This window comes from Stomoxys calcitrans, chromosome 3 (genome assembly GCF_963082655.1).
Source record: "Stomoxys calcitrans chromosome 3, idStoCalc2.1, whole genome shotgun sequence".
NCBI lineage: Eukaryota > Metazoa > Arthropoda > Insecta > Diptera > Muscidae > Stomoxys > Stomoxys calcitrans.
This window is the reverse complement of record NC_081554.1, coordinates 76,794,188-76,866,276: the sequence shown is the minus strand read 5'-3', so window position 1 is coordinate 76,866,276 and position 72,089 is coordinate 76,794,188. Positions and strand designations below refer to the sequence as shown.

Sequence of the window (72,089 nt, the reverse complement as noted above, 5' to 3'; positions counted from 1 at the left end):
AGTATTTCGTTATGATATCCAACAACTGTGCCAAGTATGGTTGAAATCGGTCCATAACCTGATATAGCTGTCATATAAACAGATCTGGGGATTTGACTTCTTGAGCTTTTAGAGGGCGCAATTCCTATCCGATTTGGCTAAAATTTTGCATGACGTATTTTATTTTTACTTTCAACAACTGTGTCAAATAAGGTTCAAATCGGTTCATAACCTGATATAGCTGCCATATAAACCGATGTGGGATCTTGACTTCTTGACCCCTAGAGGTCGCAATTATTATCCGATATGCCTGAAATTTTGTACGACGGATCCTCTCATGACCATCAAAAAACGTGTTTATTATGGTCTGAATCGGTCTATAGCCCGATACAGATCCCATATAAATCATTCTCTCTATTTTACTTCGTGAGCCCCAATGGGCGCAATTCTTATACGAAATTTTACACAGGTGTCCAACATATAATTTAATTGTGGTCCAAACCGGACCATATCTTGATATCGTTTTAATAGCAAAGCAACTCTTTTCTTATATCCTTTTTGCCTAAGAAGAGATGCCGGGAAAAGAACTCGACAAATGCGATCCATGGTGGAGGGTATATAAGATTCGGCCCGGCCGAACTTAGCACGCTTTTACTTGTTTTATCTCTATTTACTGCCAGACTCGGTCCTGCAGGCGGAGAATCAGGCGATAACGGAATGCATGAGGTGGATTGGTGTTAACGCGAGAACGTCGAGTGTAAACATCTAAGCTGACAGTCAACTGGCCATCAGGGACAAAAAACAACCAGCACGGTAAGGTCACGAAGAGTCTTGGAGTGTTAGATGGAGATTAACGCCTTCTCTAAGGATAGCACGATCCGCATTGTTTGAGTGCCCTGCCATAGCGGAGTAAGGGGAATAAAAGGTCAAACACAGCGATGGACAGAGAACTTGGTTACCACAAAGAAACTCGAGGCAATCCGAGTTAAGGGCGTAGGCGACGAGCACGCATCTAATACTAAACAACAGTAGGACGACGAAAATCCTATGGAGGAATCCAGTTCGTGAGAAGATGATACAATTGCTGAAAGGAAGTAAGACGGAGGTCAGTATAGCTTTCGGTATCATAACGAGACTCTGGAGCATTTCCTATGCCATTGCAAGGATTTTGCGGTAACAGCCATTGGCACTTAGTTGGTGACACAATACCGGACATAAATCAAATAAAAAGCATGGTATCGAAAAATAGAGTTCCTGAGTTAGATTTTTTTTTTCGAAGTAACCTTTTAGTTTTTGGAGTGCCGAAGAAGTTTTTTAATGGCTTAGGTGCATGTCCATAGTGACATGGGGCGTATTAATATCCGCACCCTCTTTCAACCTAACCTAACCTATTGCCATTGTATCTTGTATGCGATGGGGAGCAAACTTATTACTCTGTAATTTGCACATACTCTCTTGTGCCCCTTCTTGTGTACAGGATATAGTATGCTGAGATTCCAATCATAGAGTATGCGTTCTTCTAGCCATATTGCGCAGACGAGCTGATGCATACCTTAGCAGTGTGTAGCCTCCGGTTAAAAAGTTCATCTGGCAACCCATCGGCTCCTGCTGCGTTATTGCATTTTAGCCGGGTTACTGCTAAGTGGACCTCGTTCTGACTAGATCGCCAACATTCTTTACCTTCAACAGGAGATTTTGCCTACAAATTGCCTACAGCGAAACCTGTCTCCTTGGGTGGAGAGAATGTGCCATCTACAGAAAGTGCAAAATACCTCGGTATTTTGCTGGACAGGAAATTGAACTTCAAATTCAACATTTTGGAGAGGGCAACAAGGGCACACTTGCCCTATACACCTGCAAGAGAGCCATTGGCAAAAGTTGGGGTTTTAGACCCCATTGGGTATATACTGTAGTTGTCGGGCCTATAATGCTGTGTGGTGTTGTGGTCTAGCGGACGGCGCTTCAAAAGTCCACCTACTGCTCAATACATAACCGGATCCAAAGGATGGCTTGTTTGTGCATCACAGCCGCACTGAGGACGACACCATCTGATGCGCTGAATTTAATGCTACATCTTATGCCTAAGGGAGCTTTCTCATTGGTCATGTGGCGGATACGGACACTGTGCTCTCCTTCATACAATTCCCGATGTTTCAGGCAGTGTGGATAGCACCCTATCTGATTCCTGATAAAACCGATTGGAACTACGATATCCCTGCTAACTGAAATTATATAGACTTCTGTAGGGATAGTTCCAAACTAAACGACCATGTGGGATTTTTGGTGTACTCTAAACATCTAGAACTGGTCATATCGAAAAGGTTACCCGACCACTGCAGTGTGTATCAAGCAGAGATCCTTGCAATTAAGGAAGTGATGGAATGGCTTAGATATAATGTCATTACGACGATTGGCATAAATATCTTCTCAGACAGTCAGGCAGCCATTAAAGAACGTTTTTCTGAACACAAAAACCGCCCTCGACTGTCGCAGATCTCTCAACGACATGGCAAATTCACCTGTTCAAAATTCAACTGTTATGGGTGCCGGGCGATATCCAGGGAATTATAAAGGGGATGCGCTTGCTAGACTAGGAACTACCCTAAACATTCCAGGGATACTGGAATTGTGGGTGTGCGTCTAGCGACGTGTAAGCTAAGTTTTCAGGACCAGGCCCGAAGGACAACGAATGATAGATGGTCACAAAGAAGGGGATGTGAACATTCCAAAACTATGTTGCCTAATCTTAATTCGGGTCGACGCAGTCCGAGTTAAGGGAGTGGGCGACGAATGCGAATGCAACATTGTGCAACAGCGAAACGGTCGGACTGAAGGTTGCCAGCAATGACTTTTGCAGAATCTGTGAGGACATCGAAGAAGAAGAGATTATAGAACATCTGCTGTGTGTGTGTCCCGCATTGGCAGTCAGAAGGAGTTCCACTTTAGGTTCTCATTTCTTTGAGAACCTGTCTGATTTAATGGATGTGAACTTTCGCAAATTATTGGGCTTTTTAAAGCGGTCTGGATGGTTCAACGCTAGGAACTAGAAGGCATCTTCCTTCTTCTGTACCTGAGGTATCACAATGGACGAAAACGTCTAATTGAGTCTGCCACTTAAACCTAAACCTACCTAATCTATGCGGTTGCAGATTAATATTTCGAGGTGTTACAAACGGGATTACTAGATTAGTATACCCCCATCCTATGGTGGTGTTTAAAAAAATTAAATTTTTGTTTTGTCAATTTTCAAGAATCTTTTGCTTTGTTGCCGCATCTTGCAAGTAAAATGATGTTCTCTGTTTTTAAGCTTCAACTTACTCCTTGTCATTTCTTTTATATATATCACTCTCATTTTATTCTCCTTTATGTGTATTCTTCGAAAACAAATTCTTATAGTTTGAGAATTACCACCTTGACAAATTTGCTCCACTTTCTACATTTTACATCAATAAAATGCTTATTTTCCATTAACTATGTTATTATATACTGTTGAATTTGGGTATGTACAAAGTTCACGTTTACATATCCTTTCAAATTTTGTTATCTTTGCTTTTTGTCATTTATTGTAGTTCATTTACTTTATGTTTGGTGAAAGTCATCTGTTGACATTGTCACTACATTTTGGCTATATTAGTATGTATGTATAGACTTTGTGAAGTTTTCCTTGAGGCAGTAGGGGAGGTTTATTTTATGTTTCTACATTGCTATACCAGTGGTCTTGGTGAAATGTATTTGTCGCAATTAAGGGTTGAAAGAAAACATTTTTATGGTGAACTACTTGTACATATCTATTTGTGTTATAGCTTCGATTTAATATGATTATGGGTTAGTAAATTCAGTTTAATGATAGTAACTCAAAGTATATAAAATATTGGACTATATTGCGTATGATCACTATTAATTAAAATGAAAGTTTAAAGAACTATTTGTAATTGGTTTTGCAGAAGAAATTTTTAAACTGACCTTAAATATTCATTAATATTTAAAAACCTTATTTAAATGACATATTAAATTAAAAATCCAAAAAAAAATAAATAAAACAAAAAGTACATTATGCATGTTTACAGTGCTGTACAGTTTATCATTACTAATTTTCATCTGCAAAATTTACTGTAGGAGCACGTTTACTCATACCTCATACCAATACTCTTTAATTTCATAATTGTATATTAAATAAGATGAACTACATTTGTTTCTGATATATTTACAACATTTTATAACACAAACATTTATTCATGGCAATGAATGTTCTTCGAGCAGATAAAAACACATACGAGTATACCCCAGGATCCCTTTTTCTATTCATCTATAGTATTGACAAATTTAGCTACCATTACATTGGAATTAAACTGCAACATTTGTCGATTGCTATATGTATTTGCTTACTGATATATGTCACTAACAGATTTGTGTAGCTTTCCTTTAGTACCACTAACATAGTAGCTACAAGCATATCTATAATCATTTCAACCATCTTAAATTTCGTAATTCTCTATTAAATAAGCCAACATGCATTTGTTTTGATGTATTTACAATATTTCACAAAAACAAATCATTACTCATGACAATGAAAGCTTCCCAGCAGATGCAAACACAAATCCTGTGGAGAAGTCGCCTATTCTTCATAATATCTTAACAACTATTGACATTTGATGGAATATCTTACTGGGATTTCCAACTAAATTTATCTACCATAACATTAGCAATAAAGTGCAATATTTGTGGATTACTATACCAATAATATATATACATCCACCTGCTGTTATATGTCACCAACAGATTTCTGTAACTTACTTTAGTTCAATCAACATGCAATTTAAAGAGTTGCTGCCATTCTTCTCGATTATAAAACATGACAATACGTAAGGTCATGTATAAAAAGTTCAGTAAGGCAATTCAACTTTATTGCGAACTCAAAGACAACGATACTGAGCAGGAAATAAGACATCAAACTTGTCTAGAATTAAGGTACTTATTTCAAACCTGGGCAGCAATAAATAATGATGGCAGACAATCCAAATAGAGAAGAATCTTTCTATATATTGATTATATCTTTTCAAAAGTTGGAAAACCGTAACACCCGAAAGCAAAAGGTTTTTTGTTTAAGCATCAATTCTCTCGTAAGAAAGTTTGTTAATATTTTACATATTACATCAGACTTAAGATCTTTAAATCTATACAGATGTGTTAGCAAAACTACACCGTAAGCAGGATGGTTTCTACTTTATACCGCCGAAAGCTAGACTGCTTTTAAAGCCTACTTACTTGCGTTTGTTTACAACCCATAGTTCTGAGTAGCTTTTTAAGCTAATCAAAATCTTCAGCTTGCCAACGCGGAACCTCCACGCAGCAGATATTTATAGATTGCTCCTCCTCGAAGTCCTAAGAGATTCTGCAGAAATCCAAAGATTAACTTACGTATTACGTCAGACGGAGGCCACCGTAGTGCAGAGGTTAGCATTTCCGCCTATAACGCTGAACGCCTGGGTTCGAATCCTGGCGATACCATCAGAGCTTAAACCCCGTATCATTGAGCTTAAACTTTAATTGGACTGCACTCATTGATATGTGAGAAGTTTGCCCCTGTTCCTTAGTGGAATGTTCATCAGCAAAATTTGCAAAAAAATTTTGCAAATTTGCTTTACATCCGACTTGTGATCTTTAAATCTACACAGATGGGTTAGTAAAATTACACTGTAAGAAAGATAGTTTCTTCTTTATAACGCTGAAAGCCAGATTGCTTTTTAAAGCCTACTTACTTGCAAATATTTACAACCCATAATACTGACCAGTTTTTTGAGGTAATCAAAGCGTAACAGATTCTAGAGAAATCAAACAATGACTTTATAACGGATAACGCACTCGATTAGTGAAACAGCAAAAGACAGAAAAGCGATAGATCCCTTCAAGTTTGGGTAAGGTCACAAAATCCCGAAGAGTTCAAAGCCACACTAAATGAAGTCCATCTATATCATCCGTTCACCCATATGAAACGAGGTTCAGACATCGTGTAGTGTGTATATGTGTGAGACAATTGTCTGGCCTTGGTCATGACCATTGTCTGGCTTAGGTAATCTGATTCGCGCATATGGACACCCATCCGCGTTGCCGTGTGAATATACATACGTTGCATATTCACACAGGTGAGCAACCCAACAGCATGGGAACATGCTGGCTAGGCTTAAGCTAGCTTAGAAATATTTTGTTTAAATAAAATTCAATTTAAGAACAACAGCCAATTGAAGTGGTCCTCAATTCTTTCACATGGCGACCGTGACAGGACTGAATATAAAAACAGTTTGATTGAACACTTGTGCAAATATTTGAAAGTGAAAAACATTACTTCCACAGCCTACCATCATCAAACTCTTGGGACAGTAGAGAGGAGCCATCGGACTTTCAACGAATATGTAAGGTCTTACATATCCATTGACAAGGACGATTGGGATGTGTGGTTAAGGTACTTCACGTATTGTTACAATACGACACCTTCAGTTTCTCACGGATATTGCCCTTATGAACTGTTATTCGGCAGGGTTCCGAACATGTTTCAGGTATTTAATCAAATTAAGGATATTCAACCATTGTATAATCCTGAGGATTACTCCAAGGAAGTAAGATACAGGATGGAAATGGCGTATAAAAGGGCAAGGCAATTGCTGGAAACGGCAAAAATAGAGCGTAAAGAAAGGCATGATAAAGGAAAAATCGAACCAATTTTCAATATAGGTGATACTGTGCTTCTTCGTAATGAAACTGGTCACAAATTAGATAGTAAATATTTAGGCCCTTATAACATAATTGACGTGATGAAAAATGGTAATTACGTTATAAAGGGCAAAAAGACTATTACTGTTCATAGCGATAGATTAAAAATATTTAGAAAATAGATTAGAGACAGGCCTGTTCACCAATTTATTTTCATAGTTTTTTTTTTGGTATTTCTTTTTAAATATATTCAAATTCGTGTACCTTAATTAAGTTAATTTTAGCATTTATTATTAATTTTTTTTTTGTAATTTTGTTAAATGTATATCCTGTCACTTTGAGAAAATTAATCTAACTAACACATAACATTTAATTAAATTGTAGAATTAATAATTAATGTTTTTTTAAATTATTTTTTTTTATTCATAAATTTTGTTATAAATTTTAATAAATAATATAAAATAAAAAAAAACTTTTGTCATATACTTTTTTTTAAATATAAATGAATAATAAGGAATCTTACTAATTTTAAAATCCAATAATGTTTGTTTATATAAAAATCAAATTAATTTTATAACATAATTTTAAATATTTTCCTCTCCTTTTGTAGTAATAAATAAATATTAAGTCATTTTGTAATTCATACAAAACAAAAATTATTTAACTTTAAGATTTTATTAAAAACGTTTATATTTTCCATAAGAAATAATTACCTATTAAGTAATTTTTGTTACATATTAAAAAATGATTAGCAAGTAAACATTTTTTTTGTGAAAAGGGAGATGTAGTGTGTATATGTGTGAGACAATTGTCTGGCCTTGGTCATGACCATTGTCTGGCTTAGGTAATCTGATTCGCGCATATGGACACCCATCCGCGTTGCCGTGTGAATATACATACGTTGCATATTCACACAGGTGAGCAACCCAACAGCATGGGAACATGCTGGCTAGGCTTAAGCTAGCTTAGAAATATTTTGTTTAAATAAAATTCAATTTAAGAACAACAGCCAATTGAAGTGGTCCTCAATTCTTTCACAATCGTTCAGAATTCTTTCAGGACTGTCGGAAAAAATTCTTCAGATAAGCAGAACAGAAATCGTTCAAATTCACTCTGAACTAACGGAATTAAACTTCCCTCAAAAGTTCGAACAGAATTCAGAACGAACTCGAAAGATGTTGTCTATAGAGCTCAGAATTTGTTCAGAATTGTCCGACATCAGGCATTTGGTTCGCTGGGTAATTTCACATTACCATTAATCTAACTCAAAAACTTTTCATTTGAACTCCCTAATATTCTGATTTATTCAACATTTCTCCCTAAATGCATATTTCTGATTCGTAGAGTACTCCTAAATACTTTTTTTATCTCATATTCTCCTTATAGTCTAACATGACTGCTTCTGGTTTTTCTGCTTTTGATGCTGTGCTGCTTATCAAATAATGTGTTAATATGCTTATATTTGCATGTAAATGTATTGTTTCCATTTCGAAATATTACCTGGAGATGTACAACATCTCATAAGACACGTTTTCCAGTTCTTTTTAATGCAATCTGTATTGCAATAAAAACAGGTATTATGTTATTCTTATGATTTTTTCCACATTTTTCCCAACTTGAAGATTTTCATCGACTAGGTTTGTATTTCCACTCCCTGTGGAGATTTCTTTGCAATTATTGCTATTTGATATAATATCCTGCTATGTTTTCATATTATATTTACATGTCTTTGTATAGAATACCATATGAAATGAAATAAAATACAGTTATTACAGGTATGTTACTGCAAAAAAGTTTCCGATTATCGTTAATAGAATTTATAGGTATGCTTGTCTGCTGCTACATGTCACCAACAGGTTGACAAAATACAGTTTACATTCAACCCATGTATTATGGTATGTTATTTTATGCAAATTGAATCTTAGAAGAATAATATGTCAACAATGTTATCCAAGTAGTCAATGATACTTGAATAATGCCACAAAAAGCACTCTGCATTAGGTTTTTCTTTTAATCTATAAATAATTTAATAAATCCTAACTGAAAATCGAGATTACATAGAGACTTTGAATTAAAACTAAAGGTGGAGTTACATACTATGCGCACGCATTAAAAATGCCACTCTGCAAACAAACCCCACAAAAGCGAAAAAAGTTAAAGATTTTCAACTTTGACCATTGAACTCGGGAGTCATTCTGTGTTGTCATACATTATTTCTTTTAGGCAACAAAGTTAAAAATTTTTTAACTTTTGCGCTTTGCTTTTATGGGATTTGTTTGCAGAGTTGCATTTTTATTGCGTTCGTAAAAAATTCGTAATGGTAGCTCCACCTTTAGTTCTAATTTAAAACCGAACCAGCTATGCAGAAGGCACTAACGACTATTCTAGAAGAAGTTTCCGATCGGATATCTGAGACGACACTTGAGGTCGAGTGCGAAGCACTGCTGCCAGCGGCACAGTTTTGGATTGATGGAAGATCATGATACACGGATGGATCAAAGCTAGAGATATCCGAGCCATAGACATAGAGATAAAGTGTGAGGCAGCCACTGCGGCTATGAGAATTAAGGAGAATGGATAGCAGAGCAGAATCAGATCATACCATCGGTATAATCGCCTCGATTATACCGCCAATTTTCAGCATTTGATTTATTTATGGTTCGAATCGGACTATAACTTGTTAGTATTTAGAGTGCAAAGCAAGTCGGTTACTGGCTTATGTGTATGTCCATAGTGGCATGGGGCGTATTAATATCCGCACCTTCCTTTCAACCTTACCTAACCTAATAATATTTTCCTGCTTCTTATATTTCTCATTATCTGCCAGTCAGTTTTAATCTTTCTCAGTTAGTTATCATTAGAAACCTGAACAATTCATGGGATCTTTAACAATCGTTTCTACATCCATATATCAGAAACTTAAAATTTTTTCCTTTTAATTTTTTGGTCCCCCGTTTTTTTTGTCCATTATAATACAAGGTACCAAGCATAGCTTCCAAATAAACAAATTTTTCTGGAAAGGCCTATGTCAGGACTGGTTAATATCTTATTTTATTAGAGGAAAGCTTCTTCGGCATTTCTATACGGCATTTAGTTTTTTCGATTCATCCAATTGTTTGCTCAACAAAACTCCGAGGTGCTTACAGTGTTATACAAGTTAAATGTCATTTTGTTCAAAGGAAATGAATTGAAATTAAAATAGTAATTACAATACTTACTTCGTCTTCTGGAATCTTGCGATCGCTCACTTATTCATTAGTGTTCGATCGGTAAGGTATTCCCTCTTCTTATTACCTCATCATATTTTCTCTTATTTAACTCTAATTCTAACTCTAAAACACTTACCCTATACTTCCATCGTTTTCTAGTTTTATTTCTTATTTCTGCTGTTCTTGTTGTTTTTTTCACACGCTTGTTATTCCTCTATTCTGAGGATTACCAAGCATACATTCAGTTCACGCAACAAAAGGAACTTCTTAGTTTGCCCGGACGACAATTATCGGTTTTATTATTCACTTATTGTCTACCACTATCATCACCAAATATCAATTACACCGGTATATGTTTGCCTATTTAAACTGGAAAAATTCCCCCATACCTCTGCATTGTTAATTGTACAGTCAGTATACAACTTCAGCTTCTTGCGGATTTTGTAATAATGTATGCAATTTTATCATTGCAATAATCGCAAACATTATTAAAATCTGTTGAATATATACTAGCATTTTATTTTTACACATTAGATAAACATAGCAGATCACGTTTGGTAACTTTTTAAAATTCAAATATATAACATTTTTATTCAACATATTGCTGGTATTTTCAATACCAACAACAGTTTATGCAATGTTTTTTTTCTTAAACATTTTGTATATAGATTTCACCTAAATATAAAACATACAAGAAGCAATGGATTTGTAATATCATCTTAGCAAATTCATAGGTTTCTGATAAGATATCCTGCAGAGTTGCAAAGGTATATTACAAATTCTTTTTCAAGAATAGAATTGCTAAATCTATGACACTTACTACGAAATCACACATATGTAGATTTGGAAAAAAAAAAACTGGTTGCCAAAAATTTTTCTCATGCTCAATTCTTGATATCTGTCAATAACAGAAGTCTATGGAATTGTTCAGCTGTATGTATTGAGTATTAGGAAAAGAATTGCCTAGAAACCCTTTTTCTATAAAACCATGAATATGATAAATGTTACATTAGTCTTTGTCATCACTTGCAATGCAAATGGTGTGTCTTAAAATAAGTCGAATCATGCTGAAACTCGGGCTTGCAAGTCGCAGCGCGTTGGCACATAGTTTTCGATAGTTCATGAGGTTTTTGTGTAAAAGAATAAAGAAGTGAAAAATCGTTATTTCATAGCCTCTATCCTATGGCATTAATGTCTGCAGTTATATAATTAAACATATTTTATACATAAAAATACATAAATAACGGCTAATTTTTAAACATGTGAGGAATATTAAATAAAAAGAAGTATAAGTGGGAAAATGTCATTATGTGTTTGTAAAAACGCTATTCGAATTATATGAAGTATCATGTCGTCCCAGTTGTAATTCCTTGCTAGACATGCCTTAACAGTCTTGATTTAGATTCAACTCAAATTTTTATGTGATGTGTGAATTCGTGCATAAAATTTTGCTAGTGGCATGCTGTTATCCAAGCTGAATTGTATTCATTCCTGTGTAAGTTTTCTAAAAATTTAATAATACTGAAATGATTTAAAGATGTACGGAATTTTAAAATATAAAATCTTAAATAGACTTCCCAAGCAAAGCTATTAAGGACTTTATAAAATTCGTCAAGAATATAACAGTGAACAACGAAATTGAACCAACACCAAAAATCTTCAAGAAAACGACGTATATTCCAGTGTTTTTTTTCGGAAAGGCTTTCCAATTCTAATATATACAACAGAGAAAAATACCAGCTTGCTTTAAAAAGCCAAAACACACTAAATAGTATATTCAGCAGGACTAAATCAAAGATGAAAAAGGAGTACAAATCAAATGTAGTTTATAAGATTAAATGTGACGAGGTTGAAACTAATTTATGTCCAATGACATATGTAGGAACAACCAAAACTAAATAAAAAACAAGATTATCATCTCACAAATCTGACCTGAAAATGAAAGACTAACCTTTAGAACAAAAAACTGCACTTGTATCGCATTGCACTTTAACAGGGCATACACCAAATTTTAAAGACGTAGACATACTAGCACAAGAATCCAATCAGAAAAGGCGATTTACTTTAGAAATGTTACATATTATTAACACCTCAACAAACAAACGTATGAACTTTAAAAAAGATTTAGACAATTGAGCACAAATTTACAGGAATTTGCTACAAAAATACAGACAATAATTAGAGAGCTTTAGTCGAACTTGTGCGCTATAAAGGAAAAGTCGATTGTTTTGTTACAAAATGTAATCATTTTCAAATGTTCTTTTAAATTTTTTGTAAAATTACTTGTTTTTTTTTAATTTATAGTAAAAACCCTGATGAAGATCACCGGCGGTGGTCGAAATATCGGTAAAAATTACAAATAAAACACCAACACCCGTTTTTATAAATTGTTCGATTACCCCGAGCCAAACCAAGAAAAAGTTATTAAATAGAAACCGATGAATATACTGCAGTAGAAAACAAAGTATTGATATTCACGTGTTTTATTTTTTTTTTTGTTTTGCCGGGTCGGATTTTATAAGCACTTTACATTTCTAAACATTCGTAGTATCTTATTGTCAGAGTATTCAGCAGCACCACAATTTAATACAAAGATCTGCTTTCAAGATCCCCTTTACTAATGTCTCTAAACCTTACAACTGCATGTGTATAATCAATACAATTTTTCAATGTATAGCTCACATAACATAACAAGGGCTATGCTTTTAATGGTTCATAGCATTCTTTCGAGTAAGCCAAATAATGTCTCCTCAAATTTAATTTTACATTTTATACCGCTTAGCATAGAATTCCCTAAAATTAGTTGTTGTTGTTCTAACCACATTTTCATGTGGAGGTGGCGATCTTCGTAAAGCTCCTGTAGGCGAGCAAGCTCATTCCGGTCCAAAGGACCGATCGCCGCGGCAACAGCTTGAAAATTGGTTATTTAAAGCCGCCAATAACTCACCTTGTCATATCGAGCATCATAGGCACTAGTTGCAAGAGCAGGTGCCACCTGATCTCTCACTGGAACTCTTCCCTCGATACTGCTGATTGACCGCAACTGCAGTTACAGCTACTCCGGATGGAGCATTCCACTATCCGCAACCTGTGGACGCGCCCGGTAGCTCACAACTAAGCTTTATTGGGACAGCAATGAACACCAAACAGATCGGACCTCAATGTTCCAGCTTTGTGGAGATCACAGCTATCGCGTGGTCAATACATGTTACAAAGAAACTTCCAAACTCATTTTCGGAGAAAGAATCTGTTGTAATTTCATCACCATAATCAGAAATTACAGATAACTAAAAAGAAGATATTCTTACATTTTCCCAAATAGTACACTAAAGTCTCATTACATCAACTCCTAGTACATACATTGTTTTCAATATATTCCTCAACTGTTATTAGAAACCTTGTCTATATATCATAGGTAATACGCTGTCAACATATACATCAGATTTGTAATATCTTTTATAAGACAAAAAAAAACAGTTCTTCAGGATTCTTGGATAATTTTCATAACACTGCATCTCAATATTATAACAGCATACTATTATTATGTTTTGTATCAATGCAAAGTTACAGTATCGTACGTTTACACAAGTCTTTGTATCAAAAACTTCCAGCAGAGATGTTGTCTTATATTTGCAATATTTTTCTAGAAGAATTTAAGGCTCTGTTATATCCTGCAGAGTTCTAATATTATGCTTCATATTGGCAAAAACAAAAATGCACTTATGACAAAAATACCTTGTGTGTTTGAAAATAAAAAAACAGAGGTTACAGGAACTACATATTGTCTAAACTAAACTACATATTGTCTATCAAGCGTCTAAATTGTTTTTTTAGCATTAGATGTGTCACAAACAGATATACAGATACAAGCACCTTATGTCAGATATTTAAAATATTCATATGATGTGTACTCACTCATACATATGGTTGTGATGTTTGGTGCACAGTGATCCATTTCTATGGACATATACATACAAATCGTTAATCATCCTTGCCCTTGTCCAATTCCTATTTAAGTATTGAATATCTTGCAAAGCTTTTTTCCAATTTTGTAAAGAACCAAATTAAGTGACTACTACCTATTACGAAAAAATTTTAAAGTCTTTTGGAATAGGCTACAAATGGGTTCCAAAGACTTAACATCTGTGGTGGTGGCGGCAGACCGTAGCGTGTTGTCCTCCCCTGCTATACGTGTGGGTGCCTTGGCACCTGTAGTCGAGAGTAATGCTTCAAACACACAACTAGTCGTCAGACTAATTAATGAGGAAGAGACGGATTAACCAATGGGTTGCACAGTTCGTCCCCAGTCTTTATGTAAAGATGGTGTTTCTGACTCGGATTCAGACAGCGACGGTGCCGATGAAACAGTAATCGTGGCCGAATCGATAGATGAGGGCATTGGGATGACGGCAAAAGTGAGCGATGGCTTTGCTAAGCCCACAATCAGACCGAGAAAGCGATCCGCTGCACGACGAAGGAGACAGAGGAGTATGTACCGGCAGCGCAATCGGGCGAAAGTGCCTGATGCTGTAAGGGATAGAACTGACATTCCAAGCACTTCTACGGAAGCTGGAAAAAAATCAGATCCCTCGAAGAGCATAACACTGCTAAAATGCTGAAGAAGACACACTGCTGTCAAGTACTCTGGGAAAACCAAGCCAGCTATCCTGCAATGAAGACTCCAGACAGTGTCCTGCGGAGGTAGATTAAGTGGGAACAGGAAGGAAGGAAGCGCGCATGTCCCATGAGTCTTCATGGAGCACTGTGACTTCCAAACTGAGGCCACAGCCATCACGCCAGAGTGGCAAAGAAGCACAACAGAGATGAGCTGACTTATGCTGTCATCAATTTCGGCTGTGCATCCGGTAGGAATCCATAGGCAGAAATTCTCATTTTGAGATATCAGGCCGTGCATCGGCAGGTGACTCAACACCGCCCAACGAACAAGGGGCTGACAACCCCTCAATATTGAAAAGACTAGGATAATCAAAGATCCTAACACAAAAATATCAGGCAGTGCAGTGGTGAGAGACCCAACACAGCCTAACAAACAAGGACCACCTGGGGCGGCCACCGGCACTTTGCCCCGAAATTAAATATCAAATTCGTTCTTTACTCCTAAATACCGTTGATTTAAGCTCCATATTGCCATAATCGAAAATTAAGTTCAGTTTAGGGGGCGCTTTAGGGCGTACCCCCAAACACTTGGCTCCAAAATTGGATATTAAATTCGTTTTCTACCCTCAAATACCTTTCATTTGAGTCCCATATTGTCATAATGGGTCCATCAACCTATTTGATTTATTTTTGGAAAAAAAGCGCCACCTAGACACAAATTTGAATGTCATATTCGTAATCTACTCCCAAATACCTTTCATTTGAGTTCCATATAGACATAATCAGCTAATATCCCCGTTAGGGGTTACTTGGGGGTGGAGCTTGGAACTTGGATCTAATTTTTTTATTCCATATTTATAATCTACTGTCGTATATTTTTTATTTGAGGCCCATATTGACATGAAGGTCGAATATATCTGTTTATAGGAGTTTTTGGGTCGGTGAGGCCCGCTGGGTACTTGGACCCACATTTTAATACGATATTCGTTTTCTAGTCTCCAATACCTTTCATTTAATACTCATAATGTGCCTATCGGTCCACTTTTGGTTTTGGATGGCGTTTTTGGGGTAAGGGGGAGGGACCGCCCCCACACGATATCTAAAAATTATATAGCCTATGTTTTTTTCCAGACAAACTTACACAATCGGAAAATTTTAAGAAAATCGATACAGCCATTTTTGATTCTACGGAACAAACAAAAAAACCGAGTCTCATATAGTCATGATGGGTCATATGCCCATTTAAGGCTTTTTTGGGGGGTAGGGTGACCCCCTAAACTACAATCTGATTTTGTATGCCAGATACGTAAGCTACTCCCGAATACCTTTCATTTGAGGCCCATATTGATATGAACGTCCAATATGTCTGTTTGGGAGAATTTTGGGGTTGGGGTGGCCCGATATTCGTTTTCTATTTTCAAATACCTTTTAATTTGATACCTATATTGTATCGATCGGTCCACTTTTGATTTTGGGTGGTACTTTTGGGTAATGGGAGAGGGTCCACCCCCTTCCGAAATCAACAAATTATAAAGCCTATTTCTCCTTCCTGACCATATTCGCAATTTTCTCCCGAATACCTTTCATTTGAGTCCCATATCATCATGGGCATCCAAAAAACCTATTTAGGGGTTTTGAGGTTGGGGAGGCCCCCAGTTACTTGTACCCAATTTTTAATATGAAATTCGTACTTTACTCCTAAATGCCTTTCATTTGAGTCCCATATTGTCCCGATCGGTCCACTTTTATTTTTGGGTAGTACTTGTGGGGTAAGGGGGAAAGTCCGCCCCACTTCCGACATGTTTTCTTCCTGACCAACCTACACAATCTGTGCAAATTTCAAGGTAATCGGTTCAGCCGTTTTTGAGTCTATACGGAACAAACAAACACAAATTAAATTTTATGTATAAGATTCTGCCAAACATTTAATTGTAGCAATTTTCTATACTCAATTTTTTCCAAATTTTATGATATGTATGTTGACTTTTTGGTAAAAGCATAAGCTTGCGTATGATTATGATTTGATTTGGATATGGGTGCGTATGATTACAAATAATTTTTGGACATGATTGCGTATAAGTATCAACAATATTTGGATAAGGTTGCGTATGATTTACATCAATTTTTAGTTGATTAGACAAAATCGCCATATCTTGTTCCCTCCTAGGGTTTTCAGAGAATTTTCAAGTTTTTTTTTTTAATTTTAAAAATTGTTCCTTACGCCGATTACTGGAAATAGTATTCTGCAAAATTCTCTTCTGCATTTAAAATTTTTCTTTAACTGCCACTTTGTTTGTTTTCTGCTTTCGCATTTCAACTATTTCATCACATTAGGCTACTAATATACTCTCCACGCTTGCAATTGCCTATATATAACAAAGATCATGTGACATCTTGTTTGTATGCATGCATTTCTTGTGAATGAAATCGTATACCAAAAACAAGCATTATCATAATCAAATACAAGTCCATAAGTTCTTCTTCTGCTCTTCATCCGCAATAATGTTGTTGTTATACAAAATTTCAAGAAAAATACCCTAAAATGCACTCAAATTGGAAGGCGAAAAATGTGTATCTTCATGTCAACTCATATAAAAAGGCAACAAGCAATTTCTGCATACACCCAGTAACAACAACAACAACAACAACAACAGTGTATAAATATTTTTGTGTTGACTTTTATGCAAAAAAAAAAAACGAAGAACAGAGAACGAAAGCGCAACAACATCATGGCAAAATACGAGGAGAGGTATACAATTTATTTCTTGGAATTGAACTAAACACTCTAAACTAAATCAAATAAAATATTGTTTGCCGCCGCCACCACCACCACTAGCACCGGCACTAACAACAGCACCAGTACCAGCACTAACCTTGAAATACAAGTAACCATCAACATCAACGGCTACAATAACAGCTATAAAAATTGCTAGCCGCTGGCAAGCGTCAATGTATGAACATGAGAAGCAGCAACAACAGTCAAGCCAGCTTGAATGGGCAGCAAGCAATTGAGAGTGTAGCACAAATGCATCTTCCTCAAATGCCTGAGGGATGCTGTTGCTGCTGATGCTGCTGTTGTTTAGTGCCGTTCGTTTGTTAGTTGTGTGCTGGTGTGCCGAAACTTAGGAGGCCAATATTGATGCTGCCGTTACTCTTCTTAGTGTGTGACGCATATTTAAAGAGATTCCTAACTTCCTTACCTTAAACTACACCATTTACTCAAGAAACTTTAAATCGTTAGCGAGAGAAATCAAATTAAAATGAGCCTTTATTTTAATCGTACTGAAAATTTCATAAGGCTATAACGGTTAAGGCCACCGTAGCGCAGAGGTTAGCATGTTCGCCTATGACGCTGAACACCTGGGTTCGAATCCTGGCGAGACCATCAGAAAAAATGTTCAACGGTGGTTTTCTCCTCCTAATGCTGGCAACATTTGTGAGGCACTACGTCATATAAAACTGCTCTTCAAAGAGGTGTCGCACTGCGGCACGCCGTTCGAACTCGGCTGTAAAAAAGGAGGCCCCCTATCATTGAGCTTAAAACTTAAATCCTTCCTTAGTGGAATGTTCATGGGCAAAATTTGCAATTTGCATAACGGCTAAGACTATAACGGCAGTTAAGACTACAACGGCTAAATCAGACGACAAAAGTTGGTTTAACCAGACATGCAGAGATGCTGTCAGATCGAAAGAGGTGGCATTCAGGAACTGGCGCTTGGATAAAAATGCCAATACTGAACTGCTGCGCAAGCAGGCAAAATCTTTGTGTGCCAATGTGCTTAGGCTCGTTGGAAGGTTGCGAACGTTCAGCCAATACCCAAAAAAGGTGAGGCAAACAACCCTGCGAATAATCGACCAATTGCGATATGCTCCGCTCTCTCCAAGGTAATGGAGAGCATGGTTCATCACTATCTTGTAAGGTATTTAGAGTCTAATGGCCTTCTTAGCGACCAACAGTATGGGTTCCGCAGAAATCGCTCTACGGGCGACTTCATGGCACTTCTGTCGGAACGTTGGAGTCGCTCAATCCATCAGTTTGGTGAGAGTAAGGTTGTGGCTCTGGATATCTCCAAGGCATTTGATAGGATCTGGCACGGTGCACTAGTGTCAAAGCTTGTCGCATTTGGTGTCGGTAATGGCTTCGTTCGATTTATTTCGAGTTTTCTCAGAGATCGCACTATTCGAGTCGTTATAGATGGATTCTCAACCAATGAGCATAAATTGACCGCAGGTGTACCCCAGGGCTCTGTTCTTTCTCCTTCTTTTTTTCTTATTTTCATCAACGATCTGTTGGGTCAGACATCGAATCTGATCTACTCTTTTGTGGATGACAGTAATCTCTGTCATTCGTACTCATTCGACCATAGGCCGAGTCTTCGAGAGATTGAGGACAAGAGGCGGGTTACGGACGATACACTCTGCCAGAATTTGCTGGCCAAAAGGGGTGAGGCAAACAACCCTGCGAATTATCGGCCAATTGCGATATGCTCCGCTTTCTCCAAGGTGATGGAGAGCATGGTTCATCACAATCTTGTGAAGTATTTAGAGTCTAATGGCCTTCTTAGCGACCAACAGTATGGGTTCCGCAGAAATCGCTCTACGGGTGACCTCATGGCACTTCTGTCGGAACGTTGGAGTCGCTCAATCCATCAGTTTGGTGAGAGTAAGGTTGTGGCTCTGGATATCTCCAAGGCATTTGATAGGGTCTGGCACGCTGCACTACTATCAAAGCTTGCCGCATTTGGTCTCAGTAATGGCTTCGTTCGATTTATTTCGAGCTTTCTCAGAGATCGCACTATTCGAGTCGTTATAGATGGGTTCTGAACCAATGAGCATAAATTGACCGCAGGTGTACCCCAGGGCTCTGTTCTTTCTCCTTCTCTTTCTCTTACTTTCATCAACGATCTGTTGGGTCAGACATCGAATCCGATCTACTCATTTGCGGATGACAGTAATCTCTGTCATTCGTACTCATTCGACCATAGACCGAGTCTTCGAGAGATTGAGGAAAAGAGGCGGGTTACGGACAATACTCTTTGCCAGGATTTGCTGGCAATTTCTGAGTGGGGTTAAATGAATCTAGTAGATTTTAATGCACGAAAGACTCAGTGCTGCTTTATTGTCACACAAACGACTCACTGACCCATTACGATCATCTTTGTCTACCAACAACGTAGACGTTGAGCAATCAGAAGCTTTTGATGCTCTGGGCATGAAAATACAAAGTGATGTCCGTTGGGCTAAACATGTATTTGACGTGTCGAAAGAAGCATTCAAGTATTTAGGCTTCCTTTAACGGTGTAAGAATTACTTCACTACGTCTGATCTTCTTAACCAACTACACCACTTTCATAAGGCCGAAAATGGAGTACAACTCACATGTATGGGCTGGAGCTTCAAAATCGTTCCTGGAGCTACTGGACCGTGTACAGAGGAGAGCGATGGCATTGATTGAGGACAGCAGGATATCCAACTCTATTGCCTCCCTTCATCATCGTCCCAATGTGGATTGTTTAGCGCTGCTCTATCGGTCCTTTCATGGGACTCTCAAAAATTTTACAAAAAGTCGAGACATGATGGAAATGAGACCTTAGTTTAAAGCTCAACCTTTGCTCCCTCTGTTCTTAAGATATATACAATCTACAATTATGATTTCCTTAGGAAACAGTGTATTCCTTGATAACCTTGATAAAATTTCATTCAGCTCCAACAACAAGATGAAACATTTTACGTTTGGCCTCATTTCTAAGAAACTGCAGGTGGTTTTTTTTCTTCTTGTTTCTGCTTCTTCTAATTTTTTGTATCCTTATTCACTTTTAGTTGTTGGGACCTTTTGCAATCTCAGTTCCAAAGTTTTCGGGAGGGGGCATATGAACATTAATTGTTGCATGATGCGCATTGCTGCGCGTTTCCGCGAATTTGCTTAATCGTTAGATGAATAAACAACAAAAAGAAACCCATACACAAACATGTATGATGACTGCCAAGGTCTTTTCAATGCGTTGCGTTTTGAGACTTTTTGAGAAAAAAAACGTTTCTTTGCCCCGTTTCAGTTAGTTATTGAATATGCAAGCCATGACTTTAGTGTTGAGAATTGAAATTTGTTGTTTTTGTTTTACTCTGGCAAGAGTAGCCGAAAACGGTTCATTTTTGTGCAAGGACCGTTCTTTAAACTTAGGAAATTCCTAAGAATTTTTATTACCAAGCGAAACGCCAACATTGCTAATTTTTGGTTGTTGTGTGTGTGTTGGCATTCTTGGGACCCTTTTTGGTTTTATGCACTTCAGCAAAGCCAAGCCAAACCCTCAGGCCACTTGTGAATGCGTCTTTTGTGGCAAACAACATTTATTTGGAATTAAATGGTTTGATCAAATCAAACGTTTTATGGCGGCTGTTAAAGAGGGGTGTATTTGTTTTACCGTTAGCATACGCCTACAATGAATTTAAAAAGGCATAGAAATGCATCTTTTCAAGCAAAAAGTTGTGGAAGGGTTTCTGAAGGGATCTTTAGATAGAAGTGGGGGGTGCAAAACTAACACCTCAAGCCCGAAAGACTATCAAAGTCCATAAAAGTTTGCCCGATATTGCCGTCTAAACTGTTGCATTCATTCACTTCTTATCCTAGCCGTTCATATTGGGTTGCCCAAAAAGTAATTGCGGATTTTTCATATAGTCGGCGTTGACAAATTTTTTCACAGCTTGTGACTCTGTAATTGCATTCGTTCTTCTGTCAGTTATCAACTGTTAAAAAGTGTAAAAAAAGTATATTTGATTAAAGTTCATTCTAATTATTATTAAAAATTCATTTACTTTCTTTTAAAAAATCCGCAATTACTTTTTGGGCAACCCAATAGATGTCCAGGATACTCAATTTCTTTGAGTGCTCTTAAAAAACAGAATCAACTTGCCGTAGAAAAGAACGTGGACTCTGAATTTTTTAAAAATGATATCGCTCTCGCACAGCAGCTAAAGAGAAAAACGGAATCTCAACAATATGGAAAGGAAAACAGCTCCATTAAAAAGTCTGATGTTGGAAAAATTCTAGCATAGTTAGAGTTTAACGGCTGGAGCGATTTTCTTGAAATTTTTACGTATTATGTAGTGGGGCTTATTGTGTTACCCCAGTGGGAAAATAAGTGAATATGTTTAAGAGAAGGTATAACTTTTCAAATGAGACCAAGGGACGACAAAGGGAGTTCAAGAAATACAAGAAGAGTGTAGGCGTCAAACACATAACCGGCACACCCTTACGTATATGCTTCCATCGGTCACGCCCACCGGAGTATTAAGTCGGTGTATTCTAGCCAGTGATCCTGCGATTCCAAGCAAACATAACCGCGAGAGTTAGATTTCATCGTATATTCCATCCAAACCATCCCGTCCAAACCATTCCGTCTTATTCATGTAGCTGAGCATACCTTCTGAGAAACCCCGATTTCCTGGTGAGCCTGTGCCCCTGTACACCCAGACATGAGGCCCTATGAGGTGTTGCATAATAGACGGTCATAACTTCCGTTATAATGCTTAGTGCTCTTCTCCTGCGTTCGAAATTAGACCGGGGCCTTTTGGCAGTTCGGTATCCATGTACAGATTACCTAGCCACCGACTCCACACTGGCTATTCACCCTCTACTATGTTTAGTAGTTCAATGTTTCGAGAAGCATTTGCTGTAAAATTTGTCCGTCTTCTTACATTCCGGGAACCCACGTAAGCGCTATATCATGGATGCTGCATTTAACGGGATATTATCTACACGCCGCTATGTGCCTTAACCTTACTGTCTTCGAATCCAAGACTTTGAGCGCCGATATATACTCCACATAAATTCTGTGTTTTGAGGGCTTTAAGTTTCTTCCCAGGATCTGATTTGCGACTATAGACTGCTGCCTAAAAGGCCGTGTTTTGGCAGTCCCACGGACATATCGATGTCGAGTGTCTCGGCGTATATATGTCCATCCTGCAACTATTTGTAAATGCCCAGTAGTACTCCTCCTGAAACACAATATGAATCTCCCAAAATTCCCCTTGGGTAAAGCGAAATCTGAAGATCCCATCTCGAACCCGCCTTGGTGCCACATATTCTGAGACTTTCCTTAGTATACCCAACGCAGATATAGTATCTAGAATGGAGTTATGGCCGTTCCCTTTGTCCTCAAGCCTAAACGCAACTTTGGTGACTCAATATGAACCACGTCCATTAACGATCCTGTGAATTCAAATCAGGCCAATATTTGCACTTCTGTGACTCCCTTATACGAGTCCTTTCCAATGTCTTTCACCATACCAATAGCTCATATGTTAGTAATCTTTTTTGTCGGGACAGCAAATTCTGAAGATCCTATCAAATCGAAATTTGAAACCTTTCTTTGTAAAGGGTGATTTTTTTGAGGTTAGGATTTTCATGCATTAGTATTTGACATATCACGTGGGATTTCAGACATGGTGTCAAAGAGAAAGATGCTCAGTATGCTTTGACTTTTCATCATGAATAGACTTACTAACGAGCAACGCTTGCAAATCATAGAATTTTATTACCAAAATCAGTGTTCGGTTCGAAATGTGTTTAAATTTTGACAAATTTTGTTCAGCGATGAGGCTCATTTCTGGTTGAATGGCTACGTAAATAAGCAAAATTGCCGCATTTGGAGTGAAGAGCAACCAGAAGCCGTTCAAGAACTGCCCATGCATCCCGAAAAATGCACTGTTTGGTGTGGTTTGTACGCTGGTGGAATCATTGGACCGTATTTTTTCAAAGATGCTGTTGGACGCAACGTTACGGTGAATGAACACATTTCGAACCGAACACTGATTTTGGTAATAAAATTCAATGATTTGCAAGCGTTGCTCGTTAGTAAGTCTATTCATGATGAAATGTCAAAGCATACTGAGCATCTTTCTCTTTTACACCATGTCTGAAATCCCACGTGATCTGTCAAATACTAATGCATGAAAATCCTAACCTCAAAAAAATCACCCTTTATTTGTAAATGCCCAGTAATGCTCCTCCTCAAACACAATATGAATCTCCCAACCTTCTCCTTGGGCAAAGCGAAATCTGAAGATCCAATCTAGAATTCGTCACGGTATCAGATATTCTGAGACTTTCCTTAGTATACCCAACGCAGATATAGTATCTCGAATGGACTTTGTCCTCGAGCCCAAGCGCAACTTTGGTGACACAATATGAACCACGTCTACAGAGTGAACATTAACGATCCCGTGATTTCAAATCAGGCCAATCTTTGCACTTCTGTGACTCACTTATACGAGTCCTTTCCAAAGTCTTTCACCGTACCAATACCTCGTATGTTAGTAATCTTTTGTGTGGGGGCAGCAAATTCTGAAGCTCCTATCAAATTGGAATCTGAAACCTTCCTTTATCTACCCTCCGACACCTGTTTGGGGAGAATTTTTAACTTGGCATAGTACCTCAGCTTCACCCTCACTCTAATGCTGGTGACTTTTGCGAGGTACTCTGTCATGTAAAAATTTCTCCCCAAAGAGGTGTTGCACTGTGGCACGCTGTTTATTGCCATTGAGCTTAAACTTGAATCGGAGAGCACTCATTGCTATGTGAGAAGTATGCCCCTGTTAATAGAATGTTCATGGGCAAATTTTAATACCTCTCCTAATACCAGCATTAGGAGGGGAATAACCACCGCTAAAATTGTTTCCTGGTGTCCTAACCAAGATTCGAACCCATGCGTTCAGCGTCATAGGCGGTCATGAACATCCAGTAAATCATTTTCCGTCTGACTTCCATCTTCCTACTGTACATCCCTCTGTCGGAATACAAGGCAAACACACCCTTTCGGCTTCTTCCCTCCGTATTCCTTTTCCAGAACAGTTCGCATTGGGGACTAGGCCTAGATATTTCGCCTCCTTTGACTATGAAAGGAGTTGAAAATTTGGTATCTTACAAGTCCGGCCAAAAGCACCAACTCAATCTTCTTTGTCCTCCACCCATTGCCGGTAGTCTGTGTCTCCAATAGGATTCGTTTATCACGTGGAATCGGCAAGAAAACTCTTCCTTAAGGCGTTCCTCTTGTCATCGACATTCTGGCCATACTTCTGATTACCCACTTGCATATTCTTCTACAGGGAGATATTCGGGATATACAGGTTATTGAAAGCCTTGTCAATATGCAGCAACACCGCCATGATGTACTACTTCAGTCGGAGCGACTTTTTGTAACTCTTCGTGGAAGGTCATCTCCACCAATCTAACCTTGAGGTATGAGTGTTGTGCACTGCGGAATTCTTCATTGCCAGTCCCTCCCAGACCTTCAGCCTTACCCATGTTTTGAGTAAAAACCATGGTTGATAGATAGGCCTAAAATCATTTGTGTGTTATCTGTATTTTTCAAGGCATTTTCAAGAATCGGCACGAACACTCTTCCCCTTGGCGTTCCCCTTGCCATCGACATTCTGGCCATTCTTCTGATTTCCCTGTTGCATATACTTCTACTGGGAGATATTCGGTATATCCAGGTTGTTGAATGCCCTGTCGATATGCAGCAAGACCACCATGATGTTCACCTTCAGTTGGAAGGACCTTTTGTAACTCTTCGAGGGAGGTCATCTTCACCAGACTTTTAGCCTTACCAGTGTTTTGAGTAAAAACCATGGCTGACAGGTAGGCCTTAAATCCTTTGTGTGTTGCTGGTATTTTCCAAATTCTTTTTAAGAACCGGCAAGAACACTCTTCCTTGAGGCGTTCACCTTGTTATCGACATTCTGACCATACTTCTGATTACCCTGTTGCATATTCTTCCATAGGGAGATATTCGGAATATACAGGTTATTGAATGCCCAGTCGATATGCAGCAAGACAGCCATGATGTACTCATTCAGTCGGAGGGACCTTTTGTTACTCTTCGTGAAAGGTTATTTCCACCAATCTAACCTTGAGGTATGCGGGTTCTGACCTTCAGCCTTACTAGTGATTGATATAGGGCTAAAATCCTTTTTGTGCTGCTGGTATTTTTCAAGCCTTGCGAACAAAGACCATCTCGATCTCTCTTTGCCCAGGACAATATTGTTCTTGATTGTTTCCGTGCTCACCCTCCACCATGATATCCACCAGGATTGGTTAGTGTTAGGTGATATGCCTTCAGAAAGTTCTCTATCATTGATTAGATTAACCGCGAAGTTCCGCTCTCTTGCAAACGATATAGGCCGCCAGAGGGCCCCAGCTGCTGCATATGTTCCCTTAACTTCACCCAATTAGTCTTTCTCGGATTTCCTAATAGATTTCTGCTTCTTACCTCATACTGGACTTTTATCCTGTCGAAGTCTGAAAAGGAGACATCCCAGTTTGAGACCTTTCCAAATTCAAATCTTCGACATTTCCTCAATCGTTCGAAATCCAAGAGTAAATTTTTTGTTGATTGGCATTCACATGTGTGTGTCACTGTATTTATGTATGTTTCTTTCGTCAAATTTTATGAAAAGCAGAATTATATGCAGTTTGGCTCGATAATCACACTGCAATTTTTTAAATGTAATTGGCAACAATTAAAACCCCTTTCTGAAATCTTTTATTAATTTGTTTACCCCTTCCTCTTCTCCTTGCAGTATTTGACAAGCCCAAAACGGCTAAACAACAACAGAAAATCCACCGATAGGCTTCATTTGGACCATCATCTTGGAAAGCTGAAAGAAAAACCATCAGAAGGAATTATTTTCATTCACAAGGCATTAGTATTATTATTTGCTACCACGTGAAAAAAACTCCATTAAAACAACAACAAACAACACAACAAATTAAATGCTAAAAACGCATTTTATTGGGATTATAAAAATAACAAAAAAATCGGTTTGGCATCATCGTCATCATCAACAACATCAAACAACTAAAAACAAAAACAATTATCTGCATACTGCAAGAGAATCCTGGCAACATTGCTGCAGTCGTGGACAATTGCAAAGGATAACAACAACAGCAGCAGCTTACAACAAAGCTACAGCAGTGACCATTTGGAAGAAGTGTCGCTGTCTAAGGAAAAGAAAGAAAATTCAAAATTCATGGTTTGGCTCTAACGTTATTATTAATCCCAATCACAACAACAACAACAAAATCACCCATACAACAAAAACGCCCAACATCGCAACAAATTTTTAATGACAACATCATCAACAACTGCCACAATAACAAGAAGAAAAATTTGGTTTACATGGCATTTTGTTTTTTCTTAAAGAAATTTTGTATTCCAAATTTTTTCTCAAAATTCAAAATTTCCTATCGAAAATAACAAAAAGCTTCAGTTGACAACAAGGGCAACGGCAAAGAAAACTATTTTGAATTAGTTTGGATTTTTGGCCCTTTTGCCTCATTGGGATTTGGAATTTTTTTTTTGTTTTGTTTTTTTCGGAAAAACTTTCGGTATCCCACACAAAACAAAAAAAACAAAAAGAGCTCACACATCATGGACCCGCAACAACAGTTTTGCCTCAAATGGAATTCATATTCATCAAATTTGGCCATTACATTTTCAAATTTATTCAAATCGGACTTGCTGGCAGATGTGACATTATCATGTGATGGTAAGTAAACAAAAGAAGTCTTCTTTAAAACATTGTAATAAATATTGCGCATAGATAAAGCAACAAGGTGTCGAGACAATGTTAATATACCGCTAAAACGTGAATTTAAAAAAATTAAATTTTTATAAAAACAAATAAGGTTTTCTTTAGAAAATCTTCAATTCAGCCTGGCTGAATAAGGTTTTCTTTAGAAAATCTTCAATTCAGCCTGGCTGAATAAGGTTTTCTTTAGAAAATCTTCAATTCAGCCTGGCTGAATAAGGTTTTCTTTAGAAAATCTTCAATTCAGCCTGGCTGAATAAGGTTTTCTTTAGAAAATCTTCAATTCAGCCTGGCTGAATAAGGTTTTCTTTAGAAAATCTTCAATTCAGCCTGGCTGAATAAGGTTTTCTTTAGAAAATCTTCAATTCAGCCTGGCTGAATAAGGTTTTCTTTAGAAAATCTTCAATTCAGCCTGGCTGAATAAGGTTTTCTTTAGAAAATCTTCAATTCAGCCTGGCTGAATAAGGTTTTCTTTAGAAAATCTTCAATTCAGCCTGGCTGAATAAGGTTTTCTTTAGAAAATCTTCAATTCAGCCTGGCTGAATAAGGTTTTCTTTAGAAAATCTTCAATTCAGCCTGGCTGAATAAGGTTTTCTTTAGAAAATCTTCAATTCAGCCTGGCTGAATAAGGTTTTCTTTAGAAAATCTTCAATTCAGCCTGGCTGAATAAGGTTTTCTTTAGAAAATCTTCAATTCAGCCTGGCTGAATAAGGTTTTCTTTAGAAAATCTTCAATTCAGCCTGGCTGAATAAGGTTTTCTTTAGAAAATCTTCAATTCAGCCTGGCTGAATAAGGTTTTCTTTAGAAAATCTTCAATTCAGCCTGGCTGAATAAGGTTTTCTTTAGAAAATCTTCAATTCAGCCTGGCTGAATAAGGTTTTCTTTAGAAAATCTTCAATTCAGCCTGGCTGAATAAGGTTTTCTTTAGAAAATCTTCAATTCAGCCTGGCTGAATAAGGTTTTCTTTAGAAAATCTTCAATTCAGCCTGGCTGAATAAGGTTTTCTTTAGAAAATCTTCAATTCAGCCTGGCTGAATAAGGTTTTCTTTAGAAAATCTTCAATTCAGCCTGGCTGAATAAGGTTTTCTTTAGAAAATCTTCAATTCAGCCTGGCTGAATAAGGTTTTCTTTAGAAAATCTTCAATTCAGCCTGGCTGAATAAGGTTTTCTTTAGAAAATCTTCAATTCAGCCTGGCTGAATAAGGTTTTCTTTAGAAAATCTTCAATTCAGCCTGGATGAATAAGGTTTTATTTAGAAAATCTTCAATTCAGCCTGGCTGAATAAGGTTTTCTTTAGAAAATCTTCAATTCAGCCTGGCTGAATAAGGTTTTCTTTAGAAAATCTTCAATTCAGCCTGGCTGAATAAGGTTTTCTTTAGAAAATCTTCAATTCAGCCTGGCTGAATAAGGTTTTCTTTAGAAAATCTTCAATTCAGCCTGGCTGAATAAGGTTTTCTTTAGAAAATCTTCAATTCAGCCTGGCTGAATAAGGTTTTCTTTAGAAAATCTTCAATTCAGCCTGGCTGAATAAGGTTTTCTTTAGAAAATCTTCAATTCAGCCTGGCTGAATAAGGTTTTCTTTAGAAAATCTTCAATTCAGCCTGGCTGAATAAGGTTTTCTTTAGAAAATCTTCAATTCAGCCTGGCTGAATAAGGTTTTCTTTAGAAAATCTTCAATTCAGCCTGGCTGAATAAGGTTTTCTTTAGAAAATCTTCAATTCAGCCTGGCTGAATAAGGTTTTCTTTAGAAAATCTTCAATTCAGCCTGGCTGAATAAGGTTTTCTTTAGAAAATCTTCAATTCAGCCTGGCTGAATAAGGTTTTCTTTAGAAAATCTTCAATTCAGCCTGGCTGAATAAGGTTTTCTTTAGAAAATCTTCAATTCAGCCTGGCTGAATAAGGTTTTCTTTAGAAAATCTTCAATTCAGCCTGGCTGAATAAGGTTTTCTTTAGAAAATCTTCAATTCAGCCTGGCTGAATAAGGTTTTCTTTAGAAAATCTTCAATTCAGCCTGGCTGAATAAGGTTTTCTTTAGAAAATCTTCAATTCAGCCTGGCTGAATAAGGTTTTCTTTAGAAAATCTTCAATTCAGCCTGGCTGAATAAGGTTTTCTTTAGAAAATCTTCAATTCAGCCTGGCTGAATAATGTTTTCTTTAGAAAATCTTCAATTCAGCCTGGCTGAATAAGGTTTTCTTTAGAAAATCTTCAATTCAGCCTGGCTGAATAAGGTTTTCTTTAGAAAATCTTCAATTCAGCCTGGCTGAATAAGGTTTTTTTTAGAAAATCTTCAATTCAGTCTGGCTGAATAAGGGTTTCTTTAGAAAATCTTCAATTCAGTCTGGCTGAATAAGGGTTTCTTTAGAAAATCTTCAATTCAGCCTGGCTGAATAAGGGTTTCTTTAGAAAATCTTCAATTCAGCCTGGCTGAATAAGGTTTTCTTTAGAAAATCTTCAATTCGGCCTGGCTGAATAAGGTTTTCTTTAGTTTTTGCTTAGTTTTTTTTTTTGCCCAGTTTTAAAATTCTTGAAATTCCTGTAATTTAGTTTGTTCTTCTTTCATGTATCTGATTTAATTAAAACCTGTTGCTTTTTGTTTATCGATTGTACACTTTATTATGTTTTTTTACCCTGAAGGAAGCCTTATTATCTTTTATTTTATACGCGGAAAAAAAACCTCATGATGGGTTCGGCAACATAAGACCTCAACCATAAACCATTCTATAGGAGATAAATAAACTGCTCCATAGACAGCGTAAACAAAACGAAAACTTCATACCTGACCTAACTTAAGTTCATTTTAACATAAAAATAAAAATGATACATTTTCCTTGTCAACATCTTGCTGATGATGGCTGGCGGTGGTGAGGAGTGATGGCGTTTGATGTCATTTTTCAAAACAAAACATTCTGTTGTTTTGTCTTTACATTATGTGTTGACCTTATTTTGAAGACAGTTTCATTCGTATGGCAGGGATACGCACGTTTTTCTGCTTTGATTATTTTCTTCAATTTAATAAAAGCTCATAAAAATAATCATAAAAACACCCGTATACATATATACACACACACACATACACACGCCTACAAGCTGATAGTCCGACGGACAGAGCAACAAGGAAAGGAAGCAAAACGCCGCCACACATAAATATTACCACAGAAAAAAAGGACTTGTCTTGTAAAAAGGAAACCCCAACAAAGTATATGTGGAGAGGAAAATCAAAACAGTCTTAGCAAAGGCAAAGAAAGAAACCATCAAATCAATGTGAAGTAGACATACACTTGTACACTTACTTATTCACAACTGTATGTAAATGTATCTACATACATACAAATATCCAAATAGCCAAATATCAGTCACGAATTCATTGGGTAAACCTTAAATTCTAATAAATTAAATGTTTGAGGATTTCAACAAACAGAATTTAAGATCTTAAATCTTTAAAGAAAATATTTTAAACGAAGCAAATTACTAAAGAAAATCAAAGTTTAAAGCAAGTAATAAAAGACTTAAATCGTTCGAAATTACTACACTGAAAACAAATTGTCTTAACTTTATAGATTGGTGCCGAAAATGACAAACTTTATTTAAAGATGTCCCATTTTCCAATTTTTTAAGGAGTCAATTCATTCGGTGAAAAATTTTTTTACTTGATATTAAAGATTATTTTCTTAAATTTTAGTTTTATTTATCCTTAATTAAATCTTTATCTTTTCAAGAAGGTCAAAACATCGTTGAAAGTTAGGAAATTAACTTTGGGACAAGGAAATTAACTTTGTCCCTTAGACAAAAACACAGAAATGACTCACAAATAGAAGCACCTTTCTATATGGATATTTAAAGCATGTTAGGGCAAAGCTCCCTGGTCATCGCCTGTCTCGGCAACAATATGTCTATAGTAAGGGCGAATCCACAGAAACAGCCTACGCGACCTAGACGTCTACATCGAGAGTTCTCTCGTAGTCAAAGAATATACATTGGTCGCATTTCTTGACATTGAAGGAGCTTTCAATGATGTAGAATCGATGACAGAGTTTCTAGGCTTTAACATTACCGTCAGAAAGTTCACTTAAAATTTACTAACTAAAAGTTGCATTACGGCAGGCTTGGGATCTATAGGTCTTTTTTTTTTCAATCAACCAACACGCAGGGGATGTCCCCTATATATGCAGTGCATTGCGATGGAGAGGATAGTTAAGGATAGGAGGGGGAAAAGAGGGAGTAGTGTTTATTGAAACTTGCTTCGAATTTCTGGATGTCGTAAGTAGCGGGAAAAACATCCGCATTACGATTGTAAAGTGTCAGTGAATCGTTTGTGGGACAAGAAACATCACTGCGTTTTGCGTACATTGAAACCTACTCTGTTCATTTGACCCCACTCAGAAATGGCCAGCAAATCCTGGCAGAGTGTTACATCCATAATCCGCCTCCTGGCTTCAATCTTTAGAAGACTTGAATGAAAATGAATGGCAGAGGTTGTTGTCGTCCGCGAACGAGTAGATCGGATTCGTAGTCAGACCCAGTAGATCGTTAATGAAAATAAGAAAAGGAGAGGAAGAAAGAACAGAGCTTTGTTGTACTCCTGCGTTTAATTTATATTCTTCAGATGAGAGCCCATCTACAACAACTCTTATAGTGCGATCTCTGAGAAAACTTGATATAAATCGAGCGAAGTTATTACCGACACCAAAAGCAACAAGTTATGAAAGGAGTGCACCGTGCCAGACCCTATCAAATGCCTCGGAGATATCCAGAGCACCGACCACCTTACTCTCAACGCACTGATGAATAGAGCGACTCCAACGTTCAGACAGGAAAGCCATCAGATCGTCCGTGAAGCGATTTCTGGGGAACCCATATTGTCGGTCGCTAAGAAGACCATTGGACTCTAAGTATCTCACAAAATGGTTAGCCGAGGAATTCCTCAAGGAGATGTACTGTCTGATATTGCCGGTTTCCAAGAAGACCATTGGACTCTAAATATCTCACAAGATGGTTAGCCGAGGAATTCCTCAAGGAGATGTACTGTCTCATCTTCATTGGAATATAGCTATTAACGGTATATTGTTGTCTCTGAAAGAAGAGGGTGTGAAGGTGTTGGCGCATGCTTATAACGTGACTATTGTGGTTAGGGGAAGTTTCCATGCACTATAGAAGTAGTTCTTTTCAGCAGGAGATACAGGTTACCCATAGTGCGACTTAAGATCGCCGGTTACAACCGTGAAGCGGACGATAGGACGACGAAAATCGTATGGGATATAGATCGCCAGAAGACGATTCTATTACTGAAGGAAAGTAAAGAAGGAGGACAATATGTCTATCGGTATCATAACGCACAGTGGGCCAAACGGCAAAAGAAATTGGGAATAAGTCTATAACTTTGTATGTGTTGATCTTAGCGGTACAGGAAAGTACCGCTATTGAAAGTGCCGCATCTACAGTATGTCTTCACAAAAAAAAACAGGAAAAACAAAATATCTTAATTTTTCCTAGTTCTTCAATAAATACTAATAAATTTTTTTTTACCAAAAAAATGCAAAAAATATACTTTTTTGACTTCCAAACTGTACAACTTTTACTGGCAAATCAGATGTAGAAAATTTTTGCGGACACTGTGTTATCCTTGATATAATGCCCGATATTCCAGGCAGTGGGACACATTGCAGCTTTTTGGTTAGAAGTACTGTACCACCACTAATCTGGTTAGAACCAATTGGAACTGTAATAGCAATAACATCGATTTAAAAAGGGTGATTTTTTAAGAGCTATGGGAAAGTTTTTCAAAAAAAAAAATATATATATAAAACAGAAAAATACATGAAATCCTTGCTTGAATCGATATTACGGTCCATATAATTTAATTTTTGAAGATTATTTCATCAAAATGTTGACCATATTTTGGCATGCAAGTCAAGCTCTAGCATTTTGGGAAAAAAAGTTGGATATCATTTCAGCTCACTATTCACAGTTACCTTACGATTCGCATCATCATTGAAGAAGTACGGTCCAATTATGCCACCAGCCCATAAACCACACCAAACTGTGACTTTTTCTGGATGTATTGCTAGATGCATTATAGACCAAACTGAAAATGTTTAAAAGTGAAACAAAACACGAAATGTGCTTGAGCTATTTAAACTAGTGTTGCCTAAGAGTGAATAGCAAAAAAGTCACCCTTTATATGGATAGTTCCAAAACAGACGACCCTGTGCGCTCTGTGGCTACTCTGAAAAATTAGGATTGGTCATAATCAGAAGGTTGCCCAACCACTGTAGTGTGTAGCAAACGGATTTGCAATTAAAAAAGTGGTGGAATGTCTAAAATACTATACCATAACGATGATTGGCAAAACATTATTTTTCAGACAGCCAGGCAGCCTTTAAATCTCTGGGAAACATTTTTCTGAATTGAAAAACCGCCCTCGCCAGGCGCAAATCTATTGAAGAGGTGGCTGAACAGTTCAAAATTCACCTGTTCTAGGTGCAGGGCCACTGAGATATCCCAGAGAATTGAAGAGCAGACAAGTTTGCGAAGAATTTCAAGTATCGTTGGTATCAATTTTTCGTTCGGTGTAGTAGGTAAGGTTAGGTTAGGTTTTTAGTATTAATAGTAAACTAACAGGAGGCCACCGCAGCGCAGAGGTTAGAGAGTTCGAATCCTGGCGACACCATCAGGAACAAAAAAATCATCGGAGGTTTTCCTCCTAATGCTGGCAACATTTGTGAGGTACTATGCCATGTAAAACTTCTCTCCAAAGAAGGTGTCGCACTGCAGCACGCCGTTCGAACTCGGCTATAGAATGGAGGCCCTTTATCATTGAGCTTAAACTTGAATCGGACGTCACTCATTGATATATGAGAAGTTTGCTCCTGTTCCTTAGTGTAATGTTCATGGGCAAAATTTGCATTTGCAGTAAATTAACAACAAAATAATCCCGAATGGAATGGATGATTTCAAGAGTTATAAATTCCATACGGTATTATTTTGGTATTAATTTACGGTATTGCTTTACTATACATACCATTGACACCATACGGTATCACGACTTCTGCGGAAGCTGTGAGGACGTCGAGAAAGAAAAGTCTATAGAAAATCTCCTGGCAGTCAGAAAGAGTTCCACTATAGATTTCATTCATTCATTTCTCTAAGAACTTGTCCGATTAAGCGGCTGTAAGCATTCGCTAATTGTTGGGCTTTTTAACGCGATCTGGAACATTTGGTACTAAAAGTCGTATTCCTTCTTCACTCGTTTACGTGTCCATAAACAAGTTTCAGAGATAACTAAATACTCTAGAGAAACATAAAATGCTTATAAAAAATTTAAAATTTAAGGACTAAAATAAAAACTATTTTAGAACAAATGTTTTTGTAAACTTTATTGTAAAGTTCACTGCAAATATGGGAGATTACAAGGCTTTCAGTGTCATTGTTGTATAGGATAGCCAATGAGCCACAGTGGCTTTCAAATATCATACTATGGCTCAGGAATTCTGAAATTTGTTTCTCAACGATAACTCACTGCCATGAAACTTGGAACACTTCGGGGTGTATAAAGCATTTAAGGATGGCCTATGTTAATGAGAACTAAACCTGTCTGGTCCAAACAAACCAATGCTGAATATGGATTGTTTAAAAGTATTTAACGGCACTTATATACAAACTTCAAAGCATATAAGACAACCCAGTGATATTTGACATTGAAACGAAGAAAAAAATATGGATTCAAAAGCAGATCCCCTAACTTTGTCGCTTATTTTTTTGCACAAAAATCATTGCGTTATTTGGTAGCCAAAGATATCACTTTGAACATCGAAGCACAGAACAGAATTTTTGGAAGAAGGTCAATGTAGGAACTTATGCAAAATGTTAAATGTTGTACTCTGAACAGTTTTGCATTTGGCTATTGGCCAAAAGCGATAGAGGCATATACCACGAAAAAGAACATAGGTCTGTAAGCATTTCAGTGCTTGAAAAGGGGTTGTGGGCGGCCAAGAGATGAAGATGATGGTTTTCAATATCATAACAAACATTCAAGGGTTACAAGTTTAAAAGCATGATAGCACAATGGACACTACATACCCTTTAAATAGGATTTTTTTTTATTGAACAATATGAAAACACAAGTTTAATTTTAAGGCCACGCATAGTCTGCAATGTTTGAAGTCATAACTAAGACTATGAAATATTAAAAGAACATAAAATGCTATGTAAACTAGAAGATTGGAGAAATGATTCAATGCAGTGTTTGCCAGAGTTTGAAAATGTCTTAAAGGGTTTAGGGTTTAAAACTTAAATTGTAGGTTATCTTTTCTATATCACTTTACAGCAAGAAGCTGGAAGCGGTCCATATCGTCCATTTGCTCTTTGACAAAATAGACGGTATTCTAATGTGGTCCTAAGAGACATGTTTTTCCCCTTATGCTATTTAAAAACTTTCCACTTCCAAAAATTTACTTCACTTTAATTCTGTTGTCATATAAAAACAAAGTGTGGAGTTTTCACCTTTCTCCATCCTTCAAATTTCAGCTCTGTTCAGTGTTGTCAGCCATTACACCTTCAGAATGAATACAAACAATTGAATTTTCAATAATATGCAAACATGTACCTTTTTTTTCGGGAGTCAATGATATAGCCGCCAAAATACATCATACCACTTCTCGACCGACTTGACAAAAAACACGGTATACCCTTTTAAATATTTTTGTTTTTCAATTTTGTCCTTAGAAAATCGAAGGCGGAAAAAATTTATATTCATTTCTGTATATGAGGTATGAATCAATCAGCGAAAACGTGAATGCTACTCTATTTTTTGATTAAAATTTGCTACCCAATGGAATATAAAAAAAAATCAACATCTTACCCCTCATATCAATGTGGCTATATGAGCAATATCCTGGTGCCTTGCTATAATCCTTTGGGCAGTATGAAAATCCTTTCGCCAAATTCATAAATGAAAGTCTCCCCCAAACAAAGACTGACATCCATCCAAGTTGAATTTTTGGCGGATTGCTTTTATTTTCTGATTTTGTTTTGGGGACATTTGTGAAAATTGTGGTTTTTTAATATTCACGTATTTCTATTTAAAAATATCCCCCATTTGAAACGAAATGAAAACAAAACAAATCAAAATCATATTTATGGTGGGCCAGGCCATACTGGATGTATGAATTTCGTTGTTTCGTTTGATGATGGCGACAACGACAACAACAATCTCTGAACATTGATGTTGTTCTCCTGTCATAAAGTTATGTGGTAGGTTTCTCCTCGTTTTTTTTTTTTGTTTGGCTATGTGTGATTAAGAAAAACAATTCACAAATGAAGCGGTGAAATATATTTTTTTTTTGGGGATAACTTTCTTTTGAAAGAGAATAACATATCCTTAGATTAATATTCATATAGAAATATTTTTCATTATTTGTATATGAATATACATAAATGCACAAGTTGTTAGGTTTGTTGTAATGAAAGTATTATTTATAGGTACATATGTGAGTTTCAACATCATATCTAAAATGACTTAAGGCCATATGAATTTTGATTATGATTTTGCAGCATAATTTTGGTCATGTTAAACTGAAATAATAATATTGCATATTTTTAGGCAAATACATATTAGAATAACATAGTTTGTTACAATTCTAAAATGTTAATGCACATAAGAATTGTTAAAAAAAAACAATACAAAACCAGTAAGGAATATAACGTCACCCTTTGGTGACCGGTAAGATCTGCTTTGTACTTTTTCAATACATCCGACAGTGTGTATACTGCACCCTCTCTATAAAGGGTCCGTACATTTCAACTAAGGCTGATGTTGAAGAATTTGGCCTTTATGCAGATTGTGGCTTGCCATTCATACACCGAAGTAAAGCTGAAAACAAAGTGTTTCAATCTCCCACTAACCACAAATCCGCAGCTATGGTAGATTTCGTCACCGTTTAATGTTGTAACGCCTTTCCCGATTCATCGCACTTCCTGTAAAGCGGTATCAATCTTTCGTGTACTTTTCCAATACATCCGCTAGTCTGTATACTGCAACCTCTCTATAAAGAATCCGAACATTGCAGGTGCTGATTCGCAGATCATGATCCTTTTTCGCTTGCGTTGGTCGCCAACGTTAGGGGAGTCCGTTTTTACTATTCTTTTGTTTCGAAAAGTAATCCTTATAGTTTTGCGCGTGCGGGTTAATGGCCCTACGTGCCAACCACACGGGTTATGTGGGATTGCACATGTATGCCTCGATGTCGCGAGCCGCTTGCTTTAAGAGCCGATGCTCGCCTCCAGCCGGCCCTAACTTGGGAAGAGACGCTGGTGTTGTTGGTTATTTGAAGGCGCCAATAGCCAATAACTCGCCATTGTCATTTCGAGTATTATTGCAAATGTAAATTTTGTCCATAAACAATCCACTGAGGAACAGGGGCAAACTTCTCACATATCAATAAGTGCTTTCCGATTCAAGTTTTTAAGCTCATTGATAAGGAGCCTCCTTTTTAAAGACGGGCCCGAACGGCGTGCCACAGTGCGGCACCTTTTTGGAGAGAAGTTTTACATGGCATAGTACCTCACAAATGTTGCCAGCATTAGGAGAGGAAAACCACCGATTAACAAATTTTCTAATGGTCTCGCCAGAATTTGAACCCAGGCGTTCAGCGTCAATGGCGGACATGCTAACCTCTGTGCTACGATGGCCTCCAGTATCGTCGAGTATCATTGAAAATCAGTATTTAAATATGAGTCAGTGCCAAGTGACTGATAATCTACTCTCCAAATCGCTGACTGCCCGCGGCCGTATTTGCAGTTACGCTTCATAAATACGAAGCATTCCACTATGAGCAACCTGTGGACGCGCTCGGTAGCATTCAGCTAAGCTTCCAGTGGTAACGATGAACTCTGCACAAGTTTGAGGTCAAAGTTCGGCCGGGCCTAATCTTATATACCCTCCACCATTGATCGCATTTGTCGAGTTCTTTATTCTTTATTGAAAGTCATAACGAAACACGTCATGCAAAATTTCAGCGGCATCGGGTAGGATTTGCGCCCTCTAAAGGCTCGGTTTATATGGGAGCTATATCAGGTTATGGACCGATTTAAACCATACTTGGTACGGTGGTTGGAAGTCATGACGAAACACGTCGTGCAAAATTTCAGCCAAATCGGATAGGAACTACGCCCTCTAGAGGCTCAATAAAACAGGACTCCAGATCGGTTTACATGGCAGCTATATAAGGTTATGAACCGATTTCCAACCAAATCGGATAAAAATTGCGCCCTGTAGTGGCTCAAGAAGTCAAGATCCAAGATCGGTTTGCATGGCAGCTATATCGAAACATGGACCGATATGGCCCATTTACAATCCCAACCGACCTACATCTATAAGAAGTATTTGTGCAAAATTTCAAGCGCCATGTTTTACTCCTTCGAAAGTTAACGTGCTTTCGACAGACGGACGGACAGACAGACAGACAGACAGACGGACGGACGGACAGACAGACGGACGGACGGACGGACATGGCTAGATTGACATGAAATGTCATGACGATCAAGAATATATATATTTTATGGAGTCTGAGTCGAATATTTCGAGGAGTTACAAACAGAATGACGAAATTAGTATACCCCCATCCTATAGTGGTGGATGCACTAGCTGGAGGGCCCAATTCTTATACGATTTGGCTGAAATTTGGTACAAAGGCTTCTCCCATGACCTTCTGCAAACGTGTCCAATATGGTCTGAATCTATCTATTGCCTGATACAGCTCCCATATAAACCGATCTACCGATGCTGCATCTTGAGCCCCTACAAGACGCAATTCTTATCCGAATGGACTGAAATATTACACAATGGCTTCTACTATGGTCTTCAAGATTTTATTCATTTATGGTCCGAATCGGACTATAACTTGATATATCTCCAATAGCATATCCGCACAAAGAACTCGACAAGTGTGATCCATGGTGGAGGGTATATAAGATTCGGCCCGGCCAAACTCAGCATGCTCTTACATGTTTTTATACTCAATTTTGCTGAAATTGGGCACAATTAGTTGTGTTAGGCCTCTCGAAGTTCGTACCGAGTATGGTCTAGATCGGTCTATATTTGGTTATAGCTCCCTTATATACCGATTTAAATTCTTGCGCGCATTAAAAGCGCATTTATTAACCTATTTCGCTGAAATTTTGGCACAAAGAGTTGTATTATACTACTCGACATTCCTGGCGTCTATATCTCGTCTAAATCGGCCTATATTTGGATATACGAATTGCAAATTTTGCCCATGAACATCCACTAAGGAACAGGGATAAACTTCTCACATATCAATGAGTGCAGTCCGATTTAAGTTTTTTAATCTTAATGATAAGGGACCTCCTTTTTATAGTCCGAATGGCGTGTCGCAGTGCGACACCTCTTTGGAGAGGAGTTTTACATGGAATATTTGGATATAGCTACCATATATACCGATCTCCCAATTCAACGTCTTGGTCCCAAAAAAGTCGCATTTATTAACAGATTTCGCTGAAATGTTCTACAGTGAGCTGTGTTAGGCTCTTCGACATCCTTGCCTTATACAGTCCAGAATGGTCTATAATTGGATGTAGATGTCAACTATACCCATTTCCCGATTTAAGGTCTATGGACCATAAAAAGCACATTTATTACCCGATTTGGCTGAATTTTGGTACAGTGAGTTGTATTAGACCCCTTCAAATCTTGAATATGGACTATATTTGAATATACCTACCATATAGACCAATCTCCCGTTTTATGGTGGTCTAGATAGAGCTGGCAAAATATCGATGGCACTATCGATATTTAATTGTTGGACTGAATATCGATTGATATTTTCCGATGGATACTATCGCAAATGTAAAATTTTTTGCAAAACTTAGCAATCCGACACTGAATATATTTCTTAAGATACATTGCGCCTGTAGAGGGCGTAATTTTTTTTTATCCGATTAGGCTTAGGTCGTACAAAGATTTCTCTCATGATTTCCTACTTATTTTATTCACCTTGGTTTTATTTGGTCTATACATCGATATTGCTTCTATTTAAATCGATCCCCCGATTTTTACTTCTCATTTTCGTTTGAAATATAGGTGTTGGGAAATTAACGATAGTAACGATTCTATCGATATTTATTATTAAAACTGTCGAAAATATCGAATGTTGCGATTATCGATAGTTTGCCAGTTCCAGTTCTAGGGCAGTGAATTGCGTTAAGACCGATCGACGTCCCGGACGAATTTGGTCCATATTTCGATATATGTAACTGCTAAGGTTTCATAAATTGTGTATTTTTCGCCGGACTTGCCATAATGAGGTTATTATTTATGTTTGAGATGGTAGGTTCGTCCCAGCCTAGTAAAGTAACATGCACTGGACAATTTCTGGCTATTGGCTAAGTATATTGGGCTCTTGGTATATCGTTGTCGCTTCAAGAACTCCTAGTGCTTCATATTTATTACGGCTGTTTCAAGTTTTTAGCCGAAATGGTCGTATAGTTTTTTGAAAACATTGAAATTATATTTCACATAACATCATTAAATAAACAAAACATTTATAAATTAACAGTACTTGATTAAAAATACAACGGTAATTGTATGAACTCCCTCTCGTTCTGACAAACACACCCCCACCCAAGCATACAGTATATGCTTATTGTTTTTCTTGTTCCTAAGCTCTCTCGCTCTCCCTATCTCTTTTACTCTTGTCATTGTCCTCTTTAGGTGTGTGACGCTTTTTTTCTGCATACAATGCGGAAATGCTTTTCGTTGGAGCAACCAAAACAAAATACGCCGAATTTAGAAAACAAACAAAACCAAGTCAAAAAAAAAAGAACTAGTTGAAATGAACCTCCCAAAAAGCAAGAAAACAAAAACGCAACGAATGCTATTCCTCTGATAATCACTGAAATACATACATATATACTAAGATTCGCATACTACATTAGATAAGAGCTAACGCAATTTTTGCCGGCGCTTCAATGTGTTTATGTATGCGCCGTATAGACTGTCATTATGAATTGTTTACTTTGAGTGTTTAAATTTCGGAATCCAATGTGATTTTTGGGTAGTTGTATGTAGTTGGGAGATTGGAATGACGTTTCTGGCTGCGACTGCAAAAAAAGAGCAAAAATATATTTCGACAAGTATAACGCTTTGTTTTTGTCCTCTAGCTCGGGTTGTTTGTCAACTTCTTCTTGGCGGCGTCATTCATCAGTTGGTTTGGGTATTTGTTTTTTGTTGTTATTTTTTTCCTCTATTTAACCGGCTGTTTTGAACAGTTTTTTTATTCCTCGAAATTAAATGTGTACTTCAAGTCTTTTGAAGATGAGAGTGAGAGAGAGCATTTTTTGGTCAACGAAGAGCAAATTTATATGATTTTTGCACAATGCGAGTAAAAGAAAGTAGTAAATAGGTCGTCGTTCGTAGTTTTTACCATGGATCTCCAGAATTTCACATGAGCAGCGGTATCAATTATTTGCAAATATACAAGCATGTAGTTGTATGCGTTTAGTTGAGCAGGGTCTATCTACACATTTAGTTGTGTACAATAAATAACACATCAAAGACGCAATTGCAATGATGATATTTTTTTTTGTTTTTGGTTTTGTTTCTTGGTGGGTATTAGAGAATTTTTGATACTAACGAAAAAATACACATGCCCGCAAAATGGCAGTGTATGCAAAAAAGCACTTGATAAAATTAAATAAAAATAAAACAAAAACATCAAGTAGTGTACACGAGTGTGTATGAATAAAAGTTTCTGGTTTTATTAGTAGGTCACACCATGCAGAAAAGGAAAATCGACTTACAATGTTGATTGCTCTTAAGTGATTTTTTGATTAAAACTCAATAATTCTGCATAAAAATTTATTCGTATTCGAATTTGCATCGAACAAAACGGTTTATTGGGCGATGATTCATGCGTCTAATCTTTGAACCCATTTGGTTGGCATGCTATTAACAGTGTTGCCATTTTTTTTATTTTTCCTAAGGAACAAGGGAATTTTGATATGTTGGGTGTTGGTGGTCTTAAGTAGACCAAATTTTTACTAACACACAAAATTTCAGCGGAAAGGTGAAAACGACTCTACACTCAACCAAACTTGTTATTCAAAACAGCAAAAATGTTTGCTAAAACAACAGTTATTATCTGCTGAAAATGGGAAAGCAGAAATTAATGCTGTTTCAGCAAACAGAGGGCTGCTGTATTAGCAAACATTTCTTACTGCTATTTCAACTTACAAAGTCTGCACACAAGTCAGCTGAAAAAAATGGGTATGCTACTTTTTTAGGTTGCCTGTTACTTGTTTTGATTACTTTAGACCTTTTTAGAATTTTTTAAGAAATTTTGTTAAAAGAGATGATTTTTATTTGTGGAATATTTCGGTAAAGAAGCTACCTGATCCATCCATTGGTATACATATCGAAATGTGACTGAGCTAGCTCGCATTTATTGTTATTGCTCTACTAATGTGTTCATGACTGGCATGGCCTTTTGCATCTAAATTTAAAGAAAAAGGCTTATGGAAAGTATGCATTAAGTGATGATTATAAACATCCACTGAGACATCTACATATGTGGTTAATTTGTATACCCACCACCGAAGGATGGGGGTATATTCATTTTGTCAACACATCGAAATATCCATTTCCGACCCTTTAAAGTATATATATTCTTGATCAGCGTAAAAATCTAAGAAGATCTAGCCATGTCCGTCCGTCTGTCTGTTGAAATCACGCTACAGTCTTTAAAAATGGAGATATTTTGCTGAAACTTTACACACATTCTTTTTTTTGTCCATAAGCAGGTTAAGTTCGAAGATGGGCTTTATCGGACTATATCTTGATATAGCCCCCATAATGACCGATCAGCCAACTTAGAGTCTTAGACCCATAAAAGCCACATTTATTATACGATTTTGATGAAACTTGGGACAATGAGTTGTGTTAGGCCAGTCGGCATGCTTCTTCAATTTGGCTCAGATCGGTCCAGATTTTGATATAAGCTGGCATATAGAACGATCTCTCGATTTAAGGTCTTGGGCCTAAAAAAGCCAGATTTATTATCCGATTTTGCTGAAATTTGGGACTGTGAGTTGAGTTAGGCCCTTCGACATCCTTCGTCAATTTAGCCCAGATCGGTCCAGATTTGGATATAGCTGCTATATAGACCGATCAGCCAACTTAGGGTCCTAGGCCCATAAAAACCACATTTATTATCCGATTTTGCTGAAATTTGGGACAGTGAGTTGTGTTAGACCCTTCGACATCCTTCTTCAATTTGGCCCAAATCGGTCTAGATTTGGTTATAGTTGCCATATACACCGATCCCCCGATTTAGGGTCTTTGGCCCATAAAAGCTACATTTATTATCCGATTTTGCCAAAATTTGGGGCAGTGAGCTGTGTTAGGCCAGTCGGCATGCTTCTTCAATTTGGCCCAGATCAGTCCAGATTTGGATATAGCTGCCATGTAGACCGATCTCTCGATTTAAGTTCTTGGACCTATAAAAGGCGCTACCAAATAGACCAATATTTTATTCTACAAAATTAAACAGTGACTTGTGTTCATTAGACCTCTCAATATCCGTGTCGAATATGGTCCAATTCGGATCATATTTCGATGAAACTGCAATAGGGGCATAAATTATAAATTTTTCACATATAATTTATAGTTTATAGTTTACATATAATTTATAGTTTAGAGATTATTTCACGCTAGAGGCATACCCACAGATTCGCAAGCTCGTTTGCTTTACAATTCCCTGGGATATCTGTATGGCCCGGCACCCAGAACAGAGGGGTTTTGAACTGTTCAACCATCTCGTTGAGAGATCTGCGACAGTCGAGGACGGTTTTTGTGTTCGGAAATACGCTTTCCAGGAAGCCATTAAATCCCTGGCTATCTGAGAAGATATTTATGCCAGTCGTTAAGACATTATATCTTAGCCATTCCACCACCACCTGCACTTTGCCCTGAAAAAAGATATCAAATTCGTTCTTTACTCCCAAATATCATTGACTTGAGTCCCATATTGCCATAGTCGGAAATGAAATTCAGTTTCAGATGCTTAAGGGTGTACCCCAAACACTTGACTACACAATTGGATATCAAATTCGTTTTCTATTCTCAAAGACCTTTCATTTGATTCCCATATTGTCATAATGGGTCAATTACCCTATTTGACGTATTATTAGAAGGAAAAGCGTCATCTAGACTTGAACTCAAATTTTAACGTCATATTCGTAATCTACTCCCAATTACCTTTCATTTGAGTCCCATATAGCCATGGTAGGCTAATATGCCCACTTGGGGGTATTTGGGGGTGGGGCGACTTCCCATAGCTTGGACCTAATTTTTCATTCTATATTTATAATCTACTGTCGAATACCTTTCTTTTGAGTCATATATTGACATGAGCGTCGAATATATCTGTTTGGAGGAGTTTTGGGGTTGGTGCGGCCCTATGGGTACTAAGACTCCAATTTTAATACCATATTCGTACTCTACTCTCCAATAGCTTATATTTGGTATCCATGTTGTCCCGATCGGTCCACTTTTGTTTTTGGTTAGTACTTTTGGGGTAAGGGAAAGGGTCCGCCCCCTTCCCGATATCACAAAATTATATAGCCTATGTTTCCTTCCAGACCAACTTACACAAACTATGAAAATTTCAAGGTAATGGGTTCAGCCATCTTTGAGTCTATACGTAACAAACAGATAAACAAATACAAATTGGTTTTTATATATAAGATATAGACCCACAAGAGAATTTTTCAGAAAGCCTATATGTTCTTCTTTAAATGACTAGGACATTTTGCACAGCCCAGAACAATACATCATCAGTTGTATACTTATTTCCACTTTTTTCGCCTTGGACCACTGAGCGACGTATACCTATGTCAAGTGAATTGAACTTGGTATTATTTGCTTGCTATGGATGTAAAAATTTATTTAACTTCTCCAAAATTGGCTTTCAAAAATTGTTAAAGGCAAAGCCATTGTTGGTTTTCTTAACAAAAATCTTCTTTAAAGTAAAAATTTTCAATTTTTTTTTAGTTTGGGGACCTGTTATAGAAAGTACTATTTGGGAAGTTTTGAGAAAAAATGTTTATATTCGATCTTTAGCCGAGAGTATTTTTTGGGCACTTTTAGTAGAAAGTATTTTTTGAGGACCTTCTACAGAAAGTATTGTTTGAGGGCCTTCTACAGAAAGTATATTTTTGGGACCTTTGATAGAGAGTATTTAGCAGAAAATAATTTTTGAGGACCTTCTGCTGAATGCATTGTTTGGGGACCATCCACAGAATATTTTGTTTTACTTACTTTTACATAAATTAGTTTTTTGAAAGTATAGTTATATAGTTTTGTATTAATTTTTCCAATGCATTGACCGTAGTAAGGGTAACCACCGATTGTCGTACGCAAGTTTTGCTTCTCTTCTATTTTGTTCAACGTATGTGTTCTGTATGGTAAGGTGGTTCCATCCGAAAATTTTGTTCAAAGAGATTTCGCCAATATCTACCATTTCCAGTCGAATCTTGAATTTTGTATATCAACAAATATTGGCAACACTGCCTATAAACATCTCATCGATATAAATAAGCATGTATAAAATTAATAGTATAAAAATTATTTCTTATTTTTTGTTTCTTTTGTTTTATATTACACACATTCACTTTGATACTATTTAGTTTGGTTTATACTACATGCACAGTAGTTCAGCATCTCTAAGCCAAATAGTATTTGTGTTTGTGTTTTCTACGTTGTATATCGGTGTGTGTGTGTGTGTGTGCTTATGTATGTGTCCCAATTTCTAATTTTTGCAGCGCGTGTGCATTTGAAGATTTTAGCATTGGCGTTGTTACGCTTATCAGCCGAAAAATAGTGTGAAAATTGTTTATATACTCTTGTGTTGATTTTTTTGTTTTTGTTTTTCTTAATCTCCTTGAATATGCAAACGTCATTTTTGTCAATATTTCATAGTTCAATGTTAAATTCATGCAAATAAGAGCGCAATTCGAGAAGAAAAAACTATCTATGACAAATTGACAAATATCAATCACCCAAGTGAGGGGTTTCATGATGCAATAGAATGGAATGAACAGTTTTCACTCTTATAACAAAGCAAAGTCCAAAATAGGAAGACTCTACTCCCCCTTCAATGGAAAATTGCAAAACCGTTAGCCAATGAACATTCCATGAAGGAAAACCGGGGATACTTCTGTCGCATTATTGATATTTGAAGTGTAGGCCGATTTAAGATATAGCTCAAGTGTAAGGAGCCTCCCTCTGTTCAAACGTTTTTCGGAATTGGTCATTTTGACATCTGTCATTTGATTTATGTTCAGTCTGGTTTGGCCATTTCATAATGAATAGACATAGGTTTAAGTGGCAGGCTGCCATCGGACTCACTTAGACGTTTTCGTACATTGTGATACCACAGAAACAGGAGAAGCAAGGAAGATGCCTTCTGCTTTCTACCGTTGAACAGTAGGGGAAAATGGAAAAAGAAACTTGTAAAAAATATGCCGCTTGAAAACTGGTAGAGATATCTCTTTGAGATTAGCAACGGATCGCGTGCAAAATTTCAAGGCCTTAGGCTTACCGGGCCCCTTTTGGCAGGTCCCAAAAGTTGCTCAAAATATTTTGGGGCTGCCAAATCTTTGTTTGTGGCCCGATTTCCAAAATTTCTAGGAAAAAAAAAAGAAGTAGAGAAGTATCTTTTCTTGAGTCCTTAAAAATTCTGCCGGAATTCTTTTACAAAAATTCCCAAAATACACCTTTCGCACAAAGATGGTTTCAAAATCTGCATTTTTTATTAAATTTTCTATGGATACTGCATATATTTCTATGTGCAAAAACAAAATTTTTGCATGGGCTTAGGGGACATAGTGAGTAAAAAAGACATTTACCCAAATGGGGGATCTGGGCTTTGGAATTTGATAACTTGAGGAATTTTCCCAAATTTTTTAATTAAAAATTACCCATTTTGAAGTACATATAGCACCCGTTTAAGTTGAAATATCTTGTTCGAATTTCACTTAAAACGCATCTACTATATGTCCAAATGCAAATTTGCCCATGATCATACCATTAAGGAACAGAGGCAAACTTCTCGCATATCAATGAATGTCATCCGTTTCAAGTTTATCTCAATGATAAGGGGTCTCCTTTTTATAGCCGAGTCCGAACGGCGTGTCGCAGTTTGACACCTCTTTGGGGGGAATTTTTTTACATGACTGCCATACCATTTTTTTAAATGCCATAGTTCTTCATAAATGTCGCCTGCATTAGGAGGGATAACCACCGCTGAAAATTTTTTCTGATGTTCTCGACAGGATGCGAACCCTGGCGTTTAGTCGGAGATTCTAGTCTCCACGGTGGACTCCTACAATATGTCCTCCAGTAGAAATATTGCAAACATCATGCGGACATGTTTGTATAAATTTTTGAGCACTATCAGGAAAAAAAAACTTGAAAGTTGGACTACAAACTAAGATTTGCAATATGTGCTCCAGTGGAGATATTGCAGACATCAATCGGACATTTTTGTAGGTATTTTTGACCACTATCAAAGAAAAAAAATTTCGAAATATTAAAAAAAACCAACGTAAGGAGCCTACCAAACGGCGCCCTGGGAAACTAGGGCCTTGGAATTTTGCACACGATCTCGCAACACCTCATCTCTAACCATTAAAATTTTCAAAGAGATATCTCTACCCGTTCTCATACGGCATATTTTTTACTAGTTTTTTTTTCGATTTTCTCCCACTGTGCGTAGATCGCTTTAAAAAGCCCAACAACTTGCAAATGTTCACATCCGCTAAATCAAACCAGTTCACAAAGAAATAAGAACCTAAAGTGGAACTCCTTCTGACTGCCAGTGCGGGACAAACACACAGCCGTTTTTCTATAGTCTCTTCTATCTCTCGACGTTCTCAAAGCTTCTGCAAAAGACGTTACATGCTACCTTCAGTCTATCATCATATTCACTGATCAGACATTTACCTGGCATGACGGACACAATGACTGAGACGTCTGTTCTATCCAGCGACAGCAAAACCGTTGACCTCTTCAAATCTGTGACCATCGATCATTGGTTACCCATGTCGCTTGAGCCATACCCACAGATTCCAGCTCCCCTGGAATGTGTAAGGTAGTTCCTAGTCTCCAGAGATTTAATGGCTACCTGGCTATCTGATCCATCATCGTTATGATATTATATTGTAGCCATTCCACCACTTCTTTAATTGCAAAAACTTCAGCTTGATACACATTACAGTAGTCGGTTAACTTTCTCGATGTGAACAGTCCAAGTTCTTCAGGGTACACCCCAAATCCCACCTGGTTTGGATATATCTGTGTATATCTATTACCAGGGATATTTTTGTTGTTGTTCTTGTAGCAGTGTTTTGTACACTGAGACGATGAAGGACTTCATCGGGTCAATCAAGCACGTGCAACCGGCTGCCAAGGGGCTGACCAGGGATATTGTAGTTCCAAACGGTTCTATCAGGAAGGAATATACTAAATCATAATTAGTAGATCTAATGCTGACTTACGGCCCAAATGCTGCGAATTATGGTCGAAAATTTGTCTCTTGGCGGCATTTTTTTTTTTAATTGCAAACCGTTGTCTTCATACTAAAGCTAAGTTCTTTACCATAATATTGGATTACATGCGTTTTATTTTTTCTTGAAAACTGCATAAAAAAATACAATTGTAAAAAAAAATACATTTGTATGTAAGATTTTCTATAATTTATGACCGATTTAAACATTCGCATTATTAAATTTCAAAAATTTTCGTTCAATAAAGATGTACATAGTTCACAATAAAGAGATTTCAAACGAATTTACTCGTTCACGTATGCGGTAATTCAGCCATAGGTCTTACCATTAATGAATCGCATATCAAATACACCACGGTACTGAAAAGTTAAGCATACTTTTAGGCGCCTCTTTTGTAAATTCAACAAAATCATTCAATTTAATGTTAACCCAGAAGTCTTTAATTTTAAAAATAAAAATCATTTACCATAAACAATTGTTATTCATAATACTTGCCGTGTGGTTAAAGCAAAAGGAAAACAAAAAATACAAGAGAAAATCTGAATAGACAAACATAAAAACAAAACAAATCATAAACTGTAACGAAAATAAATAAAAATACACCGGCAAAGGTTTTATAGCTTCAAAACCGCCAAGGACTTTATGTGTGTATATACTTAGAGGACATACACACCCATAAGTACATGGACTTGTATGCTTTTCTATTGTTGCATGTATACCCCGCTCAACTAAAGGGAAAATAGCAGCAGCAAAAACAACAACAACAGAGAAGACAAAAAGCAAATAAAAGAATATGAATAAAATTGAAAGTTATCCTTAGCAAAGACCTTGAACCCATAAAAACCATGTCGTATAGAAATGTACTCAGCGTACTTATATACATGTATGTTTGTAGACGTTGTAGATATCAGCTAGAATGAACATAAACAACATGAATTTAATATAAATATATCATATAAATATGTACCAGTATATACTTACTCAACACATACACACAGACAATTGTATGTGGCAACACTTCTAAAGATAAATGTATACCAATGCTCCCGCCGAGCTTTGATGATGATGAGTCTGCATAAGAAAGTAAAGTAGGAAAATAAGGCCAAAGTACACTAAAGTATATACATGTGTATGTATGTGCATGGTGCGTTTCTATGTTATATACAAAAGGCAATAATTTCCTTGGTCTTGAACAATAACAACATGCATGAGCTACTTCAACCACCTACTATCCATCTAACCACCCACTTACCTATCCACCCCCTCTTCCAATTGCTTTGACATACAACGAACTTGGAAGTTTCTAATAATAACAACAACTCAAAATGTAAACGCGCCAAATCTTTTACGACATAATCATCATCATCGTCATCATCATTATTGTCATCATCGACATCTTAGTGTCCTGTAAGAAACTGCAAGCAAGCATAGAAGAATATAACAAGTCTTCCATATACTATATATCTACAATCCCCATAACAAGCACACACTTGTACATAACTGTATGTATGTATGACTCTCCTTAAAGACGCACCAAAATTATCGACAGCTTTCTTTTGATTGCGCTCAAAGAATTCTTCTTCTTGCTGCTCTTTTCGAACTTTTTTGCCTTGCAAACAACTCAAAGGGACAACACCCACATTGAAGATGTTACGAAAATGTTGCTGCTAATAGTGCTCTTATTGCGGTAACCGCAAACCGAATATCATAATTGCTTAACATATACAATACAATACACCACTGATCTAAGTGGGTTAAACTAACAGGGAGCATTAAAAGTCTGTTGAAATTCGACGGGAATGACTGTTAATTTCGCCTAAATTAAAGGCAACTATAGGTCGGAGATATACAATATATAAAGCTAAGTGAATTGAACTTCTCTATATTCGCGATCACAAAATCAGAAGACTTAAAAAGACATCAATGAAAATTTGTCCATACACATTTCATTAGGGAACACTTCTCACAAATAAGCTCTATAATAAGGGGCCTAGAGTACGAACGGCGTGCCGCAGTGCGACACTTCTTTTTGGGAGAAGTTTTTACATGGCATAGTACCTCAGAAATGTCACCAGCACTAGGAGAGGATAAGTCAAATCGGACGAGAAGTGCGCCCTTTAGAGGCTCAAGAAGTCAAGACACAAGATCGGTTTATATGACAGCTATATCAAAAAATAGACCGATTCGGCCTATTAATAATACCAACCGACCTACCATAATAAAAAGTATTTGTTCAAAATTTCGAGCGCCTAGCTTTGATCCTTCAAATAGCGTGCTTTCGACAGACAGACGGATGGACGGACGGACATGGCTAGATGGACTTGAAATGTCATGACGATCAAGAATATATATACTTTATGGGGTCTTAGACGCATATTTCGTGGTGGTACAAACAGAAAGACGAAATTAGTGTACCCCCATCCTATGGTGGAGGGTATAAAAATCCGGAGATCGATTTAGATTATCATCGATCCATTCCTAGCCAGCTCGCGAAGAACCCATACAGCCTTTCAAATGGTTCGAAGAAGCTTTTTGCTCATACTAACCAGTCTCGACTTCACGTGGCCCAAAGTTTAAGCCTTCAGCTTCGACTGCCTGTCCACGTAGGTTTGATTAAAGGACACTCCCCTGGCAACACCAGTTGCCAATCGCTTCAATCAGAGACTTTTGGTGTATTATGTTCGTGTTAGAAAGAAATGAATTACAAAAGTAGGCATATGGGCCGAAAAATATTTCACCGACTAGAGAACCGCCCGTCATCCAACCCAGGCCTTTACAGAAGTCCAAAATGTCTGGAGGGTCAAGAGACTGTAAAAAGCTCAATGAAGCGAGGTGGTGTTCACCCATAATCCCACGCCTTCTCCTCGCCATCGCGTGAAATTGGCACAGCAGATGCTCGACCTTCGTCGAATCCTGCTTATCCCCACAGACCCTCCAGAAATCCTCATGGCCCGAGTCCATCGCAATGTCAATGACCTGACATAGCAGTGGCTGGTAAGGACACCCATCAACAACCCAAGATCACGCTTCCCGTACTCAAGGATAATCGACGGCCACATAACTTGGCAAATCTGCAACCATTGACGCTAGCTCACGCCAAGTCTGCGCATTCGCCGTAGTAAGCACACATAAAATCCCAAACAGCCAGCACAAAGTAGGGTTCACCCTCGGCATCGCACTCACAGAGTCCATTCGCGATCCAAACTTGGCCAGCTCGTTCGAGTTGCGATATGTGTACACTCTTAGAAAAAATCAAGCACGACGTTGTCAAATTGATATCATTCGTTCATAAAGTGAATCAAAACACAAATTTTATGAGATCAATCACAAATGATCATAAATCGTCAACAGTTTATGGAACGAAACGTACACAGCCGTTCACATTCTGACAACGTCTAGAGAACCTGTGTTTCATCCATCCCATGCCACAATGCACCGCATACAATGTTTTAAGAGTTATTATTCAAACGCATTCCTGCGTGTTGACAATATTTTCAACAACGCCTGTTCATAATAATGACACCATTGGTGCATGATTATGCAACGCCTTCTCTGCAGGGGACAGTCAGCTACCCATTGACTCTATTCTCAACGGTTCTTCTCCAGTTCAATTTCTGGTCAAGAATAACGAGCAGGTATTTGGCCTCCCCCAGAGAGCGCCAGATTCACTCCTTGACCATACTCAGCACAGTTGTCAAAAGTTCGAATGCAGCTCACTAGACCAAATCTCAGGGAAATCATATAATAAATGTGCCTTTTATGGGCTCAATACCTTAAAACTGGAGATCCGCCTATATGGGGGCTATATCAAAATATATTCTGATTTACATAGGTCGTCTCGAAACTTAACCTGCCCTTGGTAAAAAAACTGTCTGAGCCAAGTTTCAGTTATCTTAATTTTTAAAGACTGTAGCGTAATTTCAACAGACAGATGAGACGGACCGACACAGCTAAATCGTCTTATGAATCTTCTTGTCTATTTTTAAAAATGTTTACGGTTATTGAATTTGTTAAATTGCCCCCAAGCTTTAACAATTTATTAAAGTTGTTTCTTCCAAAAATTGTTTTTCTTCAATGAAAACCATAATATCCGGTGTGGTCATAAAATTGTTCATTTCTCTAAGCGGAAGGGTATTTTTACAATCTTTTTGTTCCACATAAAACATGTAGTATACCTTTAGGCGAATTAAAACCGGCAAATTCAAACTACATAAAATTCACTATGTATTATATGTACTATGTACTATATACTCTGTACTATTCTTTGAGTGGGCTATTAGCAAGTTAGGATAAAGGGCCAGAGGAGGACAAATCATTATTTATTTATCAACGTTTGCAGGCAGCCCGGCCAACCAGGCTTTTGTGTTTTCATGCTGTTACTTTTTACAGCATTTCTAAATATTGTGCCATAAGTCTTTGGTGTTGCTTTTAGATTTTCTGCGCTCCATGATTGTTTATGGGGCACTTGTTGTATTTTCCAAACTTTCTACTTAAGGAAATTTGAAACGACAGGTCGCCAGCAGTCAACATCAAAATTGAAAATAGCTTACCTACACACAAAAACACACTCATTTGTATGTGTATGTGTTTGTGTGTTTATTAGTAAAAGTGAAATGTTTCCTTTTCACGTCTTCCATCGATGTCTTCCTTTTTGCTTGTTTTTGCTGCTGCCGCCACCAAAGTCCTGAGAGAATTTTCGTGGGAAAATTGAACAGCTGTCAATTGTTTGAATGTCTTGAAGAGTAAATGGATGTATGCGTAGTTCGTATGGGTGTGTAATGGCATCCTTGGCATTGTCATCTCTCTCCTGCTGTTCCAAGTAATTGTTTTTAAAATACATTTTTGAAGTTCTGTTTTTGAAGGTGGTCCGTTGACTTGTCGTCGCATTTTTTTTTTTCTTGGTAGTGAGAGCGACAATAATTCTTTTTGGCTACACTTAAGAAATTGTGTTTTGAAACTGCTTTTGTCTTTGTAAGTTTTTTGTTTTCTTTTCTTTGGAATTTTTAAGGAGGTTAACTAGAGTTTATAAATTGTTGGCTTGAAATTGTTCTTGATATATAATTTAACTAAAAGAGTATACTTTTAGGAGTCACAAAATTTTAGATTGTATAGCATACGTTGAGGTGGTAATTTTGGGAAAAAGGCGAATTTGAAATTCGCTCTTCTCTGGGGGCAATTGTGAGCGCCTGGATTTACACTCGGGTTAGAAGATCATCATTAAGCAACATTTTTGAGTATTCCAGGCCCGGGAATTTCTCTGCAAATAATTCTAACCTTTTTTACTCTGCTAAAAAAGAAGGCCCCTTTTGATGTTTACTAAAACTTAATCATTCTCTAGAAAATTATTTTAATGGGCTACTTCCGATATATCCTTGATAACGACATTGATGATATCTTGTTGCTTACCATACAACAACTTTTTTATTTAGTTCCTTATGACTTAATCTGAAATTATTTTTTTTTTAATTTCTCCTTCTTCCAGGCACCGTATTCAAAGCTCACAAATTAATATTGGCGGCATGTTCGAAGAAATTCGCCGATCTTTTCGAAACCACACCCACAAACGGACAATGTGTTGTCATATTGGAGGCTACATCCTCCGACAATATGGCCGCATTGCTGGAATTTATGTACAAAGGCGAAGTGCATGTCTCACAAGAGGCTCTAAATAGTTTTCTTAAATCTGCCGAAAATTTACAGGTACGTATAATTTGCTCCCACCGAAACACACGTAAGCATTTAACTAACGTTTGATTGGTACAGGTCAAAGGTTTGTCCACAGAAACCGGCCGCTTGGCTGCCCAACAGGCTCAACAACACATAGAATCCTCTTCGATCTTGGATTCACCGACGGGTCGACGCAGCATACGCAACAGTATAAGTGGTGGCAGCGGCGGTGGTAATAGCAGTCTAAGCGCTTCTGGCTTGGGCGTAGGCAATATAAACAGTTCTGCCGGTGGCATTAATGCACCGGGCGGCGGAGGAGGCGGTGGTTTGGGTTTAGCAGATCGCTGTCCTAGTACCGGTGGTGGTATTATCGCCGGCCCACCCGGCTCAGCTGGTGCTTTGGCAAATAATAATAACAATAATGTTGGTGGTTCTGCCGCTGGTCTAGGTAGTGGTGCTGGCGCCGCTCACCATCTCGGTAGTTCTACCGGTAGTTTAAAACAAGAATGCGATTCACTAATGCATCCAAGTAGCTCAACATTGGGAGCTATGCCCTCATATGTGCCGCCCATGTATCGCCCCATCTCGTATGAACCTTTGCGCAAGCGTGCCCTCCGTAGTCCATATGCCGAACAGGAAGTGCGTGGCAGCGTTTTGAGAGATGGCTCTAAAAATCCTTCCGAGTGTCCCAGTCCAATAAGTAAACCTCCGTATCATCGACCATCGTCAAGTGCATCATCGACGGCACCCACCGAGGCGGACACAATGCATTCAGAGCGAGCCTCGCCACAGTCAAGGTGATTTTTTGATGAAATTTCTTTTTTTTTATTAGGAGATGGGATACAAATTTAATGGTTTTGTTTTTTTGGTATTTTTTTATTTCACAAATTAATTTTAGCCGCTATGATAATCACAGTCCCAGCACTACAGGTGGCAATGGCAATGGTAGCAGCGGCATGGATAGATCGGTGAAAATGGAACGCAATAATGGCAGTACAAAAGAGGCTAATAACGATGAAGAGCATGATGATTTGGATGATCCAAGAGAGGTAAGTAGGAGGCCTAGAAATAAATAAAAATCCATTAAGCTCGAATGGTTTAAATTTTGGACACGCACAACAACTTGCATATTAAAATTATCGAAATTTGCTCCAAATCATATTAAAAATACAATTTTGGATCCAGATCGGGTCAGAGACCTGCTATGGAAAATAATCAGCCGATATAGATCATATCGGACAAGGATACAGGGAGGTCGAAAGCTTTATGGGTCCAAGACCTTAAATCGGAGATCGGTGGATATATCAGATATATCCAAAGATGGTCCGATAGGGACAACACTTAGCTCGCAACTCGCCGTTCCAAATTTCAAAGAATTGGGGTAATAAATGCGCTTTTTATGGGTTCAAGACCACAATTCTGAAGAACAGTCCATATTCATTGGGAATGTCGAGGTGTCTACTGCAAATCACCATCTCAATATTTCAGAGAAATAATGCAATAAATGCACCTTTTTTTGGTTTATGACCCTTAATAGGGAAATTAATCTGTATGACGGCTATATCCAATTGGACTCCCCCGGCAAAACAGAGTAGTTGTGGTTTAATTACGCTCCGGCAGATGCAGTCGCCTCAACTCCTACAGAGCAAGGATTGATGCCGACGTGCAAGATGTATGTCCCGATTGTAGCCAGGGACCACACGATACATGTCACCTGTTTAACTGTCCAGTCAGATCCACTCGACTCAGACCCAGATTTCTGTGGACGCACGAGTTCCTGGGTCTTGACACTCAACAGAATCAAGCAGACAAAAGATAGAACACAAAAAACTGCTACAAAAACAACATCATGGTTCGATGTGGACCACATTCGACAAAAGTGTCTTGGTTAGACACCTCTTCAACCATTTGTCCCAAAATTTCAGGGAATTGTTATAATTATGGGACCAAAGCCTTAAATTGGGAGGTCGACCTATATGACAGCGTTATCCAAATATGATTCTTCCTTCCTTAGGCGGCCATCACAGAACATTTGTTCCATTAGCCGAACGTAGAATACATTTCCAATCACCTCGCTCTTCTGTGCTCCTTCTCTAATCTCTGAAACCTAGTTTCGGGATTTCTTCATCCACTTGGTCTTTCCATCAGAGTTTTTGTTTTCCCCTTTTATATGATTCCATCTGGGCTACATTCGGCAAGTATGACGCAATTTCAACTAAAACTCCCTGTCAAAAAATTCAACAAACTCCGCACATAGGCCCAAACCCCTAAATTAAGAAGTAGACCTCTATGGATAGGTCTAGGTCAAAGTCCGCAAATTCGTGGATTCAAAGACAAATCACATTACCATAATTTCAGAGACATCGGATCCAAAAATACAACCTTCATGAGAGGGAAGCTTGAAAATCGGTCGCTATGGGGGCTATATCAGGAAATACTCCGATATATCCCGTCATCGAAATTAACCTGCCTTTGGACCTAATATTGATAGCTTGGTTACCATAGACAGTTGCATGTTAGATCTGGGTCCCCACCTTTCAGTATAGGGAAGCTTTATCAGGTTACAGACTGATTTGGACCGTACTTGGCATAATTTATGCAAAATTTCAGCTAAATCAGAAAAAATGCAGCTGTAAGGACTCAAGAAGTCTAATCGGGAGATCGGTTTATAAGGGAGCTATATCCGGTTATAGACCGATTTAAACGGTACTAGGCATAGTCATTAGAGAACACCACACACCAAATTTCAGCCAAATCGGATAAAAATTGCGTCCTGTAAGGGCTCAAGAAGTCAAATCGGTTTATATGGGAACTATATCAGGTTATAGACCGATTTGTACCGTACTTGGCACAGTTATTTGGAGTCATAATAGAGCACTACTTGCAAAATTTCAGCCAAATCGGACAAAAATTGCAACTTTTAAGGACTCAAGAAGTCAAATCAGGAGACCGGTTTATAGGGGAGCTATATCAGGTTATAGACCGATTTTGACCGTACTTGGCACAGTTATTGGTAGTCATAACATAACACCACATGCCAAATTTCAGCCAAATCGGACAAAAGTTGTAGCTTGTAAGGGCTCAAGAATTCCAATCGGTAGATCGGTTTATATGTGAGGTTACCAGGTTGTAGACCGATTTAGACACACACTGCTGCAACAACAACAAAAACCTTCATCATTAAAAAGTGTCTGTGAAAATTTTCAAAAAAAATATCTTTATTCATTGAATCGCTATCGTTATTTTCACAGACAAACGGACATGGCTCTATCGACTCGACAAATATCAAGACGATCAAGATTACATATATTTTAAGGGATTGTAGATCTATATTTCGGCTAGATTAGTTTAGCGAAGAATGTGGGCTTCGGTTTTGGGTATAACGAAGAAAAGTTTGTTTACATGTTTGTTTCTTTTTTTCAGAACTGTGCCGAAGATTTACGAGTAAAATTGGAGAATTCCAATTACTCACCTCCGCCACCACCCACCTCAAATACCTCACCCACCACGCCGACGGCTCTATTGGAGAGTCTGAAAAATGCCGATGGCAGTTTGCCCGGCAGTTTAGCGGCTTCAATAGCACCCGCCGATATGTTAAATGTTTGGAATGCAACCAAGTTGAATAACAAAAACAGTGGCATGGTGAACACAGCCGATGGTGAGTATTGCAACAACAACCAACATAACACACCAACTAGCAAAACCACAAACATCTACTCACTCTCTTTGTTGGTCAATTCTTCGATAACAGCTGAAAGAGAAAACAGCTGTTTGCGAAGAATTGTCACAAGAAACGAGTGCCAAGATGTTTATAGTTTTAGCAGCAAGACTAACATGTCGAACCAATTGGCCTAACTGATTCAAAATTTTCCCCCTTATTTCCTCTCCCATTTTTTTCTCTCCACCTTAAATTGTTAACGTAGGCAAAAAACTTAAATGTTTATACTGCGATCGCCTGTATGGGTATGAGACAAATTTGCGGGCCCACATAAGACAACGTCATCAAGGTATACGCGTTCCCTGTCCCTTCTGTTCGCGCACGTTCACCAGAAACAATACAGTACGCCGTCACATCGCCCGAGAACACAAACAGGAGATTGGCTTGAGTGCCGGAGCCACCATTGCCCCAGCTTCGGTGGCCGCGGCTGCAGCGGCGGCCGCTAATCATTCACAATAGGATGCGGCCGCAACAGCGGCGGCAGCAGTAGTTATGAGTGCGCAAAAAGAGGCTAAACAACGTAAACGTAAATCATTGAAAATGGCATTGGAGAAATGCATGCAACGCCGAGATGCCGGGGTGGTGGCAACCACAGCAGCAGCCACCTCAACGGAACAGCAGGCTCCGTTGCTAACCATTTCGACGACCATGACAGCAGTTTCTGCTACCACCACCATCACCACCAACGCAACACCGTTAACATCAACAAGTACAAGTACACCTTTTGTAAATGCTTCCAAAACAAATCCATCCATGCCACCCATGCCGTCTTTGGAGGTTACCAAAGCTGGCAGGCATAGCAGCAGCCATGAAATGGATACCCTGGAAACCACTGAAACCGAGACATCTCTGGATACCTCGGCCGAGGTGGGAGCTTCCGATTTGGGAGAATCTAGGGTGGATGATGATGAGGATTTGGAATCCGAAGAATCCCTAAGTGATCGCAATGTAACCAAAGAAAATGCTAAGGATTCACTAGAGGATAAACCCTTGGATTACACCAGCAGCAACAGGGATGTTGAAAAAGCTGCAGTTTTGGAGCAAACAGCTGTGGTGGTAAAGAATATGCAAATCGATTTGGCCAAAGTGAAAACGGAAATGCAAGAAGAGGAAGCGGAAGCGGAAGTAGTAGACAAAGCCAACAATGATGACAACAAACAGCAGGAAATCAACTCAGCCTCTACAATGGAATAAAACGCAATTTTTCAAGTTTTAAGAGTCAGCACTCAAGATTTAAACTCGCCTTAAAATAGGCACTACTTTTCGCCAGAGTTTAAACATACAAACAAACTACTGTTGCAGCCACTGTTGCCAAGGAATGTTATGAAAATAAAAAAACTAAAAAATTATAAGGAATTTGCCAAAAAAATTGGGAAGGCAAATTCAAGGGTCAATGCGACACCAAAACGCCAAAATTAAAACACACAAAAATGTTCTAAACTAAAGCCTAAAAGCAAACAGTTTATCTTTATGCGAAAGAAACAAGAAAAACAAACAACAAATCGAAATAAGTTGTTCTTTTTTTACTAGTTTGCCAGCATAACGAAATCTTTGTTTTATAAGATTTTACACAACTTTTCTTTTTTTGTTTACAACTACAAGCTACAAATCTTTCTTTTTACGTTTCTTTGCTCATTTTATTTTAATTGTTGTTTAAATAGAACGATTTACTTGTTATAACAAAAATCGTTAAAATGGAATTTTATAGCAAATGAATTACAAAACAAAGAAGTTGATGAAGATGAAGAAAATCTCTACACAAACATAACAAAAAAATAATATGAAAATATGTGAATCCGACTGAAAAATCGTTTTCAGGGTGCTAAACAGTTTTTTAGTTCATTTTTGTTTTGCCGTTAATTTCAAAAACACTATTTGAAAGAGAAGAAAAGCAAGCCTAAAAGGGCAAGCGTTCTTTCCTTTCTGTTTGTTTTTTTTTTGTTTTGTTTTTATTAAAAACTTCCCTCGTAATAAGTAAACAAAGATTTATATAGAAAACTTTATTTTCTTCAACTCAATTTAAAGAAAAAAAAGCGAGAAAAAGAAACCAAGTCAAAATACAAAAAAAAACATGAATTTACATATTGAATGTTATTGAGAGAAACAAACAAAAGCCTTAAAACATAACAAAATAGTTAAAACAAACGTGAAAGTGTGGATGATTAATAACATATTACAGCAACTACTACTATTACTTCTACTACTACTATGACTACACTGCAACTACAACAAAGTTTGAACGTTTTTGGATTTTTTTTTTTTTTGTTATAACAAATCAAAGCAAAACTTTTACTTTAATGCATATAGAAGAAGAAAAAAAAACCAAGCAAACCCAAAACACACAAAAAACACTAAACAAATTCATACTACCAATCACCCTCCCTCAATAAAACTAGCCATACTGCCATTCTTCCAAACTCCTTAAGCACTACAATAGCAACCATCTGCAACAATAACAAAACCAACAATATTACAAAAGTACCTTAAACAATGAAACTGAAATAAACAAATCAAAACTAAACTAAAACTAAATGCAATAGCCAAAATCATAAATATATACATAGTTACTTTTACAAAACACCGAAAAAAAAAAACAAAAACAAAACATAAGGAAAATCCTATTTTAATTTCTTTATAATGAATAATTTTTAGTTAATTTTTAACTTTTATAAGCGAATTCATAAGATTTCTTATTTTATTGCAATAGTTATTACACATAATATTTATTTTTTTTTTGTTTCTATTATTTAATTTTCAGTCATTTTTTTACACCACAAGTGTCATTATACAGCAACAAAACAATAGCTAAATAATAGTTACAACAAACAAACAAACAAGCATGAAAATAGCAACCACAAGTACCTGCAATAATTATGATTAAAAAATAAACACTCAAAACTAAGTCGACAGAGCTGATTTTAAGTTTCTATTTATTTTTGTTTTATTTTTAGTTTTTTTTTATCAATAATATGTTATGCTCTGTAATCTGCTATAGTTAATACTGAAACTGAATCTTATACAAACTATCCTTTCTTGCTTACCTTAAGCATTCATTGTTCGTATCATATTAAATCACATCATGTGAATACCCCCTTCTTATATATACCACAATCAAGACATTCTCTTTGGCTACTTGAAATTAAAACAGTTGTTTGGGAAAATAGAAAGAAAGATTTTTTTTTTTTCAAGATTATTTATAATTTTTTTGTTTTCGTAAGCCTAAAGCAGAGATTTTAATGTGTACAAGAGAAAAAAGTCTGGAAATTGGAGAGAAAACATGTATTTCAACATTCAACATTAAAAAAAATATATGAAATTGGTAACCCTGGCCACCCAAAGTTTATGACAGAGTTTCTTCAAATACATCACTGACATTTTGTTGATTCAGGGTACGTAGCAGGGCCAAAAATGTATAAAAAAAATTGGTACAACAACAGTAAGCAAATATATGACTACCAATTCCACTGGATTTAAGCCAAAAAGAGAAAAATTATCAGCTGATAAGGTTAAGTTACTTACAACAACATAAAGTGGATAGGCCCCATGAACATCATTAATATTGTCAAAATTTGCCTATTGTGAATGTTAACAAATGTCAGTGGAAATTTGTTCTCTTACAAAGATAAGCATGGAGGCCACCGTAGCGCAGAGTTAGCATGTCCGCCTATGACGCGGAAATATCCATTTCCAACCCTATAGAGTATATATATTCTTGATCAGCGTAAAAATCTGTTGAAATCACGCTACAGCCTTTAAAATTGAGTTATTAAGCTGCAACTTTGCACAGATTCTTTTTTTGTCCATAAGCAGGTTAAGCTCGAAGATGAGGTCCGATTTTGCCAAAATTTGGGATAGTGAGTTGCGTTAGGCCCCTTGTCATCAGATCGGTTCAGATTTGGATATAACTGCCATATAGACCGATCTCTCGATTTAAGGTCTTGCGCCCATAAAGGGCGCATTTGTTGTCCGATTTGGCCAAAATTTGTGACAGGGAGTTGTGTTAGACCACTCGACATCCCTCTTCAATTTGTTCCCGATCGGTCCAGATTTTGATATAGCTGCCATATAGACCGATCTCTCAATTTAAGGTGTTGGGGCCATAAAAGGCGCATTTATTGTCAGATTTCACCGAAATTTTGGACAGTGAGTCGTGTTAGGCATTTTTGCAATTGGTATGCATTTTTTTGGCATATGGTATGCATTTTCACCGGATTTTGGTGAAAGTTGATTCACATATACCCGAGGTGGTGGGTATCCAAAGTTCGGCCCGGCTGAAGTTAACGCCTTTTTACTTGTTTTTTTTTTATTTTACATCTTTTCCAAATACGCTTGATACATTTCGATTTTGTGTATTTCGTTAATTCAACTTGAATTTCAATATAAACAAACACACATTGTAAGCTCAGTGACGAAAATTCAAAAAATTGTATGTCAGCTGATTGCTTGGCTTAATCTTGTTAAGTACAGACTGGGTTGAACCGTTCAATATCACTCTATTGTGAATTATGTATTTCTTTATTGAACGGGAATTTTTAAAATTTAAGAACGCAAAAGATTAAATCGAGTGTTATTTATAAAAACTTGGACATAAAAATTTATAACATATATAACACCTATTAAATACGAGATAAAATCTCATTCGATACGAAAGCATTTGATCACGTATGCGGTAATTCGGCCCTAGGTTACTTTAAAGCCATCGCTGTTTATGGTCCTTTTATAGGCGGAAATATCTGAACAGTCAACTCAACTAGCATTTGACATTGGTAGAAATCTAACTGAAAGCAAAGAAAAATTTTAAAGTGCCAGTTACATATGTAAAATGACATGTCTCGGCCTTTGTGTTCAAAAACTCTTCAATATTAAATGTGTTCATGAACTCAAAAATTTGTAGAAATTTGCACAAATTGTTACCGGAAGTCGTTTGCGTACTTGATTTGCCAGTAGAAGAGAGCGGCAGGGTGTGTGAGAGGAAACACTGTTTTGAGAGTTTGGTAATTGAGAGTTTGGAAATTTCTACTGGAGGTTTTTTTGCAGCATCGAACAGCTGTTTTTTGAAAATGAGCCGTTTTGTTCAAATAAATAGCAAAAGAGATTAATGGTTGTTCTTACTCTCTGCTAAGGGTTTTTCGCATTATCTTCAATATAAGGTGTGCTCGTGGAAATTTGCATAAATTGTTACTAGAAGTCGTTGGAGTACTTTATTTGGCAGCAGAAGAGAGCGGGAGAAAGCGTGAGAGGAAGCACGGTTTTAAGAGTTTGGAAATTGTTATATTCGAATAAATAGCAAAAGAGATTAAAGGTTGTTCTTACTCTCCTGCAAATTTTTACTGGAAAAGTACCCGAACACACCTATTATTACTAGACTCAAATAGATACATTGCAGTTGTAAGCAGCTGAATACCAATCAGAAAAATTCTTGCAAAACAACAACAGCTAGATAAACAATCTTTTAATGTTTTGGAAGTTTCGTCTAAATGTAGCCAAAATGATAGAAATAATTGCGATCAGCTGATTAAGTAGCATTGGACTTATGGATTCTCCCAAGATGTTGAGGATCTGCTACTATATTGTAACGTTGCATTGAACTGCAAAATTTTTAACAATTTTTAAAAGGATTATTGATCTTCTTTTAATATTTTTATATTGGTCAATATTTGAATAGAATTTTGCTTAAACCCAATTAAATTCAATTTAATATTGGTATGGCGAATACATGCCCATGATACCTATTTCTTCCTCTAGCATGCACACTAACCTGCGAATGAAACCATTGTTTCAACCCAAGTATATAGCAAATGATAAGAGATCAGATTTTAGACAGTGAAGAAATCAATAGTTTTGTAGAAGAGAGCGTTCAACATCCACTTTACAAATTTCTTACACCCTGGCCTTGGGATTATTCTTACAAATTGAGCTTCTTCCATAATTTCTTTACTTCTTGTAACTGAATTTCTGCTGGCGATATTATATATTGATAATATGAAACAACCCTTTTTGGCATTCAAAATTCTAAACACAAAATCTAACAATAGCAATAGCAAAACACCAAAATAAAACCGTCTACAGTTTAAAAGTGAATATTTTTCGTTTTATTTATTTTTCTCAATAATTTCTTTAAATTACAAACCACCAATTGCAACAACAACAACATAAAACTAAGTATAAACATAAAAACAAGAAATCGGTAAATTGGGTGCCTCTTAACTAATATAATAAAATAAAATATTTAAAAAAAAAGTAGTTAAATTTTTTTATTAAATCAAATATTGAATGATAATGAGAGAACATAATAATAATAAAGAAAAAAAAAAACAAGACTTAAATAAAACCACAAACAAACAACCACCATGTAAACAACAACAACCACAAAATAAGAATACAACTACAGAAGATATAGTTAACACAACAAGAAAATGAATTAAAAAAGAGAAATATGAACGAAAACAACAACATCAAAGCTAACACACAACACTTACCCAAACCCACACAACTTTACAAAAAAACCCCCCCACACACACATACACAAGTCCAAAAACGTTCGCAGAAACTTGTTTAGAAAAAATGAAATGTAATAAAATCAATATTTTTTTTTTAATTTCTCAAAATAAAAAAAAATCAAACAAAATCCCTTTTGGCACACCCTTTGGAAAACATTTTTCACAACACCACAATTTCAGAAGAAAAAACAAAAAGTAAACTAAAGAATCGAAAGAACCAAAAAAACAACAAAAACGATCTAAGAGAACATGCAGAGCAATTGAAGACTTAAAGATTTTTTTTCTGCTTAAACAGTGCTAAAGTCTCTAAGTCTGAGTCGAAGTCTCTGTCCAAACCAAACGACTAACAAAATTCAAAATTGCATTTTTGGCTTAAAAAATAATTTGATTTTTTTCATAATTAAATAAATATATATGTGAAAATAATTGTTTTTATAATTATTTTCTTTAAAACAAAATAAAAAGCAATATTACATATTTTGTAAAACCTAAAAACATTTGTGTAAAAACAGTTACGCTTTTAATTTATAATTTGTTTATTTTTTGGTTTAACTAAAAATCATCTGAAAAAATAACTTGAAAATAATTTTTGTTTTTTTTTTAATTTTTGATTTTTGTATGAAAACAACTATATAATTAATTATATATTATATAAAATTACTTAAAACGCTGCCACACATACACACACACACATATATAATATATAACTTAAATAAGAAATTTAATTATTGATGATAAAAAAACACAAAAACAAAAACAAATTAATTAAAAAAAATCAACCTTATGTAGTAGTCTATATAATTTTGAAAGCATGCAAGTAATACATGCGTCTATATAGTAATTTACAAAATTATAAATATTTTAAAATATTATTCTAATGAAAAAAAAAAAACTAAAAAAAAAACGCGAAAAACAAAATATTATTCAATCAATCAACAACAATGTTATGTTTCTGTGAACCTTAAAGAAGCCTTTCAAAAGATAAACAGATTTATACGAAATGATATAACTCAAATCTTAAATACAAAAATAGCCAAATAAATAAAGTTTTAATTTCCTTCGCCATATTATCTTAAAACTATAACAAAAGATTAAATAATTGATTTTGTGAACAACAACAACAATATACATATATATAAACTTTACAATACATCAACATTAATACAGGGTATTATTGCAATATCGTTATACAAAAAAAAAGAAAAAAAGAATATCGCAAGGAAGCATATTTATTTTTTTCCCCTCATACCATAAACATGAATAATTTTAAATGCAATAGTTGAATACAGTTTTAATTTTCTTTTTTTAATGAATTCACTCAAGCGTTGAGGGTGTTGATGCAAAATTTAAAAATATTCGACCTTATAAACCTATTTTAAGGCTTCATAAAGTTTTGTGAATAAGGCCGCTTAAATCTAAATATCATCATTTAAATGGTTCAACATTCAGTTTAGAGCTGGTTTGAATATTTCTTATTAAACTTGTTTCCTTAGTTTTTAGGATAACTACACCCAGAGAAAATTGATACGAAACGTGCTCAATTCAATACCATACGGTATTGATAGTAAAGCAACACCGTAAAGTACAAGAACAATACCGCATGGTATGGATGAAACATAAAATGATTAATACCGTTAGGAACTAGCCTTAATACTCCACTGGTATTGGTTAATACCAAATTGTTATTAGTTTTAGCAGCAGACCATTATTGCTTTTGGTTATTTCACCCCCTAATGAACTAAGAAAAACAATTGAAAATAATTTTATTCCATTTTTTTTCGATTTATATGTTAATAATTACAAAAAGTAATGTTAAACCGTGACCAACCTAAAATTCTTTGTATTCAGCAATTGATTTCATATCCATTGATTCCCAGAAGTGGTTTTCATATGAATACACCAACACAGCATCGTTTTCCACACAATAGACTTTCGTGTTTTTGATGTAGAATGTCCTTAGAATTTTTACTATTTGCATTTTCACCGCTTTCGAGTATTTGAACAGGTTTTTACGCGCTCAAATTTATTTATTTGTTGAACAACAATTTTATAATGGCGTCAAAATTTTAAGTACAAATCACACTTCTGGTGCGATGTCAAGAATACAAATGTGACGCAGTCAATTCTCACATGCCTCCTATGTCCTATGTCCTCAATACCAAACATAGGAGGCTTGTGAGAATTGACTGCGTCACATTTGTATTCTTGACATCGCACGAGAAGTGTGCTTTGTACTTAAAATTTTGACGCCATCATAAAATAGTTGTTCAACAAATAAATAAATTTGAGCGCGTAAAAAACTGTTCAAATACTCGAAAGCGGTGAAAATGCAAATAGTAAAAATTATAATACCAAATGGTATTAAAATTCTGTGGACGCGAACAAAATAATATCAGGCGGTATTAGCAAAGTAGCGTAATTTTTCAATCAGTTTACTTACGACCTTATTCACCAAAACTTAATGAAGCTTTAACCTAGGTTTTGTTTGACAATTCTATAAAGGAAATCTTTCAAAGAAGCTCATGTAAAATCCCACTTTTATAAATGCCGGTATTACCATGTTTACTGAGTAATTAACCCAAACAATTGTGCGATAAGCTCCAAGTAAATATTTGCCCAATGCATTACATGAAATAACATGTTTCATAAAGTTTTTTAGTTCAGAGCCCACTAAGTTTGCTGGGTGATAGATTTCAGAAGTTATGTCAACATGTTTTCATATAATTTTCTATATTAGCTTTAAGATACATTCGAGTTTATTACACATCCTCTGTCTTTTTAGAGAACATTACCCACTCAGTTGGCAGAGTTAGAGATTAAGGCTAAGAAATGTAGGAAGAGTGCACTATGTTGACTTGCCCATCTAAGGATGTTTTTTTCTGACCTTTCTTCATAGATCGGAATTTGAAACTTTTTTATAAAGTAATATGAAGACGAAATCATATTGTGTCTCTGATCAATCTTTCCTTAATTCAAAGATACCTAGCCAAATTCTCACGTGATCACGTATTGGTTTGGACAAAGCAGTGGTTAGAATTTTAGGGCCAAAACTAAGAATTAATAGGTAAGGTTTTTTTGAATGGTTAAACGCCTCGGCGTCTGAGTTGCTGGCGAAAACGGTTTACCTGCGTATCGGATAGTAAGTGATTCCCATCAAAGAATTTGGTTTTGTGGTATTACAATATTCAAAAGCAAGTCTGAATTTCGATTGCCACTTTAACCAATAAGGTTTAAAGTAACGACTACATATCCTTCTATGGCATCTTCCTCATAAATTCAAAGATACCCATCCAATATGATCACGTACTGGTTTGGTTTGGTCATAGCTGTGGCCAAAATTTTAGGGTCAAAACTAAAAACTTATAGTCAAGGTCTTTTTGAATGGGTAAACGCCTTGGTGGCTGCGGTGGTAGCGAGAGCGGATTTGTTTCTCTTTCGAGACGAGCCCTATGATCGGAGATTTTCTTTGCAAATGCAAAAGGAAAGTCAGAGATCGCAACACACACTAACCATTATTTGATCCTTCGTAATTTGGTTTGAAATTACTCAACTGCATGATAAGGTAGAAGTACGTGAATTCCGAATTTGTGTGGACAATAAGGCAGTTTTGATTTTATGCATTGTAAGGGCGAACAGTATGATGAATCTCGGAATTACTTCCACGTATAAGATATAATGCTGACTTGACTAAAGGCTGAAACTGAATGAGCGCGTTCATCGCTTTCAAGCATCATAGTTGAACATTTTTAAGTTTTCCGCGTTGGCTTTTTGGGAATTGACGATGTCAGCCCAATAGTTCGTAAAGGTCTGACAACAATTTATAGATTCTCACTTTGATTCCCGTTTAATAATTCAGAAATTCATTCCGAAAGGCACGTATTTGGGATGCCTTTTCTGGTCCTTATCAGCATAAAGAGTACTGCCGATCAGATAATAATGGATAAAATAACAACTGCAAATTATATCCGTACTGACAATTTTGTCTACGGAGTTCAGAAGTTCATTTGTGAAGTTACATACTCACAGGTTCACTTGGTATGACTGATTGCTTCCCAGCACTTTCTTCGGCTTTTTAATTTCCAAGAGTTTTATCGTTATCAGTCATTATGTAATATAAATGGAAGTAATTCCGAGTTTCTAGACATTTCATCATGCAATTTGCCCTTACAACGCATAAAATCTTTTGGTTTTGTGTGCTGCCTTATCGTCTATACAAATTCGGACTTCTCGTACTTCTACCTTATCATGCTCAAATTCATGTTCTTTAGTGCTGCCATATTGTCTACATTAATACACAATTTCTAGGGTAGAAGATTTCTCTCCAGTAGTTGTTATGTTTGAAATACTGAACATATCATCCCTCAATACAATTCTCGAATATTTTCTCGAAGATTGAGTTGAGTTTCAATATTCTATCGGGAATCGAAGAGTGCTTCCCTACAATCCACATTAGTCCCGAGATTCGAGAATGCATGGTCGAGCGCTACTCTACAGTCCACATTAGTCCTGAGATTCGAGAATGAAAGTTTCCACTTCGTAACTTTAAAGCCGTACAACATCATGCAGTTTCAACGTTCTATCGGGGATCGAAGAGTACTACCCTACAATCCACATTAATCCCGAGATTCGAGAATGGATGGTCGAGTACTACCCTACAGTCCACATTAGTCCTGAGATTCGCGAATGGAAGTTTTTACTCCACTAGCTTTTATCCAACACAATATCCGACAGTTTTAAAGGATGGATGAGTGCTACCCTGCAATCCACATTAGTCCTGAGATTCGAGAATGCATGTTTTCAATCTACTCACTTTTATGTATCACCAAATCCGGCAGTTGCAATGTTACATTGAGGTCAAGTACAATCCCTTTCAAGACTCCATGCACTTATATTGGATTATTTCGAGTGTGGAAGATTCTTCTCCTCCATATATACGGGAGTTTCTAAGATATTTTCTGATCAAGTGCATCGATGTACATTCCGCATTATAGTTCTCGATTACTGAGTTGATTTGAGTGTCGGGGATGTATGATTTCTACCCTACTATCCACTTTAGTTCCGAGACTCGAGAATGGAAGATTCCACTTCAGTAAATTTAATGCAATACAACATCAGGCAGTTTCCACATTATATTTAGATAAAGTTCAATCCCTTTTGCGACTCTATTCGCTAAGATTGAGTTGTGATATGAATATGGAAGATTTCACTGCAGTAATTGTTATGTCTGAAATACCGCGCATATAGCCGACAGTTTTGACGACATTATGTGAACAAGTGCATCGTTATACTTTCCGCAATTACGTTCCCAACTGCCACCAACTGAGGCTTTAGTCTCATTGTCCTCAAACAGCATTCGGCTTCCACACCTTTCCGTTGGTAATTCGTAACTTGTAGGTCCTATCATGTTTTGGTCTCGTAGCCAGTTATCATTGATATGTATTCAGCATCGCTTGTGAGCCGTTAAGGAATACAGTCCTTGCTCAAATTTATTACTCAGCAAACTTAGCCAAAATTTCTTTTAAAAGAGAGCAAATGTATCCACATCAAGGAAAATACCTTGGAACCCAATTATCCCATTACACTGTTTTGGTTTTGGGAAATATTACATTCAGTGACCATTTTTGAATTTTGCAATTGAAAAAATTCTTAAGGAATACAAAGCTTGTTAACTTAATAAAGCTATGATAAGTTAGTTAAATAAAGTTTAGTTCAACTTTAACTTTTCATAACTCAAAACAATTTTGTGGATTTTTTCAATTTTTTCTTGAATTACCAATTAGTTTTAATATTCTGCATGATCAGTGTCTCAACGACCAAGTTTTGAAGTCAAAGTTTTGATAACAATGTTTTATAATTTGTTCCTAAACAAAGTGTTCAAGTCAGTTAAACTTTACCAAACTTTTCAACATTTTGTAATATCAGTGACAATCTTACATTCTGTAATCATCTAAGAAGGCAACATACTAATGTTTTACTATTGTCTCAGCTTTCAAGTTATTACTCAGTTTGAGGGGGTTTTTCCAATCCAAAGCCAATGTGGAATGAAAACAAGTTTCATGATTTAGAAAAATTTCAAATTTAAGATTTGTTCCTCCTCTTTAATCAAATCACATTTTAAAACGACTATATGTGTGCAGTTATCAATACATTGACTAATATATCATCAACCATGGATTAATATGAAAATCCAATTCAAATGTCTTCAACTTCATCTACCCTTTTTTACTCTTCTTCCCCCCTTTAATGTTTGAGTGAACTTTATAGAAAATTTTTAGCAATAGAACCACAAACAGTTTCCCCATTTCCTTGTAACGAAACATAAACATAATATATACATGAATTATCTATTTATAAAACAAAAAAAATAACAAAGAAAAAAAACTATAAACCATTTGTTCTGTGATCAGCAAAACGTCAATAAGAATTTATAAAACATTAAGTAATATTTTCCATTGTTTTAAGAATTTTTTATATGGTGATTAATGAGAAAATATTATGAAAATGTTTATACATTTTTTATTGACAGCTTTGCAAATTTTATTATTTGATATATATATTGAAAAAAAAACAAAAACAAAAAAAACTTAAATTTAAATTTTATAAATTTTAATAAATTTTTTTTTTAATTGTAAACGTATACATACATAATATTTACGTTGCTATTGAAACAAAAACACATATACACACAACCACATACACTTACACTTACACACAAATAAAACGGCTAAAACAGTAATTTTAGTTAAATTTTAAAACCATAATTCAGCAAAGAAGCTTTTTTCTCGAATTATTTTGAAAAGTTGATTTTTTATCAAAACCCATCACAATACCAAACACAGAAGATAAAGAGAAATAGTGAAAAAAAATCTTATTAAAGGCAATATATCGTGCGATTGAAAAAAGAACCTTTTCTAACAAAATTGTATTCATTGTCCACAACACAAAACCGTTAAATTACCTCAATTTTTTTCTATAGATATAACCTTAATTTTAGAAATTTTTAATAATAATTATTAACAAAATGGTGGCAATTTTTTTTTACTAAATTTAAATGTTATTACTATAACATTTTCAGAATATATTGTAATGTTCTTTCTGGAGTCTGAATTTTTTATTATTTTTAAGGTAACATTACAATATTTTTCTGATTTTATGGGAAAATGTTTTTTGTTTTTCATTTCATCTAAAAAAACCAAAAATTTTGTCACCATTTCAGTTAAGCAGAATAAATGTATCTTTTATTAGGTTATGTTTAATATATATTTTTTTGGCTTTGATTTTTTATTAAAGTTATCGTTTAAGTTATTTAAGTTAATTTTAACCACATACATATGTTTGTTTTAAACAAATCAAAAATAATTATTAATAGAATTAATTACAGACAATGCTAGCACACAGGAACTCATATACCTCAGAATTGTTGTAACTTATAATTTTGTTTATAGAATTGTTTATATTATAATCATTATTATTACTATTATTTTTTTTGTCTTTTATTTTTTAAATAAAATAGTTCTTTGATT

General features: G+C 36.5%; 1 protein-coding gene and 1 long non-coding RNA gene across 2 annotated transcripts; one reads left to right on the top strand and one right to left on the bottom strand.

Annotated features, from left to right (window-relative positions):
• Positions 1–26,279: 26,279 nt before the first annotated feature.
• LOC131995951 (uncharacterized) lies at positions 26,280–26,689 on the bottom strand. Its single transcript, XR_009397707.1, has 2 exons — positions 26,598–26,689; positions 26,280–26,511 (listed from the first exon to the last, which is right to left on the bottom strand). It is a non-coding gene; the product is annotated as an uncharacterized LOC131995951 (long non-coding RNA).
• On the top strand, positions 26,504–59,568 carry LOC106085516 (zinc finger protein chinmo). Its single transcript, XM_013249796.2, is given in 6 exon segments — positions 26,504–27,059; positions 54,164–54,381; positions 54,445–55,145; positions 55,247–55,397; positions 57,772–58,006; positions 58,272–59,568. Coding segments are annotated over 6 exon segments (2,412 nt in total). The 5' UTR covers positions 26,504–26,941; the 3' UTR covers positions 59,261–59,568.
• Positions 59,569–72,089: the final 12,521 nt, after the last annotated feature.